Source organism: Bubalus bubalis, chromosome 11 (assembly GCF_019923935.1).
Source record: "Bubalus bubalis isolate 160015118507 breed Murrah chromosome 11, NDDB_SH_1, whole genome shotgun sequence".
NCBI classification, from domain to species: Eukaryota; Metazoa; Chordata; class Mammalia; order Artiodactyla; family Bovidae; genus Bubalus; species Bubalus bubalis.
In genome coordinates, this window is record NC_059167.1 from 79449045 (window position 1) to 79521133 (window position 72089).

A 72089-nucleotide genomic window follows, 5' to 3' on the forward strand; every position below is an offset into this window, starting at 1 on the left:
TTCTGAATTATAAGACATTCCTTTCTTTCATTAACAGACTGCTAGTGACTATATAACATCCAGCTGAAGACTAGCAAGGGGGTACTCTTTCTGCCCCCTTCTGATGCCTATGTCAGAAGCTTTCTCTATCTCCTTTATACTTTAATAAAACTTTATTACACAAAAGCTCTGAGCCATCAAGCCTTGTCTCTGGCCCCGGATTGAATTCTTCTCCTCCGGGGGCCAAGAATCCCAGTGTATTCACGTGATTCAACAACAAATGGGACCTAATTAACCTTAAAAGCTTCTGCACATCAAAGGAAACTATTAGCAAGGTGAAAAGACAGCCTTCAGACTGGGAGAAAATAATAGCAAATGAAACAACTGACAAACAACTAATCTTGAAAATATACAAGCAACTCCTACAGCTCAACTCCAGAAAAATAAATGACCCAATCAAGAAATGGGCCAAAGAACTAAACAGACATTTCTCCAAAGAAGACATACAGATGGCTAACAAACACATGAAAAGATGCTCAACATCACTCATTATCAGAGAAATGCAAATTAAAACCACTATGAGGTACCATTTCACACCAGTCAGAATGGCTGCGATCCAAAAGTCTACAAATAATAAATGCTGGAGAGGGTGTGGAGAAAAGGGAACCCTCTTACACTGTTGGTGGGAATGCAAACTAGTACAGCCACTATGCAGAACAGTGTGGAGATTCCTTAAAAAACTGGAAATAGAACTGCCATATGACCCAGCAATCCCACTGCTGGGCATATACACTGAGGAAACCAGAAGGGAAAGAGACACTTGTACCCCAATGTTCATCGCAGCACTGTTTATAGTAGCCAGGACATGGAAGCAACCTAGATGCCCATCAGCAGATGAATGGATAAGAAAGCTGTGGTACATATACACAATGGAGTATTACTCAGCCATTAAAAAGAATACATTTGAATCAGTTCTAATGAGGTGGATGAAACTGGAGCCTATTATACAGAGTGAAGTAAGCCAAAAAGAAAAACACCAATACAGTATACTAATGCATATATATGGAATTTAGAAAGATGGTAACAATAACCCTGTGTACGAGACAGCAAAAGAGACACTGATGTATAGAACAGTCTTATGGACTCTGTGGGAGAGGGAGAGGGTGGGAAGATTTGGGAGAATGGCATTGAAACATGTAAAATATCATGTATGAAACGAGTTGCCAGTCCAGGTTCGATGCACGATACTGGATGCTTGGGGCTGGTGCACTGGGACGACCCAGAGGGATGGAATGGGGAGGGAGGTGGGAGGGGGGTTCAGGATGGGGAACACATGTATACCTGTGGTGGATTCATTTTGATATTTGGCAAAACTAATACAGTTATGTAAAGTTTAAAAATAAAATAAAATTTTAAAAAAAAAAAAAAAGGAAAAGTGAAAAAAAAAAAAAAGAGTTAAACCATTGATCTGAGGCTTAAATAGGAAAAAAAAAAAAAAAAAGAACTGCCTTATGATCCAGCAATCCCACTTCTGGGCATACACACTGAGGAAACCAGAAGGGAAAGAGACACGTGTACCCCAATGTTCATTGCAGCACTGTTTATAATAGCCAGGACATGGAAGCAACCTAGATGTCCATCAGCAGATGAATGGATAAGAAAGCTGTGGTACATATACACAATGGAGTATTACTCAGCCATTAAAAAGAATACATTTGAATCAGTTCTAATGAGGTGGATGAAACTGGAGCCTATTATACAGAGTGAAGTAAGCCAGAAGGAAAAACACCAATACAGTATACTAACGCATATATATGGAATTTAGAAAGATGGTAACAATAACCCGGTGTACGAGACAGCAAAAGAGACACTGATGTATATAGAACAGTCTTATGGACTCTGTGGGAGAGGGAGAGGGTGGGATGATTTGGGAGAATGGCATTGAAACATGCAAAATATCATGTAAGAAACGAGCTGCCAGTCCAGGTTCGATGCACGATACTGGATGCTTGGGGCTGGTGCACTGGGACGACCCAGAGGGATGGAATGGGGAGGGAGGTGGGAGGGGGGTTCAGGATGGGGAACACATGTATACCTGTGGTGGATTCATTTTGATATTTGGCAAAACTAATACAATTATGTAAAGTTTAAAAATAAAATAAAATAAAAAAAAAGATTTCAGCTCCAAGGGGGGGAAAAAAAAAAAAGATTTTTGTAGAGGACATGCATTGTTGTTTAGTCTCTGTCCTGTCCAACTCTTTGTGACCCCATGGACTGTAGCCCGCCAGGCTCCTCTGTCCATGGGATTTCCCAGGCAAGAATACTGGAGTTGGTTGCCCCTCCGTTCTCTAGGGGATCTTCGCAATGCCGGGGTATTTTCTACACGTACAGACGTATGATGTGTAAATAAAAATAGTCCACCTGGTTGGCAGGCACACTCTCTACCACTGAGCCACCTGGGAAGCAAGGCTACTTATAACAATTTTATCTTTTATTTCATATAGCTTTTTTACCTTAATTAACCTAAATGCCCCGTATAAAATCCAGAGCTAGGACTAATTGGGTTAAGACAAATGTGGATACAGGGAATTAATTATGCCCTAAAATAGCCAGAACAGAGCTAGGACACCTGTCAATATGAGAACAGATTTAGTTCAACAGCCAAACAGATGGTACCAACCTCTTGTTTGGGGTTTTGAAAACACTATTTCATTGAGCAGCCTTAGGAAACGGTCTTTCCTGACATTAGTGTCTGTAGGTGGCAAGGACTGGTCACCACTGAGTACCAGGCCATGATTTATGTTAGTTACCCCAGACCTCAGAAGTGAGGACATTTCTCATCTCCTATGTGATTTTTATCTCTCAAATCAAAACTATTCTAGAGTTATTGGAGAGGAATCAAGAAGAGGTCTTGCATACCTTATATTAAATTAGTTCCCAAGCATTTGATAAATGACATTTTAATTGCATTTTCTAATGCTTTTGCTAGCCTGGAGAATCCCAGGGACGGGGGAGTCTGGTGGGCTACTGTCTATGGGGTCGCACAGAGTCAGACACGACTGAAGTGACTTAGCAGTAGCAGTAGAAATAAAATTGATTTTTATGTTTGGTGACTGTATCAATGCACTAATAGGTTCTAGCTGTTAAACAGCTTGTTTAGAGGTACTTTGTATTTTCTACATGTATAAACTTGTGATCTGTAAATTAAAATAGTTCTGCTTGTCCTTTTCAAACTTAATATATCTTATTTCCTTCCCTGGCTTGATCCAAGGCCCTCCATTAGGACAGTAAATAGAAGTAGTGAATAGAAGTACCTGTCTTGTTTGTAATCCTGTAGGGAGTAATATTGAATCTGATATTTTCATTGATACCCTTTATTAGATTTGGGAATTTCTCTTATATTTTTGGATTGTTGGGAGTATTCATCATGCAGAGACGTTAGCCTTTCATCAAATTCTCTTGATTTTTTAAAAGTAAATTAAGTATATTATTTTGGTTTTCATCAAGCAAAGAAAGATAATATCACCTCATATGGTCAAGATATAATCTTCTAAAATTAAAAATTCTGAAAAGAGCCAATAGGCTAAAAAACTTGTTTTTAGATTCTCCATATTTTGGTTTCCATTTTTTGGGTTTTCGTTATTATTTAAAATGCCACTTTGAAATGTTTCATACAATCTTCTAAAAAAATAAGGTCAATGAAACCAAGAAACAAAAGCATTTGTTTTTTTTCCTACCTTTTGCTAATATAGTAAAATAATATATTCCTACATAGCTTAAATGAATTCATTTTTAATTGCTCCTATATTTTCAGTAGTAGTAGGTGTTGAGTTGTGTGTGTGTGATCCACCACATAACAGACTACCAAAGAATATTTATGAATATTTGTTAAATGTTTATATGGGAATAATATTTATTCCCATATCATCAGTTTAATTTTCCTCCATCCTAGACTTGTGATGTTTGCTATCTGTTCTTGAATTTTGTCCACAAATATAACCCTCTGTTTATCCTGTTGGAGTCTTTGTTTAACTTGACTTCTATAGAATTGAAAGATTGCTTTTGGAATAATTTCAAGAGTTGTTCAGCATAACTTCTTTCACTAAGTTCATGAATAACAACTCATCTACTCATTCAGAAAACAGATAACTCTTGAGTGCTTTATGTGTACCAACCTCTCTTTATAAACATTGAATAAACTTTAAATATGGGAAGATAAAAGACAAAAGGAAAACTACAAAGAGGCCAACAACTGAGGGTGTGTGACAAAGAAAAGAGCCAGAAATAATGAAAACAATTTGTGGAGTGGTATAGAACTAAGAAAACCCAGATGAATACAAAGGTCATACAACTAAGATGTGTGTATCTCAGTCGTGTCCAACTCTTGGGACACCATGGACTGTAGCCCACCAGACTCCTCTGTGCATGGATTTGCCCAGGCAGGATACTGGAGTGGGTTCAGTTCAGTTGCTCAGTAGTGTCCAGCTCTTTGCAACCCCATGAACCGCAGCATGCCAGACCTCCCTGTCCATCACCAACCACCAGAGTCCACCCAAACCCATGTCCATTGAGTCAGTGATGCCATCCAACCATCTCATCCTCTGTTGTCCCCTTCTCCTCCTGCCCTCAATCTTTCCCAGCATCAGGGGCTTCTCAAATGAATCAGCTCTTCACATCAGGTGGCCAAAGTATTGGAGTTTCAGCTTCAACATCAGTCCTTCCAATGAACACCCAGGACTGATCTCCTTTAGGATGGACTTCTTGGATCTCCTTGCAGTCCAAGGGACTCTCAAGAGTCTTCTCCAACAACACAGTTCAAAAGCATCAATTCTTCTGTGCTCAGCTTTCTTTATAGTCCAATTCTTACATCCATACATTACTACTGGAAAAACCATAGCCTTGACTAGATGGACCTTTGTAGGCGAAGTAATATTTCTGCTGTTTAATATGCTGTCTAGGTTGGTCATAACTTTCCTTCCAAGGAGTAAGTGTCTTTTTAATTTCATGGCTGCAATCACCATCTGATTTTGGAGCCCAGAAAAATAAAGTCAGCCACTGTTTCCACTGTTTCTCCATCTATTTGCCATGAAGTGATGGGACCAGATGCCACGATCTTAGTTTTCTGAATGTTGAACTTTAATCCAACTTTTTCACTCTCCTGTTTCACTTTCATCAAGAGGCTCTTTAGTTCTTCTTTACTTTCTGCTATAAGAGTAATGTCATCTGCATATGTGAGGTTGTTGATATTTCTCCTGGCAGTCTTGATTCCAGCTTGTGCTTCCTCTAGCCCAGCGTTTCTTATGATGTACTCTACATAGACGTTAAATAAGCAGGGTGACAATATGCAGCCTTGACATACTCCTTTTCCTATTTGGAACCAGTCTGTTGTTCCATGTTCAATTCTAACTGTTGCTTCCTGAGCTGCATATAGGTTTCTCAAGAGGCAGGTCAGGTGGTCTGGTATTCCCATCTCTTTCAGAATTTTCCACATTTTATTGTGATCCACACAGTCAAAGGCTTTGGCGTAGTCAATAAAGCAGAAATAGATGTTTTTCTGGAACTCTCTTGCTTTTTTGATGACCTAAATCAATCCCTTATGACTATATAGTGGAAGTGAGAAATAGATTTAAGGGACTAGATCTGATAGACAGAGTACCTGATGAACTATGGACGGAGGTTCATTACATTGTACAGGAGACAGGGACAAAGACCATCCCCAAGAAAAAGAAATGCAAAAAACCAGAATGTCTGTCTGAGGAGGACTTACAAATAGCTGTGAAAAGAAGAGAGGTGAAAGGCACAGAAGAAAAGGAAAGATATACCCATTTGAATGCAGAGTTCCAAAGAATAGCAAGGAGAAATAAGAAAGCCTTCCCCAATGATCAGTGCAAAGAAATAGAGGAAAGCAATAAAATGGGAAAGACTAGAAATATCTTCAAGAAAATTAGAGATACCAAGGTAACATTTCATGCAAAGATGGGCACAATAAAGGACAGAAATGGTATGGACCTAACAGAAGCAGAAGACATTAAGACGAGGTGGCAAGAATACGCAGAAGAACTGTATTAAAAAGATCTTCACGACTAGGATAATCACGAAGGTGTGATCACTCACCTAGAGCCAGACATCCTGGAATGTGAAGTCAAATGGGCCTTAGAAAGCATCACTACCAACAGAGCTAGTGGAGGTGATGGAATTCCTGTTAAGCTATTTCAAATCCTAAAAGAGGATGCTGTGAAAGTGCTGCACTCAATAAGCCAGCAAATTTGGAAAACTCAGCAGTGGCCACAGGACTGGAAATGGTCAGTTTTCATTCCAATCCCAAAGAAAAGCAATGCCAAAGAATGCTCAAACTACCACACAATTGCACTCATCTCACATGCTAGTAAAGTAATGCTCAAAATTCTCCAAGCCAGGCTTCAGCAATACTTGAACCATGAACTTCCAGATGTTTAAGCTGGTTTTAGAAAAGGCAGAGGAACCAGAGATCAAATTGCCAACATCTGTTGGATCATTGAAAAAAACTGAAGTGGGTAGCCATTTCCTTTTCAGGAAGCTAGCCTCATCCAGGGATCGAACCCCTGTTGCCTACACTGCAGATGGATTCTTTACCGACTGAGACACCAGGGATATTCACCTTTCAATCTGAGAAACATTTCAAAAAGTTCACATCCTGTGGGAGTTTAGCTCTGCAGTTCATTTGTTCAGTCACTAGAAGGGGCTGCATAATTTGGAAACAGCGATCTTTTCTGGCTATCAAGGAAAGGAAGTTTAAGTTTTCCATCGATGTTCCACAGAAAAGTGAAAAAAAAATTTTTTTCATCATCTTTAGACAACTTGATTTGATAATCCTTTGTTGAGTGCATATGGTCAAGGATTCAGGGAATCATGGCCTTATAGCCTAAACCTTTTCCATGTACCTCCCTAAACATTGCTTTCCCATTTCCCACCTCTGGTTAACTCTTCCCTTCCCTATTGCTTATGCTCTTTTCTCTTCACTCCTCTTTTTCTGCCAGGATCATTCACCTCCACCCTTCTCCACCACAGATAGTTTGCTTTCCCTTCTGTCTTTTCTGCCTCAGCATCCTTGGTGTCTCTCTGTCTCAGCATCTTTGGTGCAGAGCACCTACAAACATGGGCATAGAGGACTTAAGGATTAAGGACCATTGTTCAAGGAGGATGAGGAGAATACCATCCGTGTCATCAGTTACTATATCAAGAACAGATGTATTGAGAAATGTCTGCCTAGATGGAGACAGATGCATGATTCCAAGGACCTTTTCAGGATGCTGAGCTCCAATATCTGAGCTCAAGACGTTTAGTTTTCTGTCCCAATGTTATTCCTGTCCCTCAGAGCAATCACAGCCTACTTTGAAATCTCACATACATTTGCTAGAACATGGATGGGAATTTTTATCTCTTTACAATGCACAGCTCAGTACAGTTTTCTGGGATTAAACAATGCTTTCCACAAGCTTCATGGAACGTTAGAAAATGTCTTTGAAGAAGAAATGATAGAACAATGGTTCTGGGTAGACACACCATCGTGATTGGTGTTCCTTTTCCAAAGCCAGACTTTAAACTTCACAGAGGATGGCAGCACACACCCTGTGAGTTGGGGATGTCTCTCCTTCTTTGGGGGACATGACTAAAACAGGGCAGGAAGACCTAAGCAAGGAACTGCTTGATCATTGGCTGACAGATCCTGGCAAAAGCAGACTGCAATGGATACCTGCACTGGTTGTTAACTCTCTACTAGCAGCAATTGTTTCTGTTCTCTGGAAACCAGCCTAGGAGCAGACACAAGTCTGAACTCTGAGCCCGCAATCCTGGTTTGTCCTTGAAGTATGAGGCTGGTGATTGGAGTAGCTGTTTTTCTGACCTTGGGTAAGTGTTATGTGTCTACAAAGGATGACTTTGAAGCCAAGGAACCGTCATTTATTTACTCTCTACGCCTCTCCCTATGTTTTATTCAGCATTATAGCAATGGAATTGAGAACAGATCTATGCATTTGGTAGGGAGTACAAACTTCTATATAACAGGTTAATTCATAGCCATGATCCAGAAGAGACATTAGCAGTGTGCATGTTGGAAGAAATCTCTGGGGTTATTGAGCCAAGGACCCCGGGATAAAGCCTATAGAGTTCTCAGATTCTTGCCTTGTGTCTTTGGTCCCTATATAATAGGCATCAATAATATTTCTCAGGACATAGATAAAAACACTGGAGTAGGGGGTAGGTCCAGACAGTTTGGGGAGTGTTGTGCCCTTGAGCCACAGAATTACACTGATTTGTTGTCAAGGGATAATTTTATTTTCTTGACCCTTTAGGGACTATGATTAATGCTAAGACCACCCAGCCTAGCTGCGTGGATTGTGCTGAAGGAGAGGATGTAAACCTGCCTTGTAGCCACTCTATCATTGGTGGAAATGAGTATATGCATTGGTATCAGCAAAATCCGAATCAGAATACACAGTATGTCATTCATGGCTTATGAGGCACAGTGAACAGCAGCATGGCCTCTCTGACCACAGCTTCAGACAGAAAGCCCAGCACCTTGGTCCTGCCCCAGGTCACCCTGAGAGACACCGCTGTGTACTACTGCATCCTGAGAGAGGCACACTGGGACAGACGGGGGCTGCACCTGTGCAGTATCTCTGATGGGAAGAAGTGGGGACAGAGTGGGAGAGCAGTCACAAGAGCAAATCTAGAGTCATCTAGAAGGAGAGTCAGAGAGCAGTAAGAGATGAGAAAAATGAAGGGAAAGGAAAGGGAAGAAGATGGTTAAAGAAAAGAAGAAAAAGAGGACAAGGAATAAGCCCCTAGTTTACTGATGAATCTGAGAAGAATTTTGAGGTGTGTCAGAATCATAGTTTTAACATAGCAATAAAGTAACAGGTGTAAATAATTTTTATGACTCTTTCTCATGTCAATAAAATGTTGGTTTCAGTGTGCTAGTCCCAACAGAAGAAGTGGGAAACATACAAACAGTTTTCCTTGTGCCAAAGGCTTTTTTCATTTGGATCCAGGGCCAAATGTAGACTCTAATGTGTTACAGTTGTTCTGCTTACCAGAAACAAATTACTCTCTCTGAGAAAGATCTGAATGTTATTGTTGCTAGTCTAGAACATTCATATTTCCCATGAAGAAGTTTTTTGAAAGAAACAAAAATTAAGTGAATAATAATTTTTCACTTTCTAGGCAGGTCTGGAAACCCTGCCTTTATAAGGAGTTTTCATCAATTTGATAATCCCTAAGGGATGGGGGACTTCTGATTTTTTGGGGGGTGTTAGTTCTAAAAGGTCTTGTAGGTCTTCATAGAACCGTTCTACTTCAGCTTCTTCAGCATTACTGGTTGGGGCATAGACTTGGATTACTGTGATATTGAATGGTTTGCCTTGGAAACGAACAGAGATCATTCTGTCTTTTTTAAGATTGCACCCAAGTACTGCATTTCGGACTCTTTTGTTGACCATTATGGCTACTCCATTTCTTCTGAGGGATTCCTGCCCGCAGTAGTAGATATAATGGTCATCTGAGTTAAATTCATCCATTCCAGTCCATTTCAGTTCGCTGACTCTTAGAATGTCGACATTCACTCTTGCCATCTCTTGTTTGACCACTTCCAATTTGCCTTGATTCATGGACCTGACATTCCAGGTTCCTATGCAGTATTGCTCTTTACAGCATCGGACCTTGCTTCTATCACCAGTCACATCCACAGCTGGGTATTTTTTTTGCTTTGGCTCCATCCCTTCATTCTTTCTGGAGTTATTTCTCCACTGATCTCCAGTAGCATACTGGGCACCTACTGACCTGAGGAGTTCCTCTTTCAGTATCCTATCATTTGCCTTTTCATACTGTTCATGGGGTTCTCAAGGCAAGAATACTGAAGTCGTTTGCCATTCCCTTCTCCAGTGGACCACATTCTGTCAAAACTCTCCACCATGACCCGCCCATTTGGGTGACCCCAAGCACATGGCTTAGTTTCATTGAGTTAGACAAGGCTGTGGTCCTAGTGTGATTAGATTGACTAGTTTTCTGTGAGTATGGTTTCAGTGTGTCTGCCCTCTGACACCCTCCTGCAATACCTACCGTCTTACTTGGGTTTCTCTTACCTTGGGCATGGGGTATCTCTTCACAGCTATTCCAGCAAAGCGCAGCTGCTGCTCCTTACCTTGGACGAGGGGTATCTCCTCACCCCCACCCTTCCTGACCTTCAACATGAGATAGCTCCTCTAGGCCCTCCTGAGCCCACGCAGCCATTGCAGGGGACTGCAAAGCAAAAGTAGGAAGTCAAGAAACACCTGGAGTAACTGGAAAATTTGGCCTTGGAATACGGAATGAAGCAGGGCAAAGACTAATAGAGTTTTGCCAAGAAAATGCACTAGTCATAGCAAACACCCTCTTCCAACAACACAAGAAAAGACTCTACACATTGACATCACCAGATGGTCAACACCAAAATCAGATTGATTATATTCTTTGCAGCCAAAGATGGAGAAGCTCTATACAGTCAGCAAAAGCAAGACCAGGAGCTGACTGTGGCTCAGATCATGAACTCCTTATTGCCAAAGTCAGACTTAAATTGAATAAAGTAGGGAAAACCACTAGACCATACAGGTATGACCTAAATCAAAACCCTTATGATTATACAATGGAAGTGAGAAATAGATTTAAGGGTCTAGATCTGATAGATAGACTGCCTGATGAACTATGGAATGAGGTTCGTGACATTGTACAGGAGACAGGGATCAAGACCATCCCCATGGAAAAGAAATGCAAAAAAGCAAAATGGCTGTCTGGGGAGGCCTTACAAATAGCTGTGAAAAGAAGAGAAGTGAAAAGCAAAGGAGCAAAGGAAAGATATAAGCATCTGAATGCAGAGTTCCAAAGAACAGAAAGAAGAGATAAGAAAGTCTTCTTCAGCGATCAATGCAAAGAAATAGAGGAGAACAACAGAATGGGAAAGAGTAGAGATCTCTTCAAGAAAATTAGAGATACCAAGGGAACATTTCATGCAAAGATGGGCTCGATAAAGGACAGAAATGGTATGGACCTAACAGAAGCAGAAGATATTAAGAAGAGATGGCAAGAATACACAGAAGACCTGTACAAAAAAGATCTTCATGACCCAGATAATCATGATGGTGTGATCACTGATTTAGAGCCAGACATCCTGGAATGTGAAGTCAAGTGGGCCTTAGAAAGCATCACTAGGAACAAAGCTAGTGGAGGTGATGGAATTCCAGTTGAGCTATTCCAAATCCTGAAAGATGATGCTGTGAAAGTGCTGCACTTAATATGACAGCAAATTTGGAAAACTCAACAGTGGCCGCAGGACTGGGAAAGGTCAGTTTTCATTCCAATCCCAAAGAAAGGCGATGCCAAAGAATGCTCAAATTACTGCACAATTGCACTCATCTCACATGTGAGTAAAGTAATGCTCAAAATTCTCCAAGCCAGGCTTCAGCAATATGTGAACTGTGAACTTCCTGATGTTCAAGCTGGTTTTAGAAAAGGCAGAGGAACCAGAGATCAAATTGCCAACATCTGCTTGATCATGAAAAAAGCAAGAGAGTTCCAGAAAAACATGTATTTCTGCTTTATGGTCTATGCCAAAGCCTTTGACTGTGTGGATCACAATAAACTGTGGAAAATTCTGAAAGAGATGGGAATACCAGACGACTTGATCTGCCTCTTGAGAAATTTGCATGCAAGTCAGGGAGCAACAGTTAGAACTGGACATGGAACAACAGACTGGTTCCAAATAGGAAAAGGAGTACATCAAGTCTGTATATTGTCACCCTGTTTATTTAACTTATATAACCTCAGATATGCAGATGACAACACCCTTATGGCAGAAAGTGAAGAGGAACTCAAAAGCTTCTTGATGAAAGTGAAAGTGGAGAGTGAAAAAGTTGGCTTAAAGCTCAACATTCAGAAAACGAAGATCATGGCATCTGGTCCCATCACTTCATGGGAAATAGATGGGGAAACAGTGGAAACAGTGTCAGACTTTACTTTTATTTTACTTTCCAAAATCACTGCAGATGGTGACTGCAGCCATGAAATCAAAAGACGCTTACTCCTTGGAAGGAAGGTTATGACCAAACTAGATAACATATTCAAAAGCAGAGACATTACTTTGCCAACAAAGGTCTGTCTAGTCAAGGCTATGGTTTTTCCAGTCGTCATGTATGGATGTGATAGTTGGACTGTGAAGAAGGCTGAGCACTGAAGAATTGATGCTTTTGAACTGTGGTGTTGGAGAAGACTCTTGAGAGTCCCTTGGACTGCAAGGAGATCCAACCAGTCCATTCTGAATGAGATCAGCCCTGGGATTTCTTTGGAAGGAATGATGCTAAAGCTGAAACTCCAGTACTTTGGCCACCTCATGCAGAGTTGACTCATTGGAAAAGACTCTGATGCTGGGAGGGATTGGGGGCAGGAGGAGATGGGGACAACAGAGGATGAGATGACTGGATGGCATCTCTGACTCAATGTACGTGAGTCTCAGTGAACTCCGGGAGTTGATGATTGACAGGGAGTCCTGGCGTGCTGCAATTCATGGGGTCGCAAACGTTCGGACACTACTGAGCGACTGAACTGAACTGAACTGAAGGAACAGGGGAGCCTGGTGGGCTGCCGTCTATGGGGTCGCACAGAGTTGGACACGACTGAAGCAACTTAGCAGCAGCAAGCAGCACATGGGTGTTCCCCCTTGCTTAGCAGTAAAGAATCCACCTGCAATGCAGGAGCTGCAAGAGACCCGGGTTCAGTCCTTGGTTGGACAATCCCTTGGAGGAGGGGATGGCAACCCATTCCAGTATTCTTCCCTGGAGAATCCCATGGACAGAGGAGACTGGCAGATTACATTCTTTAGAGTTGCAGAGAACTGGACATGACTGAAGTGACTTAGCATGCAGGCATGCAAGCAGCACATGGGGCTTACCCTGGTGGCTCAGTGGTAAAGAATCTGCATGCCAATGCAAGAAACACAGGTTTGGTCCCTGGTTGGAGAACTAGGATCCCACATACCTTGGAGCAACTAGGCCTATGTGCTGCTACTACTGAACCATTCTTGAACTATCCATCTGAACATTAGTGTCTTCAGATCACTATACTTTCACTGCAGTGAAAATATACAGGTCTTCATCTTCCATCCTTTTTACCCCCAAATCTACTGAAAGAGAATCAATATTATTTACAGAGTATGAGATAAGAGCACAAACTAAAATCATCTTCATATGGTTTCAAAAATACTTATTTTTTCTCTAAAATAGCCTACTAAAATTAAAAAGCATAATACAAAACTAATAATCAGCAGTTTAAAATGTATTTACAATAGAAATTTTAAAAATAATTTATTCACTTTCACTTTAATAAAAATAAAACTATTACAATTCAGTTTTCAATGTCCAGCTGGTGGTTAAGATAACTTAATATTGCTATCAATGCAGGCTGAGTCTAAAATAAATATATATAAATTTTGAAGTCATCAGTACCATTTTTATAGAATCCATATATATGCATTAATATACAATTTTTTTTCTCTTTCTGACTTACATCACTCTGTTTAACAGGCTCTAGTCTCATCCACCTCACTAGAACTGTCTCAAATGTGTTGTTGTTTTTTTTATGGCTGAGAAATATTCCATTGTATATAAGTACGACAACTTCTTCATCTGTTCATCTGTTGATGGACCCTATTTGCGGGGCAAAAATAGAGACACAGACAGAGAACAGACTTTGGACACAGTAGGGGAGGGAGGAAGTGGGAAAAATCGAGAGAGTAGCACTGAAACATGCTTTACCGTATGTAAAATAGACAGCTAGTGGGAAGTTGCTGTATGATGCAGGGAGGTCAACACGGAGCTCTGTGACAACCTAGAGGAATGGGGGGAAGACTCAAAAGGAGGGGACATATGTATACTTCTGGCTGATTCACATTATTGTATGGCAAAAGCCAGCACAATATTGTAAAGCAATTATCCTACAGTTAGAAATAAATTAATTAAAAAATAATACTGTTTAATACAGCAAAGTGTTCCAGCCATTAGAAGCAACTTCTGATCGTGCTGATTCATGAGGACCCTTCAGAACCACAAGTAAGTGCATAAGAGAAGCAAAAGCTGCATCCTCAGCACTTCTGGGAAACAGTATTTCATTATGGAAGAATCTACTGCATCCATGCCATGTGAGAGAAGGATGGGGCTATATAATTAATTTTTGCTTTCTTTTCCCTAAAATTCTCCCAAATTCCTAATCGGGGTCTGCCTTCTCCTAAATGTTCTCAGAAAATGTCCCTCAAATCATAAAATCATGCTCTTTCTATTTCCTTCTCTCGTCTACCCCTGGCAGCACATGCTGAGTTGGCTGCGGTGGGAGGGCGGGGCGTCCTGTCAGTGTCACCTGAGCAGGATTTGCTGGGTGAGCTGATTGGCTGCAGGAGCAGGAAGGACTTACGACACTCCCTCAGGGTTCTATTAAGTGTCTTACAGTGAAAATGTCCCAACAAGAACAGGAAACATCATGAAGAGGCTAGCAGGCACTGTGCTGGGGCTTTTGTTTGTCCAGGTTTGCTGTGAGTTGGGGCTGACCCACAAGGGATCTGAAGGAATTAGGCACTGCTCTATCGTTGGGGGAGGGAGAGGAGCTGACAAGTTCTGCAGACTATTTATCCTTCTCATCATCTATGGTGATGGGGAGGGCACTTTCAGGATTTAGTAGGAGTTACAGTGACCCTCACCAGTGACTGTTTCTCTTTCCTCATCAGGTGTGCGAGGAGTGGATGTAGAGCAGAGTCCCCCAGACCTGAGTCTCCAGGAGGGAGCCAGCTACACGCTTCAGTGTAATTTTTTGCACTTTCCCACAGAGTGTGAATTGGTATCTTCAGAACCCTGGGGGCCGCATCATCCACCTGTTTTACATTCCTTCAGGGACAAAGCAGGATGGAAGATTAACGGCCACCACAGTCCCTAAAGAATGCCGCAGCTCACTGCACATTTCCTCTTCACAGACCACAGACTCAGGCACTTACTTCTGTGCTGTGCAGCACAGTGCTCCCCAGGCACCTGCAGCCTCTACACAAACCCTCGGTGGGGCTCAGCCCCTCCTCCAGCCACAGTCACACCGTGAGGCCACCACAGGGCATCTGCAGTGCTTAATGTTACTCACCTTTATCAGGACAGTTTTAACCACAGACACCTTTTGGCCCTACAGATTATGGACTTTGGTCTTTATCTTTCCTTCTCAACATGTATCTCTTTCTGCACTAGAAACTTCTAACTGGGAACTAGCAGAGTAGTTGATAAGAGGATAGAATTAAAATGAGAATTTAACCACAGCTTCCCAGTGGTAAAGAATTTGCCGACCAATGGAGGAGATGCAGAAGACATGGGTTTGATCCTGGGGTTGGCAAGATCCTCTGGAGGAGGAAATGGTAACCCACTCCAGTATTCTTGGGAAACACTGGGAAATCTCATGGACAGAGGAGCCTGGCAGGCTCCAGTGCATGGGGTCTCAAAGAGTCAGACTGACTGAGTGACTAAGTACACGTGGTGAACTCAAAAATGTTAAAAAGTGAAAGGAATTAAATGAAATCACTCCAATAAAGATATTCTCCAGTTTGTGAGAGGGTGGGGCCTACTGAAAGAATTAAAGCAGATATGAACTTAGAGTTCTAACTGGCTGAGAAGGGCAGAAGAGGAACTTGAGTTGCCACTGAGCACTGATGCCAGAAACAATGGACAAGATACCGGGAGCATCATTTTCGCTTCTGTGGCTTCAACTAGGCTGTGAGTTGTGGAGGAGAAAACCTAGGATATCTCATCAATTAGTTGGACTGAGAAAACTGGATTACAAACAAGCTCATGCAGACAGAAACTCCAAGAAAGAAATAGATGTCTGTGGAACTAATGACTTTTTAATCTCTTTAAGTAGGGGTGAGTGGACAACAGAAGGAAAAAAGTGATCAAGAGCAAGTGAAACAGAGCCCTAAGTCTTTGACAGTCCAGGAAGGAGAGATTTCCATTCTGAACTGTAGTTATGAGAAGGGTGTGTTTGAGTATCTCCTGTGACACTGGCAATATCCTGGTAAAGGACCTGCATTCCTGATGCCCATACGTTCAGTTATGAATGAAATGGAAGATGGAAGTTTCACAGTTTCCCTCAATAAGAGTGCCAAACAGCTCTCATTGCACATTGCAACTTCCCAGCCTGGCGACTCAGCCACCTACATCTGTGTAGCAAGTGCTGGGTGCTCCCCGGGCACCTGCAACCTGTACCCAAACCTGCAGCTGAGCTGCAGCCACATCCTGCTGTGTAGATGAAATACACATGCACACACGCACACACATCTGTTTGGTCATAAAAATCTTAATATATTTAAGAAAACTGAAATTATATAGAATTTATTCTTCAAAATGGAGATGATACAGATTATCTAGTACAAAGAGATGTCTGTAGAAACTCAAATATTTGGAATATATGCACTAACTTAAAAATAACCATAGGTTAAAGGAACAATTACTATGACTTTAGAAAATATTTTAAAAGTAAATATTATGAGAGCACATTATATAAATATGTAGGAGATGCAGCTAAAATAATACATAAAAGGAAATTCATCTATTTAAATGCTTATTTAACTAAATAAAAAAGGTTGAAAAACTATCATGTAGGCTTTCAGCGAAAGATGATAGAAAAGCGAATTAAACCCAACATAAATGGAAAGAAGTAAGTAATAAAATGTTGGATTGGTGAAATACAAAGAAAGCTATAGGGATAGTCATGAAATACAAAGTTAATTTTGTTAAAATGATCAATAAGATTGAAATATTTCTAGGTAGAATTATCAAGGGAAAAAGAAAAAAAAACAAATTATAAATATAAGTAACTAAAAAGAAAGTTATTCTACAAGTTCTATAATGTTAAAAGGGTAATAAAAGAATATAATTAACAAATTTATGTCACTGAGTAAGTGTATAGAAGTAAATTTACACAAGTAGGGAAGACTTATTTTTTTGACAAAGTGCAAAGACAGTTCAATGGAGGCAACACAGTCTTATGAGCAAATGATGTTGGGACAATTGGATATTCTCTGGGAAATAATTGAAACTCGGCCTAAATATCATACCTTATACAAAAATATGGGTACAGCCTCAAAATGAACCACACCTCCAAGTGTAAGATGTAAAATTGCCAAATCTTTTAGGGAAAACATAAGAGAATATCTTCATGACTTAGGGCTAGACAAAAAGAATTTTGACATGACACCAAGAGCACGATCCATAAACAAACTTAGATTTCATTAAAATTTAAAATGTTTGCTCTGCAAAAGACACTGTTAAGAGAAGGAAAAAGATAAACCACAGAACGACAGGAAATATTTACAAAGTACATTTTCATCAAAAGATTGTGTTCAGAATACAATGAACCCTCTAGACTTAGCAGGAAGAAAACAATCCAGTTGAACACTGGACGATAGATTTACACAGGTTATTTTCAAATATCTTTTGATAGCGATTTCTAACATAATTCCAAGGTGATTAGAAAACAGATTGTAGGATTTCGATACCTTTAGACCATGAAATTTTGCACCTTGTTTTATGTCCCTGGATGTGTAGCAGTGTCTCCTAGTTTACAGTCTATGGAACCTTGAATAGAATTTGCATCCTACTATTGTGTGAAAATTGCATAAGTCTTAATTATGTTGATTCATAGTGCTTTTCAAGTCTACTGTACCCTTCTACTTTTCTGTATACTCATTCTATTAATTTTTGAGAGTTTGCCATTGAAACTCTAACTAAAATTTTTAATTCATTTCCTTAAAAATTATTTGTAATATATAGTGGAACTGTAGTCACTTAAGATACAATCAGAGAAGCAGATCACCAGTGGTGTCGAATAAGAAATTGGTTACGAAGATTAGAACTCAGGCAATTGCTAGATCTGGTGGAAAAGTGTATACAAAGCTGCTATCTTTGTATGTGGTGCTGAGACTGAATTCTTTGTTAATCAGCTGGAGTAGTATTTGTAGAACAAAGTTGGATATAGACCAAAGCACGGTTAAACTGTGACTCATAAGGACATACTAAGACCATGAGAATAATGGAACCAACTTGTCTATATCTCACCTCCTTCAGTTCCACAGTAGTGAGTGACCTTAGGAGAAGTGGGTGTCATTTCGCATCATGCTAACATACCTACTTGGTCTAAGACAAAGAGAAGATGAGGAGGAGGTTTGATGGGAAGTGGAAGGATTGTGAATCAATGATAAGATGAGCTATCAGTTCAGCAGCAACATGAGTGAGTAACCAGAGTCTCTGGAGCCCTGCACCAACCCACAAAACATAAAAACTGTGGCTGCTTCATCAAAACGACCTTCCAAATGTTGCACAAATTTCTTTTGTTGCCAACCCTAACCCAGAAAAATACGGGAAGCACATCCTGGGAAAGATATTTCCAGTTAGTTAAGATAGTACAAAGCTGTTACAGTATCCTCTTTGTTAACTTGGCATCCATCTGTGCTCTTTAACAGCTTCTGAATAAAGACCATAGCAAAACTATGCTTCTTGGTAATGTTGTTGTTGCTGTTCAGTCACTAAATCGTGTCTGACTCTTTGTGATCCCATGGACTGCAGGATCCTCTATCTCCCACTATCTTTTGGAGTTTGCTCAAATTCATGTCCACTGAGTTGGTGATACCATCCAATCGCCTCAACCTCTGCTGCTGTCTTCTTCTTTTGCCTTCAATCTTTCCCAGCATCAGGGTCTTTTGAGCCAATGAGTTGGCTTTTCTCACCAAGTGGCCAAAGTATTGAAGTTTCAGCTTCAGTATCAGTCCTTCCAATGAATATTCAGGGTTGATTTCCTTTGGAATTTACTGGTTTGATCTCTTTGCAATCCAAGGGACTCTCAAGAGTCTTCTCCAGCACCACACTTCTTGGTAATGTGATGCAATAATTCCTCATTCAATCCAAAACATTGTAAACATATCCTGGAAGATTATAGCAAGTTCATTTATCCCTTTGTGGGTGATATTATTTTCTTTTCTACCTAAGACATACCCTCCCATTGAATCCTGTATCTTCACTACTGAGATATAGTAACATATAACATTGACTTATATTAGCATGTCTTATGTTACTACATGTAGGCAAATTGGAGAAGGGAGTTAAAATTGGTTAAGTAATACATAAATATATTATATCGAATTGAAAAACAAATTTTCATTAGTATTATTGTTCTTATTTCTGCAAATGACCTCATGATCTGGGAAAAATCAAGGGCAGGAGAAGATGGAGACAGATGATGATATAGTTGGATGGCATCATCGACTCAATGAACATGTGAGTGAAAGTCATTCAGCTGTGTCCAAATCTTTGCAAACCTGAAATGAGTAGCCTTTCCCTTCTCCAGGGGATCTTCTCAACCCAGGGATTGAACCCAGGTCTCCCACATTGCAGGTGGATTCTTTACCAGCTGAGCCACCATGGAAGCCCAAGAACCCTGGAGTGGGTAACCTATTCCTTCTCCAGTGGATCTTCGTGACCCAGGAATCCATATGGGGTCTCCTGCATTGCAGGTGGATTCTTTACCAGTTGAGCTACCAGGAGACGTGAGTTTGAGCATATTCTGGGAGATAGTGAAGGACGGGGAAGCCTGGCATGCTGCAGTCCATGAGGTCACAAAGAGTTGGACACAACTTAGCAACTGAACAACAACAACATCAATTTAATATGGGAAACCCTGAAAACACTCTTATCAGATTACAATGGGAGGAAATTCAACCCTGGTAAGAACAGGGAGGAAACAGAGCACAAAATACTCAAGAAAGCATTTGTTCCAGTTGTTGACCCCCAGGTGATGTTGCAGAAACTTTAAATATCACCTTTAATAAAAGCTCCATTTCACTCCTATGAGCTTCTGTATCTCACAGCTCACTGAGGTGTACTTTTGAACAGGCTCAGCCCCAGCAGCAGTAATTGTCAAGGATGCATTTCCTCCTGATAGTCACTAGAACTTGCTTACATTGGGATCCTTTGAATCTCAGATTTCCCTGTAATAAAGCCTCAGCACCCTCTGACACATTCCTTCCTGCTTCTCAGGGGAGATCTTCCACAAAATGGATCTCAACTTCCTTCCTGCATAGCCATGTTTTCCACTACCCTTCTCATGTTGGGAATGCTCTTCATAGGGAATCAGTAACATTATATTCCATGCTCCTGTGTCTATAGAACAAACAGCATTCTGATTGAAATCTGAAGAGAGATATTGTCTCATTACAGGTCTGTCCTGGTCTCACTGATTCAGCACTGATGCTGCAGGAAGAACTGGAGGCCAGTTAGTGACCTGCCTGACAGCCACATCACTGGCTCTAAGAGCCTAAGTTCACCTGTAGTGAACTTCCTTATCTCTTCTTGTATGTCTAGACAATATAGAGTACGAAGGTAAAAAAAAGCTTTCTTTATCTAGCAGTGGCCTATAACAGGCATTCTAGGTTAAACACATTGCTTTGGCAAAGTTCCAAGTGACCCACTCAGGTTGCTCCTCACCTCTTTTCTCTCTTCTATTTAACTTCTCTAATACCCACTGTGTGCATAATAATATTGATTCCTAATCAGCTTTATTTTTATACACTATTTCTCACAGTTCCTTTAGTAAACATTTTCAATAATCTCGAACTGTCCATCTGATCCCCGTGCCTACAGATCACTTCAATTTTACCTCAGTGAAAATAAACAGGTCCTCATTTTCCATCCTTTTTACCTCAAACTCCATATACACAGAACCATTATTATTCATACAGTCTGAGAAAAAGCAAAGACTTGCTTTTATGTGTTTTAAAAACCCTTATTTTTCTTTTAAAATAATCTACTAGAGGCAAAAACCAGAATACAAATGACAATAGTTAACAGTTAAAATATATTTTATGTAAAATAGATAACTAATGGGAAGTGGCAAAATAAACAGGGAGCCCATACACAAACCCTTCGTGGGGATCAGCCCCTCCTCCAGCCACAGTCACACCATGAGGCCTCCGTGAGGTCACCATAAGGCATTTGCAGTACTTAGTATTTCTTACCTACATTGGTATAGTTACAACCACAAACACTTTTTAGCCCTACAGATTTGGGATTTGGTCTTCTCCCTTCTCAATCTGCATCTCCTTCCACACTAGAATCTCTAACTTGTAACTAAAAGAATAGCTGATAAGATGACAGAATTAAAATAAATATTTCCCACAGTAAGCTGGACTCCAAAACAGTAAACATTGAAAGCAGCTAAAAGAAGAGAGAAATCTCTCCAGTAAATATATTATCCAGCTTGGTTGGATGTCTCAAGAATGTTCAGGTCTGTCTCATCATGATCTGTTCCAACAGGCAACTGCAAGCACTGGTATCCCATCGTACGAGTGCAGCCAAGTGAACAGAAAATATTTGCTCAGTGTTTAGTATGAACTTGATCACTTACAAAATATGTCTTATAGTTCTGGAGGCAAGAAATCTAAAATCCATTTTGCTGTCTACATCAAGGTCTTGGCAGGGTTGATTCCTTCCAGGTTCTTTGAGGAAGAATCTGTTTCCCTTCATTCTGTAGCTTGGAAGCCATTTGGATTCCATGGCTCAAGACCCCTTCTTGAATCACTCCAACATCTTACTTCCACCACCATGGCTCCCTCATCTCCTGGAATCAAATATCTTTCTGACTCTGTCCTATAAGATATAAAAATTTAATGCACAGAAATCTCAATTAAATAGAGCTGGCAGAAGAGGGGGAGCTCTCCTGACCTGTGGACATCACAGAGGGCAAAGGGAAGATGAAAGAAGCCTCTTCTTCCCTGGTCAGGACGCAGTCAATGGAAAGTCAAGGGCGCTCTGTTTGCTATAACCGTCCTAATTTCCTTGTCTTCTCTATATATTCCCTTCCCTTGTCCAGTGGGGACTTGCATGTGGCTCCTCATGGTTGCTGATCAGGACTGCAGTCCTTTGGTGATCTCAAATAACATCACCTTTTATGGGGAAATACCTGGCAGTCTACTGCTTGTTCCTGTGATTCTGTTTTTGTTCTACTTGTTCCTTTGCTTTGCTTTGCTTTTATATATCATATATAAGTAAAAACACACAGTATTTGTCTTTTTCTGTCTGACTTATTTCACTAATACATTCTGTATCTATCCATGTTGTTCCATTTGGCATGATTACATTCTTTTTTTATATTTGATTAATGTTCCATTGTGGGATGTGTGTGTGTGTGTGTGTGTGTGTGTGTGTGTGTGCGCGTGCGTGTATAGCTAGATAGTAGATGAAAGATCAGTATTTTCTCTATCCATTCATGTATGAATGAACACTTGGCTTGGTTCTGGATCTTGGTTATTGTAAATAATGCTGTTATAAACATTTGGGTGCAGATAAAATTTTGAAGAGTTTTTGTTTTCTTTGGATAAATACCCAGGAGTGGAATTGCTGGATTATATGGTAGTTATATTTTTAGTGTTTTGAGAGGAATCTCCGCAATGTTTCGCATAATAGCTGCAGCGATTTCCAACCCAGCAGCAGTGCACTAGGGTTTCCTCTCCTCTGCGTTCTCACCACACTTATTTTTTTTTTCTTTTGATGATAACCATAGTGATAGATGTGAGGTGACAACTCGTTTTGACATAGATTAGCTCTTTTTCTGAATATTAGACACTTTGGGTATCTTTTCATGTACCTGTTGGCTCTCTCTTTGGAAAAATGGCTACTCAGGTCCTATGCCCATTCTTCAATCAGATTGTGTTTTTGATATTGAGGTATATGATGTCTTTATGTATTTTGGATATTAACCCCTCATTGTAAATATCTACTCCCATTTAGTAGTTTGCCTTTTACTTTTGTTGACGGTTTCTTTGATGTGCATTAGATTTTAGTTTGATTAGTTCCCATTTATTTAGTTTTCCTTTTGTTGCCATTGCCTTTGGACAAATAAATATTGCAAAGAGACATGTCAATGAACATACTGTCTCTATTTTCTTTACGAGTTTTAAGGTTTCAGGTCTTACATTTCAGTCTTTAATCCATTTTGAGTGTATATTTATATATGTTGTGAGAAAATGTTCTAGTTTTAGTCTTTTCCTTGTAGGTGTTCAGTATGGTCAACACCACTTACTGAAGAAACTTGTCTTTTCCCCTTTTTAAGAAGCTGGATAAAGTCATTCAGAGTAATATCTCTGTATGGCCACAGAGGGGCAACACTGCTTCAGAGAAGTTAATTTTTGTCTCATACACAGATTCTTCAAGGAGCCAGAAAGGATCCTTTAAGTATCTATCACATGTTTATCTCCAACTTTGCTTCAATTGACATCTATCGTTCTTGTGTGTATGTATGCATCCATCTATCTTCCTAAATAGTATCTGTGTATATTTGTCCAACAGTTTGAAAAGTATGACTTTGAAAGTTAATATCTCTGTAAATAATATATGTTGTCCTTTAAGATTAAGGCCACATTAGTTTCTCTAATATAAATTTATAATGTTTTCACCCAGATACATCCCAAACTGCAATCATACTGAGTTAATCAGTGCCAGAATTCCCTTACCCCATTCTTTACTAAATCTAGAGGTGGTGTAAGTTCCAGTTCAAGCACCTCCTCCATCAGAACTACTCTCTGACTGAGTCCAGAAGGGAGTCCATTATCATTTTCTTGGGTGCATCATATAGAAACACATTTCTCTTTAGTAGCTTTTATCTGAATGTACTTGAGTATTGGGAGTAGGTTGACTGAAGATTGTTATTTCTGTCTCTTTTTTAAATGAGACCCAAGTATGACCATTTAGTAGGCACTTAGTATCGCTAGTAAATATATACTGAAGACATCTGCTAACAAAAAAAATGAATAAAAAAGAAAACACACCAAAATTTAGCAAACAATAAAATATCCCCTTAGAGAGCTGGAGTAGATGGGATTAGATTGAGAGGTGGGAATGGTTATCATTCTTTTCTGTTGAACCGTGAAGATGTTTTTCTTTGATAGTATCTGAGATCACATTAATGCAGAGATCGGAAACTCTTCTCTGTGCTTCAAAAATATGAGCTCCTTTGTTGCAGCCTGGAGGAGCAGAGACCAGAACCTACCCCATGACTGGAGGGTGTGGCAAACCGTGCCCTTGTGATTGTCCTAGTAAGCATGCCGAAGGGACATTCTTGGGTGGACATGCTCTCTGCTCGGCTTCACTGCCTACACCTGTTTCCGTCCCCATGGAAACAGAACAAGATGTTCCTGATCAACAGCACAGCCTTAACTTTACTCCTTCTTTATGGTGTGCTAATCAAACTCTCCAGTATAACTATTCCTTAATGATCTCATGTGTCTTCTGCCAATAAAAGTGTGGGCTGAAAGGAGCCATTTTGTCTTCCTGCCATGGAGAGTGGGAGGGCCCCCTGACTCCCCATTTGCCAAATTAAATGTGTCTGTCTTTTCATTAGGCGCTTGCCCGAGTTTCAGATCTTTCTCACTGGCTGTGCTGGAGGAGGCACTCCTTAATTTCTGTCTCTATACCCTGATGTGTGGACCTCAAAAGCCAAACTGATTCTTCACAGTTTTGTATTTTACCTGTGAGGTTAAGGTGTAACTCAGGATGAGAACTACCAAAAATGTTACATTACTGAATGATCATGGTCCCATATCTTCTGAATTCTGCAAAATTTTTCTTGTCAATTTTATCCTTTGGAGGTCAAAAAGCCTCCACAATAGATTATTCCAGTGCTTCTCAATTTATTTTCTCCATACCTATTCTTGGAAATATTTTATTTGCCTGATTTATATTTTAGAAGAAATATAAATTGAAACTGATTTAATTATCTTTTTTTTTCCTACTTCTTTTTTTTTTTTTTAATTCCTACTTCTTAAGGTCATGTATAGTGTGGAAACATCTGAACGATGGTGTTAAAATTTAAGCTCCACCAAGACAAAAAGACTATATATTGTTTATGTTCTAATGCATAAGTTTAGCTTGTGAAAGTGAAAGTGTTAGTTACTCAGTAGTTTCTCACACTGGGACCCTGCCAGGCTCCCTCTGTCCGTGGGATTCTCCAAGCAAGAATATTGGGGTGGATTGCCATTTCTTTCTCCAGGGGATCTTTCTGACCTAGGGAGCAAACCTGGGTCTCCTGCTTGGCAGGCAGATTCTTTACCGTCTGAGCCACCATGGAAGCTTAGCTGGTTATGATATATTTTGTCCCTTGTGTATTCTCAATAGACTTTAAGTTTGCGCAAAAAAAAAAAAAAAAAAAAAGGGAGAGAGAGAGAAAGAAATGCCCCTACATACTAATCTTGTGACTTCTTGGGAGTCCTTCTCTTCCCCATTGTAATATAACGTTATTCCCTATTAACACATCAAGTTGTCCTGATATATGAGTTTTAAACTTCTAGGAGGTGTAAGGAAAGAAAGATGGGGATAATGTGGGAGAAATTCTAACATGCTCTTTATCCATTTAAATTGGGGGAGCACATTTCTGATTCCCAATTAATTTTATTTTTGGTGATTCTAAATTAGCACAGAATGAGAACTAGTACTTTTGAGAGAGATAGGTTTAAGTGAAAGCAATTGTGAGAGGGTGAGGCCCACTGAAAGAATAAAAGCAGGTGTGAACTTCAAGTCAGAGTTCCAGCTGGCTGAGAAGAGCAGAGGAGGAACTTGAGTTGCCACTGAGCACTGGTGCCAGGAACAATGAACAAGATACTGGGAGCATCATTTTTGATTCTGTGGCTTCAGCTAGTCTGTAAGTTGTGGAGGAGAAAACCTAGGATATTTCATTAATTAGGGGGACTGAGACAATTGGATTACAAACAAGTTTATGCAGATAGAAACTTGGAAAAAGAAATATATTTTATGTAAGTAATGGCTTTTATCTCTTTAAGCAGGGGTGAATGGACAACAGAAGGAAACAAGTGACCAACAGCAGGTGAAACAGAGCGCTCAATCTTTGACAGTCCAGGAAGGAGAGATTTCCATTCTGAACTGTAGTTATGAGAACAGTTTATTTGACTACTTTCAGTGGTACCAACAATATCCTGGTAAAGGCCCTGCATTCTTGATAGCCATACGTTCAGTTGAGAATGAAATGAAGGATGGAAGACTCACAATTTTTCTCAATAAGAGTGCCAAACAGCTCTCATTGCACATCTCAACTTCCCAGCCTGGAGACTCAGCCACCTACTTCTGTGCAGCAAGTGCACAGTGCTCCCCAGGCACCTGCAGCCTGTACCCAAACCTGCAGCCGAGGCTCCAGACACACCCTGCTGTGCAGATGAAACACACACACACACAATTTGTTTGTGCATAAAAAGTCTAGTACAGCCACTATGGAGAACAGTGTGGAGATTACTTAAAAAACCGGAAATAGAACTGCCTTATGATCCAGCAATCCCACTGCTGGGCATACACACTGAGGAAACCAGAATTGAAAGAGACATGTGTACCCCAATGTTCATTGCAGCACTGTTTATAATAGCCAGGACATGGAAGCAACCTAGATGTCCATCAGCAGATGAATGGATAAGAAAGCTGTGGTACATATACACAATGGAGTATTATTACTCAGCCATTAAAAAGAGTACATTTGAATCAGTTCTAATGAGGTGGATGAAACTTGAGCCTATTATACAGGGTGAAGTAAGCCAGAAAGAAAAACACTAATACAGTATACTAATGCATATATATGGAATTTAGAAAGATAGTAACAATAACCCTGTATACAAGACAGCAAAAGAGACATTGATGTATAGAACAGTCTTTTGGACTCTGTGGGAGAGCAAGAGGGTGGGATGATTTGGGAGAATGGCATTGAAATATGTATAATATCATATATGAAATGAGTCACCAGTCCAGATTCGATGCACGAAACTGGTTGCTTGGGGCTGGTGCACTGGGACGACCCAGAGGGATGGTATGGGGAGGGAGGAGGGAGGAGGGTTCAGGATGGGGAACACATGTATACCTGTGGCGGATTCATTTTGATACATGGCAAAACCAATACAATATTGTAAAGTTAAAAAATAAAATAAAATTAAAAAAATAAAAAATAAATAAATAAAGATGAAGACTTAAAAAAAAGTCTTAATATATTTAAGAAAACTGAAATTATACAGAATTTATTCTTTCATCAAAATGGAATTGATACAGAAAATCACTTGTTAAAAGATGTCTCTAAAAACTTCCAAACATTTGGAATGCATGTACTAACTTAACAATAAACATAGGGTAAAGAAATAATTACAATGACTTTAGAAAATATTTTGAAAGTAAATATTGTGAGAGCACATGATATAAACATGTATGAGGTGCAGCTAAATAATATATAGAAGGAAATTTATCTTTTTAAATACTTATATCACTAAAGAAAAAAAGTTGAAAAACTATTATCAAGACTTGCAGCAAAAGATGATGGAAAAGCAAATTAAATTCATCACCAACTGAAAGAAGTAAATAATAAAATGTTGGATTGGTGAAATACAAAGAATGCTATGGAGATAACTATGAAATATAAAGTCAACTTTGTTAAAAAGATTAATAAAATTGATATATTCCTAGGTAGAATTTTCCACAGAAAAAAGAAAAAACACAAATTATAAATATTAATAAAAAAAGACAACTATTCTGCAGGTTCTATAATGTTTTAAGGGTAATGAATGAATATCATTACGTTTATGTCACTTCGTAAGTGTATAGAGGTAGATCTACACAGGTTGGGAAAACTTTTTTGAAAGTTTATATTTTGAAAAAATGCAAAGACAACTCAATGGAGGTGACATAGTCTCATGAGCAAATGAGGTTGGGACAACTGAATATTCTTGGGAAATAATTGAAACTTGGCCTAAATATAACATCTTATACAAAAATTTGAGCACAATCTCAAAATGGACCATCAGTTCAGTTCAGTTCAGTTGCTCAGTCATGTCTGTCTCTTTGCAACCATGGACTGCAGCACAACAGTTTTCCCTGTCCATCACCAACTCCCCAAGCCTGCTCGAACTCATGTTCATCAAGTTGATGATGTCATCCAACCATCTCATCCTCTGTCGTCCCTTTCTCCTCCTGCCTTCAGTCTTTCCCAGCATCAGGGTCTTTTTCAATGAGTCAGTTCTTTGCATCAGGTGGCAAAGTACTGTAACTTCAGCTTCATCATCAGTCCTTCCAATGAATATTCAGGGTTCATTTCTTTTAGGATTGAGTGTTTGATGTTCTTGCTGTCTAAGGGGCTCTCAAGAGTCTTCTCCAACACCACAGTTCAAAAGCATCAATTCTTCAGCACTCAGCTTTCTTTATGGTCCAACTCTCACATCAATACATGACTGGTGGAAAAACCATAGCTTTGACTAGACAGACCTTTGTCCTATACCATGTACTGACAAAAATCCATATTCCTAACCCAGCCTAACTTAAAGATGATCAACATTTACATTAGTGTACAGTTGGAAGAAATCATCTAACACAAAGTCTATTTTATACTAAAGTGTTGAAAATCTCATGCAATTCCTTGAGTACTGTACTAAAATTGCCGTGCTGCATGGGGTCGCAAAGAGTCAGACATTACTGAGCGACTGAACTGAACTGAACTCAACCGAAAGTGGGGCTTCCCAGGTGGCACTCATGGTAAAGAGCTGGCCTGCCAATGCAGGTAACGTAACAGACTTGGGTTCAATCCCTGGATCAGGAAGATGCCCTGGAGGAGGACACGGCAGGCCACTCCAGTATTCTTGCCTGGAGAATTTCATGGACAGAGGAGCCCAGTGGGCTTCAGTCCATAGGGTTGCAAAGAGTCAGACGTGACTGCAGTGACTGGGCACACATACACTAAAAGTGAAAAACAGAGTGATTGTGTGAGTACAGAATGAGTGTAAGTGGGTTGCTTGTTTATCGTCATGATCTCAGGGTGGCCAGGAACTCAGCTCACTGCTGCTGCCCAGAATCACCAGAGAATATTACACCACATCTTGTTAGCATGGGAAAAGATCAAATTTAAAAATTCAAAGTATGGTTACTACTTAATGTGTATCACTTTCTTATCACTGTAAAGTTAAAAATCTGAAGTCAAAACATCATAAGTTGGTGAGTCTGTAGTGATGAAAAGAAACAGACTATTGATACTTGCAATAGCCTAGATGGGGATTCCCAGATGGGTCAGTGGTAAAGAATCTGCCTGCAATGCAGAAGACCCAGGTTTGGTGCCTGGGTCAGGAAGATCCCCTGGAGAAGGAAATGGCATCCCCTCCAGTGTTCTTCCCTGAGGACAGAGGGGCCTGGCAGTCTACAGTACACGGGGTCTAAAAAGAGTATGATATGACTTAGCAACCAAACAACAATAGCCAGGATGGATCTCAGGATGTTATGCTGAATGAAAGAAAAATCAGTCTCAGAGGTTACATGATGTATGTTTACACTTTTGGATATTATGATTGTATATATGGTGTGATTCTACTTATACAACATTCTCAAAAGGACAAAATAAAGAGATAAAAAGGATATTAGTAGTTACTGGGATTATCAAGAGTTGCAGGGGCAGGGAGGCTATGGAAAGAAGGTTTGTTTAGAGAGATGTGTCATGATTTTGGTGGTGGTACAAGAACCTATATATGTGATAAAATTTCATAGAGCTTTATATCAAAACCAAAGAGCACATATAAAAACTGATGTATAAGATTATGGTCTGTATTTTGATAAAAATGTCATCAATGTCAATTTACTAATATTTATGTGATTATTATATTAATATATATTTATATTTTATAACATTGTGCTGCTTCACAGGCTGATGCAGTCATTCATCATCTCCTCTGCTTAGTTACAAATAATTTCAAGCCCAGGGATTAGTTACCTGCCAGCGCTCAGAAGTGAAATGGGACAGAAGAGTAGATGTCTCAGAGAAATACAAACTCGCCTCCCTGCTTCACTCATTCATGAGTCATTTTGATCTTAAATTCCATGAACTGGCACTGTTTTAGACCTTGCCTGTATTTTTCTTTGCTACTTGTCTATTTGCCTTTCATTCTTTTACATTAATTCATCCATTACAACACTGAAACCAAATGGAAGATTGACAGTTACATTCCACATGAACATGAAACAGTGCACAGAACTGCAGTCACCAACTTCTGTGGTGTCGACAGGTACTAAGTGTCTGCAGTCTGTAGATATTGAGGTTTGTAGAAGTGCATTACAGCAGTACATCAGAGAAAGATCTGGCATGTTTATCTTAACTTTATTTTACAAAGAGAAATAATAATGAGTGACTGAGAAGTTAGACTGAATACTCTGGACCAATGAGATAGAAAATGTGACATTTGGATGATTCTAGTACACATGATCTAATAAGTACAATTCTACATTTAGAGGCAACAGGATTGAATAGCCTGATTTCCCTCAAAGTCTAATACATAAGACTCAATATCAGATTTCAAAAGAATAATATTTTATTCCAGTTATAATTTCATTTAAATATAAACCACCAAATAGACTCTGAAATTCAGATGAACTGATGTTTTTAAATTACTTCATGTTGAAGTAGTTTTATTTATTGAAAAATCTAAATAAAGTCCTGAAATTCAGTAAAAAGAAAAAAAAAAGAGATGAGACATTTAGACATTAATTACTTTGGTTATGATTGCTTTTCACTCAGAAGGCCTAAGATCTATGAAAGTTTTAAAATAGTCACTAGATTCTGGATGGAGAATAGTAAGCATAGGCTAAATGAATGACTGATCAGTAGATTACAAGAATGATTCAGAGGCTATGCTAAATTATATCTTAAACAGGATGGCAAAATTATTTTACTGAATAAATACCAAATGTATGTCAACTTGTTTAACCTTCAGTTTCCCTCAGTTCAAACCTTTAATATTAATTGCTTTCTTCATGCCCCTTTTCAGGATCTGCCAAACTTAATGACCAGGGAAAGACAAGTAGACAAAGTAAAGGTTTGTAGTGAGCCAGACTTTCCCCATCTGGGCACAGACCACGTGGTCTATGAACATGACAAACCCCACTTCCTGTCTGGGGGAGGAGTCATACAGGAACCAGGTGCCATGTATATGTGCTGTCAGGCACTTAAAGATGCTGAATTCTTAGCTTGAGGCAGAATTAAACACATTTATGTACAGAATCCATCCTCATGTCGCTCTCCAGCCTGCTCTGGGTGTTCCTGGCCATCGCCTTCTCTGGTAGGGATGCTTCCAAACGTGCGTGCGTGTGTTCAGGGTGAAAGGACTGCACACAGGCACGTGGAGCTTCACTAGGACTTAAAGGAGGATTGGGGAAAAGCAAGCGTCTTAGGATTTCAGTTTGGGTTATAAATATTTGAGTCGATCCAAAATTAATTTCTGCATTATTTCGTTCACTATTTCAGCTCTGTTTTCTCACATTTTCCACAGGATCTTGTGTGGCCCAGAAAGTTACTCAAGACCAGTCAGACATAATCAGCCAAGTGGGACAGTCAGTCATTTTTAACTGTCAGTATGGAATAGGTTGGTTCACATACTACTACTCCATTTATTGGTACAAGCAGCTTCCCAGGGGACAGATGACTCTCCTTATTCATCAAAATTCAGAACACGGGAATGCAGGGAATGGCCGCTACTCTGTAAACTTCCAGAAAGCATATAAATCCATCAGCCTCACCATTTCAGCCTTACAGCTGGAAGACTCTGCAAAGTACTTCTGTGCTCTTAGGGAGCTCTCAAGTAAAAGAACAAAGAGATATTCACAGTGCTTGAAGTAATGGGAAAAGCCGTACAAAAACCCCAGAGCTTAATACGAGAGTTCTGCTGCTGCAGGACCCCAGCTGAAATGCACACCTGCAGACCCCAGACAAGAAATGGTAATCATGTGATTGCTTAATGTGTGGTCTGAATCAGAGAATTTAATTCTAAATTAAAGCTTCTTCTATGTCCAGAGTAACTTTCTACTGTTTACATTCTCCTCTTGAATTTTTGACTAAATTAATCATACAGAACATGTGTAAAGTTGTCTAAACTTACTCCAAAGTTAATAAAAAGTGACAGTTTCACTAAAATACACTAACATCACAAATTTGGGTATAGTTATCTGGAATCGTCATGAAAATAACTTCCTTAGTCCTTTCTTCTTAGACTTGTGTCACTTAAGGTACAATCAGAGAAGCAGAATCACCAGTGGTATCAAATAAGAAATTAGTGATGAAGATTAGAACTCAGGCAATTGCTAGATCTGGTGGAAGAGTGTATACAAAGCTGTTATCTTCGTATCTGGTGTTGAGACTGAATTCACTGTTAATCAGCTAAAGCAAAGTTAGGGAGAGACTGAGGCATAAACAAACTGTGACTCATAAGGACATACTAGAACCATGAGGATAATGGAACCCACATAGACACACTAAAACTTGTCTATGTCTCACCTCCTTCAGTCTCACAGTAGAGGGTGAGCTTAGGAGAAGTGGGTGTCATTTGGCATCATGCTGCATACATACTTGGCCCAAGACAAACAGAAGATGAGGAGGAGGTTTGGTGGGAAGTGGAGGGGCTGTGAGTCAACAATGAGCTATCAGATCAGGAGGAACACCTGTGAGTAACCACAGTCCCTGGAGCCCTGCACCAACCCAAACATAAAAACTGTGGCTGCTTCATCACCATGACCTTCCAAATGTCACACAAATTTCTTTTGTGGCCAATCCTAAGCCAGAACAATATGGGAAGCACATTCTGGGAAAGATACTTCCAGTTAGTTAAGATAGATCAAAGCTACTACAGTACCCTTTTTGTTAACTTGGCATCCATCTGTACTCTTTAACAGCTTTTGAATAAAGACCATAGCCAAGCTATGCTTCTTGCTAATGTTGTTGTTGCTGTTCAGTCACTAAATCATGTGTGATTCTTTGTGATCCCATGGACTGCGGCACACTAATCTCCTCTATCCTGCCAGGCATGGAAACAGAGTATAACTATAATTGAGGATGAAGGATTATTATTAAAATTATTAAACTGGAATTTCAAAATGGATGAACTTCATGGAATGTCATTTATACCTCAGTAGAGTTGCTCAAAATAAATAAAACTTTGTTCTGTCTTACTGGTGTCACAGTCCAGGAATAGTGTTATTCAACATGCACATATTTATTTAAACAGTGATTTTGTGCCCACAGTTTCCCTCAGTTCACTTTAGTTGCTCAGTTGTGTCCAACTCTTTGAGACACCATAGACTGCAGAGCATGAAGCCTCCCTATCCATCACGAACTCCTGGAACTTACTCCAACTCATGAGTTGGTGATGCCAGCCAATCTGTCATCCATCTCTGTGATCCATCTCTGGATGGATGACAGATGTCCATCCATCTCTGTCATCCCCTTCTCCCAACTTCAATCTTTCCCAGCTTCAGGGTATTTTCAGATGAGTCAGTTCTTCTCATCAGGTGGCCAAAGTATTGGAGTTTCAGCTTCAGCATCAGTCCTTCCAATGGATATTCAGGACTGATTTCCTTTAGGATGGACTGGTTGGACCTCCTTGCAGCCGAAGGGACTCTCAGGAGTCTTCTCCTACACCAAAAAACAAAAGCATCAATTCTTCAGTGCTCAACTTTCTTTATAGTCCAACTCTCACATCCATACAAGACTACTGGAAAAACCATATCTTTGACTAGACAGACCTCTGGTGGCAAAGTAATGTCTCTGATTTTTAATAAGCTGTCTAGGTTGGTCATAACTTTCCTTCCAAGAAGCAAGTATCTTTTAATTTCATGGCTGAAGTCACCATCTGCAGTGATTTTGGAGCCCAATAAAATAAAGTCAGCCACTGTTTCCACTATTTCCCCATATATTTGCCATGAAGTGATGGGACTGGATGCCATGATCTTCGTTTTCTGAATGTTGAGCTTTAAGCCAACTTTTTTACTCTCCTCTTTCACTTTCATCAAGAGGCTCTTTAGTTCTTCTTCACTTTCTGCCATAAGGGTGGTGTCATCTGCATATCTGAGGTTACTGATATTTCTCCTGGCAATCTTGATTCCAGCTTGTGCTTCATCCAGTCCAGCATTTCTCATGATGTACTCTGCATAGTTAAATAAGCAGGGTGACAATAGACAATTGACATACTGCTTTCCCAATTTGGAACCAGTCTATTGTTCCATGTCCAGTTCTAACTGTTGCTTCTTGACCTGCACACAGATTTCTCAAGAGGCAGGTCAGGTGGTCTGGTATTCCCATCTCTTTAAGAATTTGTTTGTTGTGATCCACACAGTCAAAGGCTCTGGCATAGTCAATAAAGCAGAAGTAGATGTTTTTCTGGAACTCTCTTTCTTTTTCAATGTTTCAGCTGATGTTGGCAATTTGATCTCTGGCTCCTCTGCCTTTTCTAAATCCAACTTGAACATCTGAAAATTGATGGTTCACATATTGTTGAAACCTGGATTGGAGACTTCGGAGCATCACTTTTCTAGCATGTGAGATGAGTGCAATTGTGCAATAGCTCAACCATTCTTCAGCATTGCCTTTCTTTGGGATTGGAAAGAAAACTGCCCTTTTCCAGTCCTGTGGCCACTGCTGAGTTTTCCAAATTTGCTGGCATATTGAATGCAGCACTTTCCAAGCATCATCTTTTAGGATTTGAAATAGCTCAACTGGAATTCCATCACCTCCACTGGCATTGTTTGTAGTGATGCTTCCTAAGGCCCAGTTGACTTTGCATTCCAGGATGTCTGGCTCTAGGTGAGTGATCACACCATTATGGGTTTCTGCATCATGAAGATCTTTTCTGTATAGTTCCTCTATGTATTCTTTCTACCGCTTCTTAATATCTTCTGCTTCTGTTAGGTCTATACCATTTCTGTCCTTAATTGTGCTCATCTTTGCATGAAATGGGCATGTAAAGCCCATTTGGTATCTCTAATTTTGTTGAAGAGATCTCTAGTCTTTCCCATTCTATTGTTTTCCTCTATTTCTTTGCATTGATCACTGAGGAGGGCTTTCTTATCTCTCTTTGCTATTCTTTGGAACTCTGCATTCAAATGGGTATATTGCTTCTTTTCTTCTTTGCCTTTCTCTTCTCTTCTTTTCTCAGCTATTTGTAAGGCCTCCTCAGACAAACATTTTGACTATACTTTAATAAAAAGTTTAAAAACAGAAAGCAAATGGTGTTTTAAATGGGATGGCAAAATAATTGGCCTGAATATGTATCGGTGAATGGCACCTAGTTTGTTCCTCAATTCCCTCAGCTCAAACCTTTATTACTACCTGCTTTTTTGACTCCCCCACCCCCTCAACCTTTCAGGATCAACCTAACTTAATTGCCAGTGAAAGAAAAATAGACAAAGTAAAAGTTTGTGGTGAACCAAATGTTTTTTCTCATCTGTACACAGACCACATGATGTATGAATATGACAAACACCACTTCCTGTTTGAAGGAGTCACACAGGAACAGGTACTATGTATATGTGCTGCCAGGCACACAAAAACACTGAACTCTCAGCTTGAGGCAGAACTGAGCACATTTGTGTAGGGGATTCCATGCCTCATGCCGCTCTCCAATCTGCTCTGGGTGTTCCTGGCCTTCACCTTCTCTGGTAGGGATGCTCCAAGCATGAGTGTGTGTGTTCAGGGTGAAAGGACTGCACACAGGTGCATGGAGCTTCACAGGGACTTGGCGAGGAAAGGAGGATTGGGGAAAAGCAAGAGTCTTAGGATTTCAGTTTGTTTTTTGGGGGGTGTGATCTCAAATGAGGCTAATTCCTACACTATTTTATTCACTGCTTCATCTCTGTTTTCTGATTTTTTTCCACAGGATCTGGTGTAGCCCAGAAAGTTATTCAAGATCAACCAGACATATTCACTCAGATTGCAGAGGCAGTCACCGTGAACTGTCAGTGTGAAACAAGTTGGAGCAGTTACAACATTTTTTGGTATAAGCAACCTCCCAGTGGAGAGATGATTTTCCTTACAAGGGATGGCCGCTACTCTCTAAATTTTCAGAGATCACTTAAATCCTCCAGTCTCACCATTTCAACCTTACAACTGGAAGATTCTGCAAGGTACTTCTGTGCTCTCTTTGAACTCACAGTGCTCAGGGTAATAGGAAAAGCTGAACAAAACCTCCAGAGCTTAATAAGAGAGAGCTCCTCTGCTGCAGGACCACAGCTGAGATACATACCTGTATATCCTAGACAAGAAATGGTAGTCCTGCGGTTGCTTCATCTGTGGTCTGCATCAGAGGATTTAATTCTAAATAAAACTTCCTTCCATATGGAGACAGGTGTCCAGAGTAACTCTTTACTGATAACATTCTCCTCTTGGATTTTTGACTTTAAATCAACCATACAAAATATGTGTAAAGTTGTCTAAATTTGAAGACTTGCTCCACAATAATATAAAATGGTAGTTTCACCTAAAGATCCTCACATCACAAATCTGGGTCTAGAATCTGAAATCATCATGAAAATCATTTCCTTAGTCCTTCCCTTTTCGGGCTTCCTGGGCACTAGGGGTAAAGAACTTGCTTGCCAATGCAGGAGACATTAGGGACACAGATTTGGTCCCTGGTTTGGGAAGATCCCCTGGAGGAGGGCAAAGCCACCCACTCTAATATTCTTGCCTGGAGAATCCCCTGGACAGAGGAAGTTGGTGGGCTACAGTCTATGGTATTGCAAAGAGTCAGACACGACTGAAGCGACTTATCATACAGTCCTTTCCTCTTAGACATCGTGTCAGGGCATATCCAGAGGAGACCCACCAGTGATGTAGAGTAAGAGATTAGTTATAAGGATTATTCACAGGCAGGGCTAGAGCTGGTGGAAGAGTCTATAAAAGCTATTATATTTGTATTTGGTTTGAGCTTGAGATCACTGTAAGTCAACTAAAGTACCATCTATGAAGGAAAGTTGGATGTGGCAACTGGACAAACTGTGGACCAACTGTGGACAAACTGGAAAAAGCATGGACAAGCTGTGACATGTACATGAGGACAATGGACCCCACAAGACACACTAACACTCATCTTTCTCTTACCTCCTTCAGGCTCACAGTATTGGGCGAACTTAAGAAGTTTGCCATCATGCTACAAGCATACTTGGTCAAAGACAAAGAGAACATGAGTAAGAGATCTGGTGGGAGGGCGAGGAGTTGTGAGTCAACAATAAGTTGAACGATCAGACCAGCAGCAACATTATGAGTTGCCATAGTCTCTGGAGACCTGAACCAACCTGAACCTAGAAACATGACTACTTCGTCACAAGTACCTCCCAAATCTTACACAAATCTCTTTCATGGCCAACCATAACCCAGAACAATACAGAGAAGCAAATTCTGGGAAATAGATTAAGTTGAGACAGTACAAATCCACCATAATAGCTTAACTAGTTAACTTCCCTCCTTGTTAATTAACTAAGCATTCATCATTACCTCTTTGAACACCACAACTTTGAATAAAGACCACAGGAAAACTATACTTCCTGTTAATATGATGCAATTATTCTTTATTCAGCCAAAAGAAGCTCTCTCTTTCAAAGAGAATACCAAGTTCATTTATCTATTTAAGGATGACGTTCTTTCCTCTTCTAGCTGAATCACACTCTCCAATTGACCCTGTATCTTTACTACAGAGATACAATGAGATATAAGATTAACTTGTAGCAGCACATTTTCTGTTACCAGAGGCAGGCAAAGAGGAGAGGGAAGCTAAAAATGGCTAATGTATACATAAATATATTCATATAAAATTTTAAAAATTCATAAATATTCTAGGTTTTGTTACTGCATATGACCACAAGATTGTAACCATTCCATAACCTCTTTAACATAGCAAGAACCTCTACTCACTGTTGTACTTGACTTCCTATAAAACAAGCTCCTTATTCAGGACCAATGCTATGTGGAAAGTCATAAAGATGAATAAGGAATTCTGTAAGTTGACCTCGGTGGCTTTGCAAAGTTTGCAAGGTATTGAAGACAAATTCAAGAGTCTATTTTAGTGGGGAAAAATCGTGTTAATAGGCAGGGGAAATTGATATGTTGTATTCTGGGAAACATCATAAGAATGATACTTGTCTTCTCATTACAAGCAATAGCAGTGAAAAAAGGAAAGCATTTATAAAGTTTTTAAAGAAAGCAAACAAATAAAACTTTCAAGGAAGCTTCTAATGAGCATGAAAGCATATTTTTAAATTGTCTTTTTTGTTAAAAAGCACTGCTAAGAGAATGGAAAGGCAGTGCCAGCCTGGAAGGCTATATATGCAATACACGTTACTGAAAAAGGAATCAAATGCAGAATATATTAAAAGCTCATAAATAAAAAAGAACTGAAAATAGTCAATTCTTAGTCATTAATAAGAATGGCAAAATCTTGGAGATCCAATTCAGAAATATTATATCCAATAGCTAGTAAACACAGAGAAGGCAATGGCACCCCACTCCAGTACTCTTGGCTGGAAAATCCCATGGATAGAGGAGCCTGGTAGGCTGCAGTCCATGAGGTCGCTAAGAGTCGGACACAACTGAGCGACTTCACTTTCACTTTTCACTTTCATGCATTGGAGAAGGAAATGGCAACCCACTCCAGTGTTCTTGCCTGGAGAATCCAAGGGACGGGGGAGCCTGGTGGGCTAAGTGTCTGGGGTCGCACAGAGTCAGACACTACTGAAGTGACTTAGCAGCAGCAGCAGCAGCAGCAACAGCTAGTAAACATTCAAGGTGTCCTTGATTTCACTATTTTTATGGAAATAAAAGTCAAACTCACCTGTTCCATCTGTGTCTTTTCAGCACCCTGAGTGTATCAATGTCACTAGCTGGCTATCACACCAAAAGGATAAGGAAAAATAATGACTATCTCCAGGAAAACAAGTGATTAAATAAATTTCCTAGAAGAGTCCACTACTGAACTGATGTGGAGGTGAAAAATCAGGTCACAGACCTGAACATTAATGGAAAGGAGATTTTAGTAGAATATAGAAAGTTGGTATTTATTGAGCTTACTATATGTCAGACACTGTAGGATGCATTTCTGATTGATTATCTAAGTTAAATATTAAAACCCTATGAGACAGATTTTACTATTCCAATTTTTTAATCTTTGAGAAATGAGACATAACTTTTCTAACTGTGAAAAACATCTTAAACTTTTATTGTCATCCTGAGTGTACCATTTAGAGGGCTCCTTGGAAAAGATTTGGGTATGAGGAAGCACTTGACCCAGAACAGGGTGACTGGATGTCTCAGTGATGGTGACATGATGGGTTTAAACTGGAACCTAAACGGATCTATGAAGAACAGTTCTATGAAGATCTACAAGACCTTCTAGAAATACCACCAAAAATAGATGTCCTTTTCATCATAGGGGATTGGAATGGAAACATAGGAAGTCAAGAGATACCGGAGTAACAGGCAAGTTTGGCCTTGGAGTACAAACTGAAGCAGGGAAGGGCCAAGAAAATACACTGGTCATAGAGTTTTGCCAAGAAAACACACTGGTCATAGAAAACACCCTCTTCCAACAACACAAGAGCCCACCCTACACATGAATATCACCAGAGAGTTAATACAGAAATCAAATTGATTATATACTTTGCAGCCAAAAATGGAGAAACTCTACACAGTCAGCAAAAACAAGATCTGGAGCTGATCGTGGCTCAGATCATGAGCTCATTATTGCAAAATTCAGGCTTAAGCTGAAGAAAGTAGGGAAAACCACTAGACAACTCACTGGATCATAGAAAAAGCAAGGGAATTCCAGAAAACATCTACTTCTGCTTCATTGACTATGCTAAAGCCTTTAACTGTGTGGATCGAAAGAAACTGGAAAATTCATAAATAGATAGGAATACCAGACCACCTTACCAGCCTCCTGAGAAACCTGTATGCAGGTCAAGAAGCAACAGTTAGAACCAGACATGGAACAATGCTGGGGTCCAGTCCCGGTTGGATCCAGGGATTCCCTCAGGAGGACAGCGTTGGCGAAAAGGATAGAAATAGAGAAGAGATAGGGAAAGAATTTTGCAGTTAAGAAAATAGAGGAGAGAAAAGAGGCTGATATTCCTTGGCTTACGCAGAAAGCCAATAAAGCCCCAGCACAGGACTTGCTCTGTTCATGTAGGCTGCAGGCGCCCTCTCAAATCGCGGAAGATGCCCCACCTTAGGCACCTTCTTGAGTGGGTCTTAGAAGCCCAGGCAGGAAAGTGAACGCAGAGAGCCCCTGCACTCCAGGGGATCAGCCTGAAAAGGAAAAGGAAAGAGAAAGAATGACATGGGGAGACCAAGCTTTGAGCAAGGCCCGCACTTTATTTTCCAAAGTAGTTTTCATACCTTAAGTTGTGCATAGAGGATAAAGGGGGAAGGGGTAGAGTCATGCAAGGTCAGCAGTCCTTGATCCTTATCGAAGCCAGGCTTTCTTTCTGCAAACTTATTATATGCAAAAGCTTTAGGTGATTTACATCATCTTCTGGCCAGGAGGCCTGTTAACATTTTATGACCCTTTCTTCAGAAAACTTATTTTTCTCTAAAGGTGATTATTCTAAAGTCAGGCACCACCCTCCGAAAGCATTAGATAAAGTTGCATTTCTATAGGGCAAAAGTGTGGTGGGCTATAACAAGAAAAGAATTAACTCAAGTATCCAAGGTTACAAACATTAAAGCTACTACTTACATTTCTATAAACCAACTATATTAATCAATACACTCCCAGGGACACAGTAGGTAAGGGATATGGAAACTTGGCAGCAAGCATTAGCTCTACAAAAAAAAATCCTCTATTAGTTCTATTTTAAAAAATTTAACTCTTTGAGAATCTCCGCATTGTTAGCATATCTTAAGCTTCCCATGCCTCTCATGGTTGGGAGGCTGTGAATCTGAACAAACCTTTCAGGCAAGCTAGAAAGTCATCAGAGGGGTTTGAATTGAAACACACCTATTACGCCCAGGATACTTATTAACGAGAGTTTTAAGTTGATTTTCTTACAGAGAAAAGTGGTTGGGGATAGCCCCCCGTTAATGTCAGAAGAGTTGGTGAAAGTCGTGAAATAGTAAAACAGGCAGATTTTTGTTTTGGGGTAGATGCTCGGGCAGGTCCAGGGGGGCCCCTTGAGCCCTGACTCGCCTTTGCATATCAGGCCTCTCCGCATGACCTTTGTCATGGGTGGGAACTCCCGTGCTGGCTCCCGGCAGAACAACAAACTGATTCAAAATTGGGAAAGGAATGCATCAAGGCTGTATACTGTCACCCTGCTTATTTAAATTATATGCAGAGTACATCATGTGAAATACTGGGTTGGATGAATCACAAGCTGGAATCAAGATTGCCAGGAGAAATACCAACAACCTCACATATGCAGATGATACCACTCTAATGGCATAAAGAGAAGAGTTACTAAAGAGCTTCTTGATGAGAGTAAAGGAGGACAGTGACAAACTCAAATTTTAAAAAACTAAGATCATGGCATCTGGGGTCCCAACACTTAATGCCAATAGATGGGGGAAAAGTTGAAGCAGTGACAGATTTTATTTTCTTTGGTTCCCAAATCACTGCAGAAGGTGTCTGCAACAATGATATTAAAAGACACTTGCTCCTTGGAAGGAAAGCTATGACAAACCTAGACAGCATATTAAAAAGCAGAGACATCACTTTGCCAACAAAGTTCCACAGAGTTGAAGCTATGGTTTTCCAGTAGTCATACTGATATGAGAGTTGGACCCTAAAGAAGACTGAGTGCCAAAGAACTGAGGCTTTCTAATTGTGGTGCTTCAGAAGGCCTTTGAGAGTTTCTTGGACAGCAAAGAGATCAAAGTGGTCAATCCTAAAGGAAATCGACCCAGAATATTCATCAGAAAGACTGATGCTGAAGCTGAAGTTCCAATACTTTGGCCACTTGATGTGAAGAGCCGACTCATTGGAAAGGACCCTGATGCTGGGAAAGATTGAGGACAGGAGGAGAAGGGGGTGACAGAGGATGAGATGATTGGATGGCAGCATCCACACAATGGACATGGGCTCGAACAAGCTCTTGAAGATAGAGAAGGGCAAGAAATTGTGGTGTGCTGCAGTTCATGGGGTTGCAAAGAGTCAGACATGACAGAGACTGAACAACAATGCTTCCAGTGAGTATTTATGAATATTTGTTAAATGAACAAAGCATGATTTTTGTAACATTACTCCTATGTCTTCAGTACAATTTTCCTCCATGCTAGACTTGGATTTATTGTTTATATTCTATTGTTCATTGTTCACAATAATAACCCTCTGTTTATACTATCGGAGTCTTTTATTTGGCATGCATCCCATAAAGTTGGAAGATTGTTTTCAGAGTAATTTAAACAGTTGTTTAACGTAATTTCTCATCAAATTCATGAATAATGATTCATCAGCTCACTCAGAAACCATGTAATTCTTGAGTGCCTACTATGTATCAAACTCTTATAAATATTGAATTACATGGGCTTTGAAGTAAATTTTAAATATATGAAGGTTAGAGACAAATGAAAAAGAGATCAACAAATGAGAATCGTATGACTGCAGAGACCTGGTGTGCTGTGGTTCATGGGGTCGCAATGAGTTGGACACGACTGAGAGACTGAACTGAACTGAACTGAAAGCAGTCAAAGAGAATTAAAACCTTCTATGGAGAAGGCAATGGCACCCCACTCCAGTACTCTTGCCTGGAAAATCCCATGGATGGAGGAGCCTGGTAGGCTGCAGTCCATGGGGTCGCTAAGAGTCGGACATGACTGAGCGACTTCACTTTCACTTTTTTACTTTCATGCATTGGAGAAGGAAATGGCAACCTACTCCAGTGTACTTGCCTGGAGAATCCCAGGGGCAGGACAGCCTGGTGGGCTGACGTCTATGTGGTCACACAGACTTGTAAATGACTGAAGTGACTTAGCAGTAGCAGCATGGGGTATTTAGGACCAAGAAAATACAGATGAGTACAGAGGTATTACAAGTAAGATGTGTGTACTGTGTGGTAAGTTGCTTCAATCGTGTCTAACTCTGTGAGTCATGGACTGTAGCCCACCAGGCTTCTCTGTCCAATGGATTCTCCAGGCAAGAATATTGAAGTGGGTTGCTAAGCCCTTCTCTAGGAGATCTTCCTGATCCAGGGATTGAACATGGGTCTCTTAAGTCTTCTGCATTGGCAGGTGAGTTCTTTACCACTTGCGCCACTTGGGAAGCCCCGCTGCTAAGTCACTCCACCCCCACCTACTTTGCCTTTTTTTCTGTTTATTCCTCTACCTTAGCATCCTTGCTATACAACACCCACAAGCATCGGCATTGGGGACATGAGGATTATGGACCACTGTTCAAGGAGGATGAGGTGAACACCATCTATGTCAATAAGAACAGATGCGTGAAAAATGTCTACCTAGATGGCAATAGATCCATGATTCCAAGAACACGTACAAGAGCTCCAAGCTCCAGAATGTGTAGCTTTTAGTCTCAATGTTATTTATGTTTCTGTCTCCCAGAGCACATCACTGCCTACTTTGAATCTCCCATACGTTTTCTGGAATGTGGATGGAAATTTTCATTATCTTACTACACAGAACTCAGTACATTTTTCTGTGATTAAATATTATGCTCTGCAAGCTTCATGGAGCATCAGCCAATTTCTTAAGAAACAAATGATAGACCAGTGGTTGTGCATAGGCACATGATTGTGATTGGTATTCCTTTTCCCGAGGCAGACATTAAACTTCAGAGATGATTGCACTGTTAACTGGGGATGTTTCACCATCTTTTGGGGACATGACTAAAACAGGGGAGGAAGACCTAGATAAGGGGTTGCTTGATCATTGGCTGAGAAAGTCCTAGCAACAACACAGTGATATCTGCACTGGTTGTAAGTCTTTACTATCAGCTGTTGCCTCTGTTCTCTGGAATCTCCTTAAGCCAAGGATCAGACCCAAGCCTGAGCTCTGAGCCCACGATCCTGGTTTGTCCCTGAAGTATGAGGCTGGTGACTGGAGTAACAGTGTTTCTGACCTTGGGTAAGTGTTCTGTGTCTACAAGCATTGACTTTGAGAGCAAAGGACCACAAAGAGTTATTTGCTCTCTACTCCTCTCCCTGTGCTTTATTCAGCATTATAGTGATGCAATTGAGAACTGATCTATGGATTTGCTAGGGAACACAAACTTCTACATGACAGGTTAAACCATGGCTATGATTCCAGAAGAGTCCTTAGCAGTAAGCAGGTTGTAGGAAATCTCTGGGTTTAGTGAGCCAAGGACCCATGGAACAAAGCCTATGGATCTCTGATTCTTGCCACGTGTTTTTGGTCTCCATAATTTTGTTGTTTTTCAGTCACTAAGTTGTATCCACGTTTACAACCAAATAACTGGCAGTATGCCAGGCTCCTCTGTCTTCTATTATCTCCTGGAATATGCTCAAATTCATGTCCACTGGGACAATGACACTGTTTAACCACTTCATCCTCTACCACCCCTTCTCCTTTTGTCTTCAATTTTTCCCAGTATCAGGGTATTTTCAATGAGTCAGCTCTTCTCATCAGGTGTACAAATTATTGGAGCTCCAGTGTCAGACAAGACTGAGCGACTTCACTTTCACTTTTCACTTTCACGCATTGGAGAATGAAATGGCAACCCACTCCAGTGTTCTTGCCTGGAGGATCCCAAGGATGGGGAAGCCTGGTGGGCTGCCGTCTATGGGGTCACACAGAGTTGGACACGACTGAAGTGACTGAGCAGCAGCAGCAGTTTCAGCATCAGTCCTTCCAATGAATATTTAGGGTTATTTCCTTTAGGATAACTGGTTTGATCTCCTTGCAGTCCAATATTGAACACCAATAATATTTTTCCAGGATATAAATAGAAACACAGGAGTAGGGGTCAGGGCCAGACAGTTATGAGAGGGTTATGCCCTTGATCCATAGAATTATGCTTATTTGTGCTCTGGAGCTAATTTGATTTCTTAAACCCCCAGGGACTATGTTTGATGCTAAGACCACCCAGCCCAGCTCCATGGATCGTCCTGAAGGAGAAGATGTAAATCTGCCTTGTAGCCACTCTACCATTGGTGGAAATGAGTCTATACATTGGTATCAGCAAAATCCCAATCAGAGTCCACAGTATGTCATTCATGGCTTACGAGGCACAGTGAACAGCAGCATGGCCTCTCTGACCACAGCTTCAGACAGAAAGTGCAGCACCTTGGTCCTGCCCCAGGTCTCCCTGAGAGACACCGCTGTGTACTACTGGGTCCCGAGAGAGGCACACTGGGACAGACGGGGCTGCACCTGTGCAGTGTTTCTCTGGTGGGAAGAAGGGGGGACACAGCGGGGGAGCAGTCACGAGAGCAAATCTAGAGTCATCTGGAAGGAGACTCAGAGAGCAGTAAGAGATGAGGAAAATGAAGGGAAGGAGAAGGGGAGAAGATGCATAAAGAAAAGGACAAGGAAGAAGTGTGTCATTGGTTGATGTGGCTGAGAAGAATTTGGGGAATTATGGGAATACCTAGAATCCCAATTGCAACATAGAAATAAAGTGAGAAGCATTAGCAATTTTTCATGGTTCTTTCTCATGTCAATAAAATGTTGGTTCCAGTGTGTTAGTCTCAACCTAAAAGTGAGAAAAATACAAATAATTCTCCTGTCCCAAAGTTTTCTTTCATGTCCCACTCTTTGCTACCTCAAGAATTGTAGCCTGCCAGGCTCCTCTGTCCTTGGGATTTTCCAGGGACGAATACTGGAGTGGGTTGCCATTTCCTTCTCCAGAAGATCTTCCAGATCCAGGGATCAAATCTTGTCTCCTTTGTCTCCTGCATCGTAGGAGGATTCTTTACCACTGTGCCACCTGGGAAGTGGTCCAATTCATTCTTATGATGCTTGTGTAGTACTCTGAAGCATTCTATTGTTAATTATGTTTACCTTAAGTATTTGTTTCTATTACTGTGCTATCCTAAAGAGTGTTATCTTTATACAACTTTGTAGATTGACTTTTGTATATATGGGGACATGTCTATTGTAATGAAATTTCTGAACTTGAATGGCTATTTTCAAAATAAGGTGCACTTACAATTTTTTTTAAAGTGACAACTTCCCATTCAAATGGTATAAACAATTAAGGTGTACTTCGCATCCTCTAAAAATTGAGAATTACCAGCCTTTTTCATTTTAACAATTCAAATGTACTTTATCTATAGACATTTTACTGATCCCTAGTGTTTTCGAGCAACTTTTTCTCTGTATATTGTCACTCTGTCATTCAACCTTGTTCATATGCTTGTTCCTATATTTTGACCATTTTTTCCATTAGGTTAGCTTTATTTTTATTTGCTAGAATTATTTTAATATCTTACATGATATTTTGACTTTCATATTTGCTTATATGTTTTATTTTAACATACTATCTTTATTTTTTAAATGATGTTGTCTTTATTTCTTACACTGTCAAATCTATCAAAAATTAATTTCTTTTTAGCTTTAAAATCAATGTCTTTTAGAAAGCCCTAAATGTGTCTTTCGGAGAAGGCAATGGCACCCCACTCCAGTACTCTTGCCTGGAAAATCCCATGGGTGGAGGAACCTGGTGGGCTGTTGTCTATGGGGTCGCACAGAGTTGGACACGACTGAGCAACTTGACTTTCATTTTTCACTTTTATGCATTGGAGAAGGAAATGGCAACCCACTCCAGTGTTCTTGCCTGGAGAATCCCAGGGACGGGGGAGCCCATTGGGCTGCCGTCTATGGGGTCGCACAGAGTTGGACATGACTGAAATGACTTAGCAGCAGCAACAAATGTATCTTTTAATCCTTGTTGCCATTTAGGGAGTTATTCTGAGATCTATGGTACCTCTTAGAAAGCTAAGCCTCAAAGAGATTTTAAAAGTTGCCTATTTTTGTCTTAATATGTCTTAGACCAACTGTTATATTTATTTTTAAATTTGCCAATGTGAAGCTCCAAAATCTCAGCATGTGTAATTCAATCTGGCCTTCCTGGAAGCAACAGTAGGAAGAAAGCCCTGAAATAGTGAGTCAACTGGAAAGTCAGTGGAATGAATCACAATTCCCATAGCTGAAGGTGACACACGTTTTAGGGCAAAATGTCAAGTGTTAGAACAAAAGGCATATGTTGTGACTCAAGAAAAGCAATAATCCTTAATTCTGTAAAGAGACATGCTAGTCCTCTAAATATCCAAATAGCAGTATAAATATCTTTTACTGATTGTAGCGAGATTCTGAAACATCCTTAGCTCCTTATTAGCCACACATTTTCCCCAAGAGAAAAGGTATAGAGGAAATTAGAGCACAAGACAGAGAAAGTAATAGGGAGGCATTCTGGCCCTTGATGTGAGCGGCATCACTAACATAATATTCTTGGATCATCAAAAAGAATGAGAAATCTATCCTGCTGCATAGGATGTGTACCTAAACGTATATTTCTGTGTTTATGCTTTGGAAATTGCTTTGACTTGTGAGTCAGAGATGAAGGAACAGATACTTGTACTCAATCTTGGAAAGTACAATAAGAGGTGCTGTAGCATTTTCCAAATCAGCCTATCCCTCCAATCACTTTTTCACTCATTTCCTCCTCTTCATGGCCTTTGCGCTCACTTTCTGTTTCCTTACTTCACTTTTCCTGAAACATATCTTTTCATTCCTTTTGTTTATTGAAGTTTTCTCAGTAATCAGCACAGTACCCAACAAATAGTAAGTGTTCAACAAATATTTATTGATTAAAGACATATTTATGACTGATGTTACTAATAATTGCTAGTTCAGTTCAGTTCAGTCACTCAGTCGTGTCCGACTCTTTGCGACCCCATGAACTGCAGCACGTCAGGCCTCTCTGTCCATCACCAACTCACGGAGTCCACCCAAACCCATGTCCATTGAGTCAGTAATGCCATCCAACCATCTCATCCTCTGTCGTCCCCTTCTCCTCCTGCCCTCAATCTTTCCCAGCATCAGGGTCTTTTCAAATGAGTCAGCTTTTTGCATCAGGTGGCCAAAGTATTGGAGTTTCAGCTTCAGAATTAGTCCTACCAATGAACACCCAGGACTGATCTCCTTCAGAATGGACTGGTTGGATCTCCTTGCAGTCCAAGGGACTCTCAAGAGTCTTCTCCAACACCACAGTTCAAAAGCATCAATTCTTTGGTGCTCATTGCTAGAGATGCAATAAAATATTGAAAGGGTGAGTTATATCTTTTTAAAAATAGAAGAGAGAGTCAACATCACACGGATTTCACAATGAAGACAGGGGTATATTTGAAAATACTTATTCATTCATAAACTCATTAATCCTATCCTTTTATTTCCATTTCTTTTCCTTCCACCCTCCCTCTCTCTTTTCCTTCTTTCCTGTCTTCACTCCTCTTTCCTATCATTGTTAGTGAAATAGGTCCCCAAGTACTTTGTTAAGGTCTTCCTGTGAAACTTGAGTTTATTCCAACACAAAATTCTTTCTTCCATTAAAATTACCAGTACATTGCATTTTATGTAAAGTGGTTGACACCAGATATTTTGAAAGGTGTAAATTGTGCTTAACTCATTCCCCCAATGAGGCAGGGAATTCTAATTTTATAAAAATGGATTAAAAAATAGTTATTTGGATATCAACTGGTATTCTCATTCATGCCATCTCCCAGAACTATAAGCCAACAAAGGTGTTAAAAATCCATATGGTATTTCAGCAACCCATGGCCATTGGAAACACAGTGCTTGCCAACCCAAACGTGGCAAACAGATTTTAAAAAGCCTTTTATTATTCCTGCTTTTTTCATCTTCACTCAGAAATAATCCTTACCAATGAAAAAAAAAAATCATGTGCTATCCTTATACCAAATGTGTCCTGCTTTAAAACCTTCTACCAAATGTATCTTTAGAAATCACAGAATTAATGAGTGCTGTTTAATAGAACTGTCATTAGTTCTATCACTAATTCTACCAATAGAGATTCACCATGAGCAGATGATCTCACGAGAAAAATAACTGAGTTAGGAACTTGGAGCTCCATTGGCTCACTGTGTCTTTTAACTGTTTTCCCCTACAGCTAATATGTTAGTAAATTGAATCAGGAAGAGACTGTTAGCAGTGCACACTGAGGATTCTAATGTTTTACAAATTCTACCTATTTCCACATCTGAGGGACTGAATCCAAAATAAGAAGAATATCTAATTCATTTGTTACACCAGAATTGCATAAAACAGGCAACATACTAAGTGATTCTCAAATTAACTAATAACAAGTGTACATACAATACAGCACATGGAAAAGAAAGCATCCTGGGCACAAAGAGGAGAAGAAAACCTCTGAAAATAATTCATTTTAGTAACCAGAATGAAAGTTTAGAAAACTGCATCATCCAAGTAATAAATATGTGATAACTATAAAATGTTTTAAAAAATTCTACAAACAGAAGAAAAACTGAAATAAAGGAGAACGATATAAGCAGATGGAGAGAGTGACAAAGTAAAATTTTGTGGTAAAATTAATACTGAAATTGTGTTACACTAAAAATTGGAAAACATTTGCCTTTATGCACCAAGGATAAAGGACTTTCATTTCAATAAGTGACATTCCATCATTTTTCCTATGGAAAAGTGTATTATGGCCTTCAGATCATATATAAATAGCAGTCAGAATGCAGATCTGAATATAAGAATAATGTATGAAGTTAATGGAAAAAATACAAAACTTGTTCATTACTTTGTGTTAGGTACACATTTCTTAAACAGGACACAAACATGGCTAAGCATCAAAACTAGTCTATATTCATGCTGCTTCTGCTGCTAAGTCGCTTCAGTCATGTCTGACTCTGTGCGACCCCATAGACGGCAGCCCACCAGGCTCTCCCGTCCCTGGGATTCTCCAGGCAAGAACACTGGAGTGGGTTGACATTTCCTTCTCCAATGCATGAAATTGAAAAGTGAAAGTGAAGTCACACAGTTGTGTCCGACTCTTAGCAACCCCATGGACTGCAGCCTACCAGGCTCCTCCATCCATGGGATTTTCCAGGCAAGAGTACTGGAGTGGGGTGCCATTGCCTTCTTCGAAGTCTATATTCATATATACATTCATTTTTCTTGTCACTTTCTGTATAGCAGAGATGGGCACAACATTGTAAACCAACCACCCTTTAAAAACTGATGTATATTAAAATTGTCATTAAAAGTATTCAAGAGTTAAAAGGATAGCTAGAAAATCTATTAAAGGGTAATTAGTGGGCTGCCCTCTATGGGGTTGCACAGAGTTGGACATGACTGAAGCGACTTAGCAGCAGCAGCAGTGAATATATTTACAGTACTATTATGTTATCAAAGTTAATATTATTAATTATAAAAATATTATATTAGCAAAGATTAGCTATAAAATATATTATCATACTATCAAAGGGCTCATTTTGATTTCAAAATATCTCCTTCAAATCAACAATAAAACAAACAAACTGATGTAAAAGACAAAAGTCTGAAGTAGGCATTTGACAATAGAAGATATTCAAATGGTCAATAAACATGTCATTCCCATAAGGTGCATAAGCTGATATAGCTAATTTACACTGGTAGAAATCAGAATACTATTATAAATGGATCAATATCATAAAGGGAGCTCTGAAGGGCTGGTAATGCTCTGTTTCTTGATCTGAGTGCTGATTATAAGAGTGTTGGTTATGTGAAAATTTACCATGCTGTGTGAACTGATCCTTATATTACATTTTCTTATATGAATATAAAACTCCAATAAAAACTAAAATGATACATGATGACCTCTTATTAATTCTTAGTTATAAGGTGACAATAAACTAAAACTAAAATTTGCAGGTGCTTTCATTCTAGTTTTCCTTTTCTGCTACTGAAATATTTAAGTAAGAACACATTTGTGAAACAAGCATGACTTCTGACCATGTGTAAGCATTGACTTTCTATTAATAGATCATAGATGAGAAATGTGTCATTTGTCTTTTTCATCTATCTGAGGTACAAATGTGTGATTTTGATCTTTAGTATCAGGACTTGTGGCTCAGTGGTAAAGAATCCGCCTGCAATGCAGGAACCGCAGGAGCCTCGGGTTCGATCCCTGGGTCAGGAAGATCCCCCGGAGGAGGGCATGACAATCCACTCCAGTATTCTTGCCTGGAGAATCCCATGGACAGAGGAACCTGGAGGGCTACAGTACATAGGGTCAGAAAGAGTCAGACATGACTGAAGTGACTTCGCACACATGAAACGCATGTAGTATCAAGGTACCCACATGTTGACATTTGGCATTATTAGGAAAAGTAGAAAACTCTAGTGAATAGGAAAGGGTGATAAATTGCTCAAGATGCTTACAGCTTATTGATTACAACAGAGTTCAAGCTGATCCCAAGCAATGAAAGTCTGGGGAAGTTACGCATTTTTCTCTAGGAACGTTGCTAACAAACAGAATATTGGGATTCTGGTAAGGATGAAGAAGTAAATCTACTTGTAGACAATGAACAGTACCTGTCATATCCTTAAATATTAAAGGGCTCCTGAAACACTGTGGCATGCTATGCAGTCAATGAGATTTATTAGCCAACATCTTTATCATTAAATATAAAGAATTTCAAAAAAGTAAACAATAGACACTACAGTGTTAAAAGGATAGAGTCCTTCTGCTGTCCACCTGAAACTATCACAACATTGCTAATTGGCTATACTCCAATACAAGACAAAAAGTTCAATAAAAAGAGATAATAAAAAAATCATTAACAGGATAATGCTACTGTTCATCCCAAATGGGAATATAAGAAAGTGGGGAAATCTGATTTTTTTGGCGAAGGTGCAATGACTATTCAATGGAGAAATGATAGTCTTATGAGCAAGTGATTTAGGGACAATTGGATATTCCTAGGCAAATAACTGAATCTTGGCCTAAATTTCACACCTTATACAAAAATTTGAGGAAAATTGCAAAATGGACCATACATCCATGTGTAAAATCTACAACTATAAATCTTTTTGAAAAAAAAAATCTTCAGGATTAAGTGTTGGACAAAATGATTTTTGTAATGACATCAAAGCACAATCCATAAAAAATAAAATATTTCATCAAGAGTAAAAATGCTTGCTTTGTGAAAGATACTATTAACAGAATGGAAAAGACAAACCACAGAATGGCAGGAAATATTTTCACAATGTATTTTCATCAAAGGATGGTGTTTAGAATACAATGACTGTCTAAACTCAGCAGGAAGATAAGAAGTAGCCCAAATGGAAAATGGTTCATCCAGACATTTCATGGAAGAGCCATGTGTTAGGGAAATAAGCATGTAAACAGATGTTCAACATCATTAACCATCAGGGAAATGTAAATTAAAACCACAATGAAATATCACTCCACATCTTTCTTAATGGCTAAAATTAAAAATAATGATGATACCAAGTTCTAGCAATGATGTAGAGAAATTGGATCACTCATACATTGCTGGTAGGTAAATGGAACAGTCATTCTGGAAGACAGTTTAGCAGTTCCACATAAACTTAAATATTCACTCACCTTACAGTTCAGCAATCACACTCCTTTATGGGCAATTATAATGGAATAATGAAAAACTTATGCTCACACAAAATTTGTACTTGAATATTCATGGAAACTATATATGTGATGGCCAAAAACTGGAACCCAGCCAAACGTTCTTCATTGTGTGAATAGATAAATATGCTGTGGTACATCCATTCAGTACAATGTTATTCATAGATCTATCTCAACTTTGATAAGGTTAAGTCTAAATAAACCATTTTAAGTTGAAAATGTTGTAAGTGGAAAAGGCATATAATATACTTAACCTACTGTGCATCAGAGTTTTGCTTGGCCTAATCCTAAAGGTGTTGTACTGAAAGTGAAAACCAGAATGGCTGTATGGGTACAGAATGGTTTTAAGTGGATCAGTTGTTTTCATGATCCCAGGGTTGACTGAGAGCTCAGCTTGCTGTTGCTGCCCAGCTCAGCTTGCTGTTTACCCTCATGATCCCAGGGTTGACTGAGAGCTCAGCTTGCTGTTGCTGCCCTCACTAGAGAAGGTCATACAGCATGTTGCTAGCATGGGAAAAGATAAAAATTAAAAATGCAAAGCATGGTTTCTAGTGAGTGCTTATGTAGGTTTCTCACTACCATACCTTGAAAAATCCCAAGCTGATTCATCACAAGTTGGGGAAAGTCTGTAGTGATTAAAAGAAACTTACTATTGATTCATGCAACAGCCTAGATGGATCTCAATGCTGAGTGAAAAAAAGTATCTCAGAAGATTACATGATGCATGCTTACACACCATATTATTACAATTGCATGCATAATGTATGAATTTAATTATACAGGATTCTCAATATATATTGAGAATGGACAAAATATAGAGATGAAAAGATCAATAGTTGCTAGGAGTCATCATGAGTTGCAGAGGTGGAGGCAGTGTGAAAGTGGTTTGCTCTAGGGAGATAGAACAATTCTGCATCATGACTTTAGTGATGGTACAAAAACCTGTACCTGTGATAAAATTTCAGAGCTATGCATAAAAAAAGAGTGCATATAAAGCTAATATATCAGATTATCATCTGTATTTTAGTAATACTTTATCAATATCAATTTTATGGTATATATATATATAATATCTATAATTATATATGCCTACATATACAATACCATGCTGCTGCCCAGTTGCTGTGGACATTCGTGATCTCTTCTACTTAAATACAAGTAGGTTTGGTAATGCAAACCAGGGCATTAGCTGCCTGTCAGCATTCAGAGGTGAAATGGGACAGAGGAGATGTCTCAACTAATCGTGCACTCTCCTCCATGCATCAGTCATTAACAACACCACTCAAGCAACTTAAAAGCAAGGAGTTGGCACTGTTTTAGAGACCTTGTCTGTACTTTCTTTTCTTTGTTTTTTTGCCTTAGGTTCTTTTATATTAATTCATCCATTAAAATGGTAAAAACCAAATGGAAGGTTGACAGCTACATTCAAATGAACAGGTAACAGTTTACAAAATCTCAGTCATCGCCTTCTGTGCTGTAGAGGTATAGTGTGTGCTTGGAGTCTATAGATACCAAGTTTTGTTGGAGTGCGTTATAGTATTATGGCACAGAAAGAACTGACATGCTTATCTTAATTTTACTTAACAAAAAGAAAAAAGAACAAGCAACTAACTAGTGAGACTGAACACTTTGGGCCAGTGGGACAGAAAAAATAACATGAGGACAATTCTAGAACACATGATCTAAGAAGTACAATTCTACTTGTGGAAGGAACGGGACTGAATATCCTGATCCTCCTTAAAGTCTGATAAATAAGGTTCAATATCAAGTTTAAAGAGAATAATTATTTTATTTTTGTTATAAATTCATACAAACATAAAAAAGAGAATAGATTCTGAAAGTTAGAAGGACTGATATTTTATCATTTTATGTCAAAATGGTTTTATGTATTGAAAAAACCAAGTAGAGCCCTAAAACCTATAAAAAAAAGTTAAAAATTTTGGATATGACTGCCTTTTGCCGAAAGTATGTGAGTTTTTATAAAGAGCATTTAGATTTTGGATGGAGAAATGTAAGTATAGGCTAAATGAATGACTAATAAATAAGTAGATTAAAAGAAGGGTTCATTGCTTATACTAAATCTTCTTTTAGGTCTGCTCATTTTGTTACAAACAGCATTATTTTGTTCTTTTTCATGGCTGAGCAATTTCACTGTGGGGTTTCCCCAGTGGCTCTGCGGTAAAGAATCCACCTGCCAAGCAGGACACATGTGTTCGATTCCTGGCTCAGGAAGATCCCTGGAAAAGGAAATGGCACCCCACTCCAGTATCTTGCCTGGGAAATCCCCTGGAAAGAGGAGCCTAGCAGGATACAGTCCATGGATCCCAAAGAGTCAGACACTACTTAGTGACTAAAGAACAGCAATAATAAAATTGTACATAAGTAACACATTTTATTCATTCCTCTGTCATTTGAAAAGACCCTGATGCTGGGAAAGATTGAGGGCAGGAGGAGAAGGGGACAACAGAGGATGAGATGATTGGATGGCATCACCAAGTCAATGGACATGGGTTCGGGTGGACTCCGGGAGTTGGTGATGGACAGGGAGGCCTGGCATGCTGCGGTTCATGGGGTCGCAAAGAGTCGGACACGACTGAGAGACTGAACTGAACTGTCAAAGCACATTTCATTTTGCTGTAACCAAACACCAATAAAAACGTAAAACAAACAAACAAAAATCCTACATTAAATGGGATGGCAAAATTATTCTGTGGAATAATTATAAGTGAAAATCAACTTGTTTGTTCTTTAGTTCCACTCAGTTCAAACCTTTAAAATAATTGCTTTTGCAAAGCCTCCTTTCAGGCACAGCCTACTTTAATTACCTGTGGAGGAAAAAATTGACAAAGAAAGGTTTGTGGTGAGCTAGACTTTTTTTCCTGTCTGTGCACAGACCATGTCACCTATGAACACAACAAATCCCACTTCCTGTTTGAAGGAGTCACACAGGAACCAGATACTATGTATATCCGCTGCCAGGCACTCAGACACTGAACTCTCAGCTTGAGGCAGAACTAGGCACATTTGTGCAGGGGAATCCATGCCTCATGCTGGTCTACAGTCTGCCCTGGGTGTTCCTGGCCTTCATCTTCTCTGGTAGGTATTCTAAAAGAGAAGCAAATATCTTATGATTTCAGCTTGGATTTTTTTAGTCTAATTCCTATACTATTTTATTCACTGCTCCATCTCTGTTTTCTGATTTTCCCCACAGGATCCAGTGTAGCCCAGATAGTTACTCAAGACCAGCCATACATTTCCAGTCCAGTTGGGGAGATAGTCACACTGAGCTGTCGATATGAGACAACTCAGAGCAGTTACAACATTTTTTGGTACAAACAACTTCCTAGTGGAGAGATAATTTACCTTATTGGTTTGGGTTCTTCTAGCCAGAATGCAAGGTATGGTCTCTACTCTGTAAATTTTAAGAGATCACGTAAATCCATCAGTCTCGTGATTTCAGACTTAGAGCTGGAAGACTCTGCAAAGTACTTCTCGCTCTCTGGGAACTCAGAGTGCTTGAAGTAATAGGAAAAGCTGAACAAAAACCCCAGAGCTTAATAAGAGAGAGCCCTGCTGCTGCGGGACCCAGGCTGAAATACACACCTGCAGACCCCAGACAAGAAATGGTAGTTCTGCGGTTGCTTCATCTGTGGTCTGGATCAGAAGATTTAATTCTAAATAAAAGCTCCTTCTATGTCATTTGGAAGCAGGTGCCTAGAGTAACTTTCTACTGATATATTCTCCTCCTGAATTTTTGACTTTAAATCAGCCACACAGAACATGTGCAAAAGTCTAAATTTGAAAACTTGTCCCATAAAAATATAGAATGGCAGTTTTACCTAAAGAGGCTCACATCACAAATCTGGATCTAGAAGCTGAAATTGTCATGAAAATCATCTCCTTAGTCCTTTCCCCTCAGACTTCGTGTTGGGGCAAAATCAGAGGAGAACCACCAGTGATGCAGAGTAAGAGATGTTATAAGGATTAGAACACAGGCAACAGGTAGAGCTGGTGGAAGAGTTAATAAAAACTGTTACATTTGCATTTGGTACTGAGTTGAATTCACTGTAAGCCAACTAGAGTAACATTTGTGAAGGAAAGTTGGATGTGGACAAAAGCATGGACAAACTGTGGCATGTATGGAAATATATGAGGACAATGGAACCCACAGGACACTCTAAAACGTGTCTGTCTCTAACCTCCTTAGGGCTCACAGTAGTGGGTGAACTTCAGGAGAAGTGGATGTCATTTGCCATCATGCTACTTGCATACTTGGTCTAATACAAAGAGAACATGAGTAAGATATCTGGTGGAAGGTCAAGGGGTTTTAAGTCAACAATAAATTGAACTATCAGAGCAGCAGCAACAGTATGTATTGCCATAGTGCCTGGAGCCCTGCACCAACCTGAGGAACATAGAAACATGCTACTTCATCATAAGTACCTTCCAAAACTTACACGAATCTCTTTCATGGCCAAACCTAACCCAGAACAATAGAGGGAAGCAAATCCTGGGAAATAGATTTTCAGATTGTTACGTTGACACAGTAGAAACCTACCATAACAGCTTAACTGGTTAACGTCCCTCTTTGCTAACTAGGCATTCATCAGTACCTCTTTGAATACCACAACTTTCTAATAAATACCACAGGAAAACTATGCTTCCTGTTAATATAATGCAATTATTCTTCATTCAACCAAAACAAGCTGTCTCCTTCAAAGAGAATACCAAATTAATTTATCCGTTTAAGATTCTTTCCTCTTCTAGTTAAATCACACTCTCCCACTGAATCCTGATTCTTAACTACTGAGATACAACGAGATAAAGATTAATTTGTAGTGGCATATTTTATGTTATGACAGGCAGACAAACAGGAGAGGGAAGTTAAAAATGGTTAATGTATACATAAATATATTCATATAAAATTAAAATAATTTTATAACTACTATAGCTTTTGTTACTGCAAATGACCACATGATTGTAACTAGGGTTTATAACTACCTCAATCCATGACCCATTCCATAAGCTCTTTATCATAGCAAGAACCCACTCACTATTGTACTTGACTTCCTATAAAGCAAGCTGCTTATTCAGGAGCATTGCTATGTGGAAAGTCATAAAGATGAATAAGAAATTCTGCAAGTCAACCGGTATGGTTTTAGCAGAAGTTTGCAAGGCACTGAAGACAAATCCAAGGGTCTATTTTAGTGGGAAAAAAATCTTGCTAATACTCATGGGAAATTGATGGCATTGTATTCTGGGAAATATCATTAAGAGTGATACCTGACTATCATCACAAGCAACAGCAGTCACAACGGAAAGCATTTGTAAATTTTCTAAAGAAACCAAACAAATAAAACTTGCAAGGGATATTCTTATGAGCATGAAAGTATATTTTTAAATTGCTTTTTTTTGTCATTGTTGAAAATCACTGCTAAGAGAGTGGAAAGTCAATGCCAGCGTGGAAGGGAATATATGAAAAAGACATTTCTGAAAAAGGAATCAAATACAGAATATATTAAAAGCTCATAAATCAAGAAGAAGAGAAAATAGTTAGCCAGAGTGGCAAAACCTTAGAGATCCAAATCAAAAATATTATATCCAATAGGTAGTAAACATGCAAGATGACCTTGATTTTACTATTTTTAGGAAAACCAAAATCAAACCTCACCTCTTTCATCTATGTCCTCTCAGCACCCTGAGTGGATCAATGTATCAATGTAGCTAGTTGTATATGATATCAAAAGGATAAAGGAAAAATAATGACTGTCTCCAGGAAAATAAGAGATTAAGTAAATGTCCTAGAAGCTTCCATCCCTGAACTGATGCTGTGAGGGGGTTGGGTGGGGGGGAAGCAGATCACAGATCTGGACACTGAAGCAAACGCAAGTTTTAGTAGAATAAAGAAAGTTAATATTTACTGAACTTACTGTATGTCAGGAACTACAGAATGCATTTCCGATTCATTATCTAATCTAAATATCAAAACCCTATGAGACAGGTTTTATTGTTCCAATGCTTGTAATCTTTGGGAAATGAGACATACATAACTTTCCAAACTGTGAAAAATGTCTCAAACTTTTATTGTCATCCAGGGAGTACCATTTAGAGGGCTCCTTGGAGAAGATTTGGGTATGAGGAATCTCTTGACCCAGAACAGGATGAATGGATGTTTCAGTGATGGTGGCACTATGGTTAAAATGGAACCTAAAGAGATCTATGAAGAACGGTTCTATTAAAATCTGCAGTACCTTCTAGAATTGACACCCAAAAAAGATGCTCTTTTCATCACAGGGGATTAGAATGCAAACTCAGGAAGCAATGCAAACTTATCTCAGGCAAGTTTGAACTTGGAGTACAAAATGAAGCAGGGGAAAGGCTAATACAGTTTTGCCAAGAACACACTGGTCATAGCAAATACCCTCTTCCAACAACACAAGAGACCATCTACACTTGAATATCACCAGATGGTTAATACAGAAATAAGATTGGTTATATTCTTTGCAGCCGAGGATGGAAAAACTTTCAGTTCAGTTCAGTCGCTCAGTCATGTCCGACTCTTTGCGACCCCATGAATCACAGCACGCCAGGCCTTCCTATCCATCACCAACTCCGGGAGTCCACCCAAACCCATGTCCATTGAGTCAATGATGCCATCCAGCTATCTCATGCTCTGTCAACCCCTTCGCCTCCTGCCCTCAATCTTTCCCAGCATCAGGATCTTTTCAAATGAGTCAGTTCTTTGCATCAGGTGGCCAAAGTATTGGAGTTTCAGCTTCAACATCAGTCCTTCCAATGAACACCCAGACTGATCTCCTTTAGAATGGACTGGTTGGATCTCCTGGCAGTCCAAGGGACTCTCAAGAGTCTTCTCCAACACCACAGTTCAAAAGCATCAATTCTTCAGCACTCAGAGAGTCCAACTCTGAGTCCAACTCTCACATCCATACATGACCACTGGAAAAACCATAGCCTTGACTAGATGGACCTTTGTTGGCAAAGTAATGTCTCTGCTTTTGAGTATACTATCTAGGTTGATCATAACTTTTCTTCCAAGGAGTAAGTGTCTTTTAATTTCATGGTTGCAGTCATCATCTGAAGTGATTTTGGAGCCCAGAAAAATAAAGTCTGACACTGTTTCCACTGTTTCCCCATCTATTTGCAATGAAGTGATGGGACCACATGCCATGATCTTCCTTTTCTGAATGTTGAGCTTTAAGCCAACATTTTCGCTCTCCTCTTTCACTTTCATCAATAGGCTCTTTAGTTCTTCTTCGCTTTCTGCCATAAGGGTGGTGTCATCTGAATATTTGAAGTTATTGACATTTCTCCCAGCAATCTTGATTCCAGTTTGTGCTTCATCCAGCCGAGCATTTCACATGATGTACTCTGCATAAAAGTTAAATAATCAGGGTGACAATAGACAGCCTTGATGTACTCCTTTTCCTATTTGGAACCAGTCTGTTGTTCCATGTCCAGTTCTAACTGTTGCTTCCTGACCTGCATATAAGTTTCTCAAGAGGCAGGTCAGGTGGTCTGGTATTCCCATCTCTTTCAGAATTTTCCACAGTTTCTTGTGATCCACACAGTCAAAGGCTTTGACATAGTCAATTAAGCAGAAATAGATGTTTTTCTGGAACTCTCTTGCTTTTTCCATGATCCAGCAGATGTTGGCAATTTGATCTCTGGTTCCTCTGCCTTTTCTAAAGCCAGCTTGAACATTTGGAAGTTCACGGTTCATGTATTGCTGAAGCCTGGCCTGGAGAATTTTAAGCATCACTTTTCTAGCGCATGAGATGAGCCTTTACAGTCAGCAAAAACAAGATCTGGAGCTGACTGTGGTCAGATCATGGGCTCCTTATTGTAAAATTCAGGTTTAAATTGAAGAAAGGCTGGAGAACCACTAGGCCATTCAGGTACGACCTAAATAAAATCCCTTAATTTAAATAATTTAAACAGTATTCAACATAACATTTTTATTAAATTCAATAAATTCATCGGCTCATTCAGCAAACAGATAATTCTCGAGTGCCTAGTCTGTACCAACCTCTCTTATAAACAGTTGAATGATATGGTTGAGTAAATTTTAAATATGGGAATGTTGGATACAAATGAAAACTAAAGAGATCAAGAAGTGAGAATCATATGACTGCAGTAAAGCAGTCAAAGATAGTTAAAACCTTCTATAGAGTGTTTAGGATCAAGAAAATACAGATGAGTACAGAGGTATTACATGTAAGATGTGTGTGCTGTGTGGTAAGTCGCTTCAATCATGTCTGGCCCTCTGAACGCATGGCCTATAGCCCAGCAGGCTCCCTTTTCCAAAGGATTCTCCAGGCACAAATATTGGAGTGGGTTGCCATGCCCTTCTCTAGGGGATCTTCTCAATCCAGGGGTTGAAACTGTGTCTCTTAAGTCTCCTGCATTAGCAGATGAGTTCTTCACTAGAGTCACATGAAGTGAAAGTGAAGGCCGCTGAGTCATGTCTGACTCTTTGTGAACCCATGGACGGTAGTCCATGGAATTCTCCAGGGCAGAATACTGGAGTGGGTAGCCTACCCCTTCTCCAGTGTATCTTCCCAATCCAGGAATGGAACAAGGGTCTCCTACATTGCAGGTGGGTTTTACCAACTGAACCATCAGGGAGTTACCTGGGAAGCCTATTTACCTTCAAACCTGAGGAACTTTTCAAATAGTTGTTTGTTGACTTTGGGTCTGGGTTTAGCTCTCCAGTTCTTTTATTCAGTCACAAGAGGGGGCTGCTTCATCTGAAAACTGTTTCTGGGAGAAGGGAAGGGAAATTTGTTTTCCATTGATGTGCCAAAAAAAGGAAAAATGACATGCTTTCATCTTCTTTAGACAACTTGTACTTTATTATCCCTTGTTGAATATGTGTGGTCAAGGATTCAGGGGATCTTAGCCGAATAGCCTAAGCCCTTTCCATGTACCTCCTTAAACACCACTTTCCCATTTTCCTGCTCTGATTATCCCTTCATCTTTCTATTCCTTAAAATCTTTTTCCCAGCCTCCAACTTTTTTTTTTTTTTACCACTCACACTCATCTCCACCCGAACCCCACTTGGTTTGCCTTTCTTTCTGTCTATTCCTTTGCCTTAGCATCCTTGCTGCACAACAGCCACATGCATTGGCATAGGGGACATGAGGATTATGGACCACTGTTCAAGGAGGATGAGGTGAACACCACCTATGTCAATCAGTTAGTATATTAAGAACAGATGCATGAAAATTGTCTACCTAGATGGTGATAGATGCATGATTCCAAGAACACTTACAAGAGCTCCAGGTTCCAGGATGTGTAGCTTTTAGTGTCAATGTTAATCTTTCCATCTCCCAGACCACATCCTACTTTTGAACCTCCCAAAGATTTTCTGAAACATGGATAGGAATTTTCATCATCTTACAACACAGAGCTCAGTGCATTTTTCTGGGATTAAATACAGCATTCCACAAGTTTCTTGGAGCATCATCCAATTTCTTAAGAAACAAATGATAGACCAATGGTTGTGCATAGACACATCACTGTGATTGGTGTTCCTTTGCCAGAACCAGACATTAAACTTCATAGATGATTACACAGTGAGCTGCGAATGTTTCACCATATTCTGGGGACATGACTAAAACAGGGGAGGAAGACCTAGATAAGGAAGTGCTTGATCATTGCCTGAAAAGGTCCTGGAAACAACACAGTGGTATCTGCACTCGTTGTAAGTCTTTACTAACAGCTGTTGCCTCTGTTCTCTGGAACCTCCTTAAGCCAAGGATCAGACACAAGCCTGAGCTCTGAGCCCGTGGTCCTAGCTTGTCCCTGAGGTATGAGGCTGGTGACTGGAGTAACTGTGTTTCTGACCTTGGGTGAGTGTTCTGTGTCTACAGGGGATGACTTGAGGGCAAAGGGCCACAAAATTATTTACTCTCTACTCCTCTCCCTGTGCTGTATTCAGCATTATAGTGATGGATCTGAGAAATGATCTGTGGGTTTGCTAAAGAGGCCAGATTTCTACATGACAGGTTAAATCATGGCCATGATTCCCCACGAGTCCTTAGCAGTAAGCAGGTTGTAGGAAATCTCTCGGTCTATTGAGCCAACGACCCATGGAGCAAAGCCTATGGATCTCTGATTCTTGCCATGTCTTTGGCCTCTATAATTTTGTTGTTGTTCAGTCACTAAGTTGTATACAACTTTTTACGTACATGGATGGCAGTATGCCAGGCTCCTCTGTCCTCTACTGTCTCCTGGAGTATGGTCAAATTCACGTCCTCTGAAACGGTAATGCTGTTTAACCATCTCACCCTCTACCCCTCCCCTTCTTCTTTTGCCTTCAATCTTTCCCAGAATCAGGATATTTTCCAATGAGTTGGGTCTTGTCATCAAGTGAACAAAGTATTGGAGAGTCAGTTTCAGCATCAGTCCTTCCAATGAATATTTAGGGTTCATTTCTTTTAGATTGACTGGCTTGATCTCCTTGCAGTCCAATAATGAACACCAATAATATTTTTGCAGGACATAAATAGAAACAGTGGAGTAGGGGTTAGGGCCAGACAGTTATGGGAGGGTTATGACTTTGATCCATAGAATTACACTGATTTGTGCTCTGGAGCTAATTTGATTTCTTAACCCCATAGGGACCATTATTGATGCTAAGACCTCCCAGCCCAGCTCCATGGATTGTGCTTAAGGAGGAGATGTAAACCTGCCTTGTAATAACTATACCTTTGATGGAAATGACTATATATATATACATTGGTATCAGCAAAATCCCAATCAGTGTCCACAGTATGTCATTCATGGCTTATGAAACACCGTGAACAGCAGCATGGCCTCTCTGAACACAGCTTCCGACAGAAAGTGCAGCACCTTGGTCCTGCCCCAGGTCACCCTGAGAGACACCGCTGTGTACTACTGCATCCTGAGAGAGGCACACTGGGACAGACGGGGCTGCACCTGTGCAGTGTTTCTCTGGTGAGAAGAAGGGGGGACACAGCGGGGGAGCAGTCACGAGAGCAAATCTAGAGTCATCTGGAAGGAGACTCAGAGAGCAGTAAGAGATGAGGAAAATGAAGGGAAGGAGAAGGGGAGAAGATGGATAAAGAAAAGATAAAAGGAGACAAGGAAGTGGTGCTTCATTGGTTGATGTGGCTGAGAAGAATTATATGGCTGCTAAGAATCCTAATTGCAACACAGAAATAAAGTGAGAAGCACTAACAATTTGTCCTGGTTTTTCCTTGTATCAATAAAATGTTGGTTCCAGTGTGTTAGTCTCAACCTAAAAGTAAGAAAAGTACAAATAATTCTCCTTTTCCAAAGGCTTCTTTTATGTGCAGCCTCAAGAACTGTAGCCTGCCAGGCTCCTCTGTCCAAGGGATTTTTCAGGCAAGAATACTGGAGTGGGTTGCCATTTCCTCCTCCATGGGATCATCCTGACCCAGGGATCACACCTGGTCTTTTTTGTCTCCAGCACTGCAGGCAGATTATTTACCACTGTGCCACCTGGGAAGCCGTCCAGTTCATTCTTTACAATGCCCATATAGTACTCTGAGACATTCTGTCATTAATTGCCTTTCCATTAATAAATAATTGTTTCCATTGCTGTGGTATCATAAAGAGTGTTGTCTTTATATATCTTTGTAATTCATTTTTGTATCTATGGGGACATCTCCATTATAATGTAATGTCTGAAACTAGAATGGCTATTCACAAAACCAGGAGCTTTTAAAATTTTTTTGAGAAAGTGACAACTTGCCATTCCTGTAGTATAAACACTTATATTTCACCTTTTCACAGGGAAAAGGTGCAGTTTGCATCCTCTAAAAATTGAGAAATGCCAGTATTTTTCATAAAATCTGAATAAACTTAATGGATAGTCATTTTACTGGTCCCAAAGAGTTCCAAAGGATAGCAAGGAGAGATAAGAAAGCCTTCCTCAGCGATCAATGCAAAGAAATAGAGGAAAACAATAGAATGGGAGAGACTAGAAATCTCTTCAAGAAAATTAGAGATACCAAGGGAACATTTCATGCAAAGATGAGCACAATAAAGGACAGAAATGGTATGTATCTAACAGAAGCAGAAGATGTAAAGAAGAGGTGGGAAGAATACACAGAAGAACTATATAAGAAATGATCTTCATGACACAAACAACCATGATGGTGTGATCACTCAACTAGAGCCTGACATCCTCAAATGCGAAGTCAAGTGGGCCTTAGGAAGCATCACTACGAACAAACTTGGTGGAGGTGATGGAATTCCAGTTGAGCTATTTCAAATCCTAAAAGATGATGCTGGGAAAGTGCTGCATTCAATATGCCAGCAAATTTCTAAAACTCAGCAGTGGCCACAGGACTGGAAAAGGTCAGTTTTCATTCCAATCCTAAAGAGAGGCAATGCCAAAGAATGTTCGAACTACTGCACAATTGCACTCATCTCACATGCTAGCAAAGTAATGCTCAAAATTCTCCAGGCCAGGCTTCAACAGTACGTGAACCATGAACTTCCAGATGTTCAAGCTGGTTTTAGAAAAGGCAGAGGAACCAGAGATCAAATTGCCAACATCCACTGGATCATGGAAAAAGGAAGAGACTTCCAGAAAAACATCTACTTCTGTTTTATTGACAATGCCAAAGCCTTTGACTGTGTGCATCGCAACAAACTGTGGGAAATTCTGAAAGAGATTGGAATATCAGACCACCTGACCTCCCTCCTGAGGAACCTGTATGCAGGTCAAGAAGCAACAGAACTAGACATGGAACTGGACATGGACTGATTCAAATCGGGAAAGGAGCATGTCAAGGCTGTATATTGTCACCCTGCTTATTTAACTTATATGCAGAGTACATTATGCGAAATGACAGGCTAAATGAAGCACAAACTAGAATCAAGATTGCCAGGAGTAATATCAATAACCTCACATATGCAGATGACACCACCCTATGGCAGAAAGTGAAGAAGAACTAAAGAGCCTCTTGATGAAAGTGAAAGAGGAGAATGAAAAGTTGGCTTAAAACAGCATTCAGAAAACTAAGACCATGGCATCCAGTCCCATCACTTCATGGCAAATAGATGGGGAAATAGTAGAAACAGTGACAGACTTTATTTTCTTGGGCTTCAGAATCACTGCAGATGGTGACTGCAGCCATGAAATTAAAAGACACTTGCTCCTTGGAAGAAAAGCTATGTCCAACCTAGACAGCATACTAAAAAGTAGAGACATTACTTTGCCCACAAAGGTCCGTCTAGTCAACGTGATGGTTTTTCCAGTGGTCATGTGTGGATGTGAGAGTTGGACTATACAGAAAGCTGAGCGCCGAAGAATTGACGCTTTTGAACTGTGGTGCTTAAGAAGACTCTTGAGAGTCCCTTGGACTGCAAGGAGATCCAACCAGTCAGTCCTAAAGGAAATCAGTCCTGAATATTCACTGAAGGACTGATGCTGAAACTGAAGCTCCAATACTTTGGCCACCTGATGGGAGGAACTGATTCAGTGGAAAAGACCCTGATGCTGGGAAAGATTGAAGGCGGGAGGAGAAGGGGATGACAGAGGATGAGATGGTTGGATGGCATCACCGACTCTATGGACATGAGTTTGAGTAAGTTCCAGGGGTTGGTGATGGACAGGAAAGCCTGGCCTGCTGCAGTCCATGGGGTCACAGAGTCAGACACGACTGAGTGACTGAACTGAACATTCATACAGTAAAATATAATTTATAGATCTATTTCGACTTGCGATAGGGTTAAGTCTCAATAAACCATTTTAAGTTTAAAATATCAGTAAGTGGGAAATGCATTTAATATACTTACCTTACTGTGAGTCAGAGCCTCGCCTGGCCTACCTTAAAGGTATTATACTGAAAGTGAAACACATAACGGTTGTACAGGTACAGAATGGCTGTAAGTGGATCAGTTGTTTACCCTCCTGTTCCTGGGTCTGACTGAGAGCTCAGCTCACTGTTGCTACCAAGAACCATCAGAGGATATAATACAGCATGTTGCTAGCATGGGGAAAGATCAAAATTCAAAAATCAAAGTATGGTTTCTAGTGAATGCATACATAGCTTTCTCTAAACCAGAAAGTCAAAAATCCTAAGTTGATTCATCATAAGTTAGACACAGTCTCCTGTGATTAAAAGAAACCAAGTATTGATACACTCAATAGCCTATATGGATCTCAACGCTGAGTGAAAAAAAAGTCAGTCTCAGAAGACTACATGGTAGATGATTACACTTAACATATTTTTATGATTGTATACATACTGTATGAGTTTACTTATATAGAGTTCTCATAAAGACAAAATATAGAGATGAAAAGATCAGCATCTGCTAGGGGTCATCACCAGTTGCAGGGATGGGGAGGGCAGGAAAATGGTTATTTTTAGAGAGACGGAAAAATTCTGTATCGTGATTTTAGTGGTACAAAAACCTACACCTGTAACAAAATTTCACAGAGCTATGCATAAAAAAGAGTGCATATAAAGCTGAGGTATCAGGTTTTCATTTGTATTTTAACAGTATTTTAGAGCTCTAAAACTCAGAAAAAAAATTATCAAAAATTTTGAATAAGACTGCCTTTCTCCAAGACCAAAGTCTGTGAATTTCTAAATAGAGTATTTAGATTTTGGATGGAGAAATGTAAGCATAGGTTAAATGAATGACCAGTAAGTAAGTAGATTACAAAAAGGGTTCATAGCTTGTACTACATCTTATTTTAGGTCTGTTCATGTTGCTGCAGATGGCATTATTTTGTTCTTTTTCATGGCCGAGTGCTTTCATTGTGGGTTTTTCCTGGTAGCTCTGTGGTAAAGAATCTGCTTGCCAAGCAGGAGAAGTGGGTTCGATCCCTGGGTCAGGTATAGCCCCTGGGAGAAGGAAATGGCACCCCACTCCATTATTTTTGCTTGAGAAATTCCATGAACAAAGGAGCCTAATGGGCTAGAGTCCATGGGGTCATAGACTCTGACAGGACTGGCAACTAAAGAGCAACAACAATTTCATTGTACATATGTTCCACATGTTTATCCATTCCTCTGTCCATGGACATTTCATTTTGCTGTAACACAACATTGTAAATCAATTATACTCCAATAAAAAATTTAAAAACAAATCCTACTTTAGATGGGATGGCAAAATTTTTCTGTTGAATAATCATCAATGAATGTCAACTTGTTTGTTCTTCAATACCCCTCAGCTCAAATCTTTACTAATAACTGCTTTTGCAAAGTCCTCTTTCAGGCTCGAACCGAAGCAGGGTCTCCTGCATTGCAGGCAGATTTTTTACCAACTAAGTTATCAGGGAAGCCCTTTTTTCAGACTCAGTGTAACTTAGTTATGGTGAAAAAAATAGACAAAGTAAAGGTTTGTGGTGAATCACACTTTTTTTCCCCATCTGTGCACAGACCACGTTACCTATGAACATGACAAACACTGCTTCCTGTTTGTAGGAGTGACACAGGAACCAGTTACTATGTATATGTGCTGCCAGGTGCTCAAAGACACTGAACTCTCAGCCTGAGGCAGAACTGAGCACATTTGAGCAGGGGATTCTGTGCCTCATGCCGCTCTCCAGTCTGCTCTGGGTGCTCCTGGCCTTCACCTTCTCTGGTAGGGAGGCTTCCAAGCCTGGGTGCGAGTGTCTGGGGTGAAAGGACTGCACACAGGCATGGGGTGCTTCACAGGGACTTGGGGAGGAAAGGAGGACTGGGGAAAAGCAAGTGTCTTAGGATTTCAGTTTGGTTTTTCTTTTTGGAGACCTAAATGAGTCTAATTCCTACGCTATTTTATTCACTGCTTCATCTCTGTTTTCTAATTTTTTCCACAGGATCTGGTGTGGCCCAGAAAGTTACTCAAGACCAGCCAGAAATATCCAGTCAAATTGGGGAGTCAGCCACCATGAACTGTCAGTATGAGACAAGTTGGAACAGTTATAACATTTTTTGGTATAAGCAGCTTCCCACTGGAGAGATGATTTACCTTATTGGTCAGAATTCTTACAGCCCGAATGCAAGGGATGGCTGCTACTCCATAAATTTTCAGAGATCACGTAAAGCCATCAGCCTCATTATCTCAGCCTTAAAGCTGGAAGACTCTGCAAAGTACTTCTGTGCTCTCTGGGAACTCACAGTGCTTGAAGTGATAGGAAAAGCTGAACAAAAACTCCTGAGCTGGATAAGAGAGAAGACTCCCTTTCCCCGACAACCCCACCCCCTCCCACCCCTGCTGCAAGACTACCGCCAAAATACACACCTGCAGACCCCAGACAAGAAATTATAGTCCTGTGCTTGTTTCATCTGTGGCCTGGATCAGAAGATTTAACACTAAAAGAAAGCTCCTTCCATGTCATTTGGAAGCAGGTGTCCAGGGTAACTTTCTACTGCTATATTCTCATCTTGAATTTTTGACTTTTAAGTCAACCATCCAGGGTATGTGTAAAGCTGTCTAAATTTGAAAACTTTCCCAATAAGAATATAAAATGGCAGTTTCACCTAAAGATCCTCACATCACAAATCTGGGTCTAGAAGCTGAAATCATCATGAAAACAATTTCCTTAAGTCCTCTCCTCTCAGATTTTTTGTCAGGGCACAATTAGAGAAAGAGAACCACCAGTGATGTAGAGTAAGAGATAAGTTATAAGGATTAGAACACAGGCAACAGGTAGAGCTGGTGGAAGAGTCCATAAAAAATGGTTATATTTGTATTTGGTGTTGAGTTTAATTCACTGTAAGTCAACTAGAGTAGCATTTGTGAAGGAAAGTTGGATGTGGACACAAGCATGGAAAAACTGTGACATGTATGGAAGTGTATGAGGACAACGGAACCCACAAGACACACTAAAACTTGTCTGTCTCTTACCTCCTTCATCGCACAGCGGTGGGTGGCCTTCAGGAGAAGTGGAGGCCATTTGTCATCATGCTACATGCACACTTGGTCCAATACAAAGATAACATGAGTAAGAGATCTGATGGGAGGTAGAGGAGTTATGAGTCAATAATAAGTTGAACTATCAGATCATCAGCAACATTATGTATTGCCAGTCCCTGGAGCTCTGTACCAACCCGCGGAACATAAAAATATGGCTACTTCATCTCAAGTACCTTCCAAAACTTACACAAATCTCTTCCATGGCCAAGCCTAACCCAGAACAAAAAAGGGAAGCAAATTCAAGGAAATAGATTTCCAGATAGTTAAGGTGAAACAGTACAAAGATACCATAATACCTTAACTAGTTAACTTTCCTCCTTGTTAACTAAGTATTCATCAGTACCTCCTTGAACAACACTACTTTTTTATAAGGACAACAGGAAAATTATGCTTCCTGTTAACATGATGTAATTATTTCTTCAATCAACCAAAGCAACCTATCTTCCTCAAAGAGAATACCAAGTTCATTTATCCATTAGGGATGATGCTCTTTCCTCTGATAGCTGAATCAGAGGATCCATTGAATTCTTTAACTTGACTACTGAGATACAAAGAGATAAAAATTAACTTGCAGTAACACATTTTATGCTACTACAGGCAGGAAAACTGGAGATGGAAGTTAAAAATGGTTAATGTACACATAAATATATTCATATAAAATGAAAGTAATTTGATAACTATTATATCTTTTGTTACTGCAAATGGCCACAAGGTTGTAACTGGTATTTATAACTACCTCCTGCATTACCTATTCTGTAATCTCTGCTCATAGCAAGAATCTCCACTCACTGTTGTACTTAACTTCATATAAAACAAGCTGCTTGCTTATTCAGGAACAACGCTATATGGAAAGTAATAAAGATGAGTAAGGGATTCTGCAAGTCCACCTCTGTGGTTTTGGCAGAAGTTTGCAAAGCATTGAAGACAAATCCAAGTGTCTATTTTAGTGGGTAAAACTCTTACTAATACTCAGGGGAAATTGATATGCTATATTCTGGGAAACATAATTAATAATGATACCTGACTTATCACAGGCAATAACAGTCACAAAAGGTAAGCATTTCTCAAGAAAACAAACACATAAAAGTTTCAAGAGCTTCTTATGAGCACACAAGTATATTTTAAAATTGTTTTTGTTTGTTAAAAATCACTGCAAAGAGAGGGAAAATTCAAGGCCCGACTGGAAGGCTATGTATGCAATACACAGTCCTGAAAAAGGACTCAAATGCAGGATATATTAAAAGCACATAAATCAATAAGAAGAGAAAATAGCTAATAAGAATAGCAAAATCTTGGAGATCCAAATCAGAAATATTATATCCAATAGGTAGTAAACATGCAGTATGACCTTGATTTTACTATTTTTACAGAAACCAAGATCAAACCTTATCTGTTCCATCCGTGTCCTTTCAGCCTGAGTGTATCAACGTAGCTAGATGTATATGACACCAAAAGGATAAGGAAAAATAATGACTGTCTCCAGGAAAGGAAGTGATTAAGTAAATATCCTGGAAGCTTCCATTACTGAACTGATGTGTGTGGGGGGGGAAAAGTAGGTCACAGAAGTGGACTTTGAAGGAAAGGTATTCTTTAGTAGAATAAAGAAAGTTGATATTTATTGAGCTTTACTATAATATAGTAAGGCATGGGTGAATTTACAATCCATTATCTAATTTAAGTGTTAAAACCCTTTAAGACAGGTACCATTTCTTTTAATCTTTGAGAAGTGAGACATAACTTTTCTAACTGTGAAAAGTGTCCCAAACTTTTATTGTCTTCCAGAGTGTACCATCTTAGAGGGCTCCTGAAGAGAAAGTTTGGGTATGGAGAAGCACTTGGATCTAAGACAGGGAGGCTGAATGTCTCAGTGATGGTGACATTATACTAGTTTAAATTGGAAACTAAAGACAACTAGGAAAGAAGATGGTAAACCTAGGTACAAATTGCCCCAGGATCAGTAGATGAGGAAATCATCCACTATCCAGTTAAGTGCTAAATGCTTTAGCAAGTTGTAGTGTGCCTGGAAAAACAAGAGGCTACAGGAAAAGAAGAGATATTACTCCTTAAACACTCCAAGCATATCCCTATATCAAGGCCTGTGCCCCTTGCCTTTGCCCTCTCTGCTGTGACGCTATCCCTCGAAACATTTACATGGTGCACCTTTGAAAACTCAAGTGTCACACCTTTGTGACTGCTTTATCTTAATGTTACTATCTGCATTCCCAGAGAATCAGGCTTCAGCGACTGCGTAGCAAGAATGAAAGCTGAGCACTGCCACCTGGTGTCCTGCTAAATATTTTGTGACGCTTACCCTGGGCACCTTGCCGCCCTCTAATGATCATGGATTAAATTGCGGGCAAACCTAGTCGCTTGTATTATGTGCCTGGAGAATCTCATGGACTGAAGAGCCTGAGTGGCTACAGTTCAAAGGTTTCAAAGACTAAGAGGCTAAGCTTGTACGCATGCACGCTAGTCACAATTGGGGCTGCCATTGTTCAACCAAAGTCAGTACAAGTCTCAACGCAGAAATCAAAGGAGAGAGAAGATTCGGGACAACTGGCTGGTTTTTCATCTTTGCCTACCAGATGTGAGAATGACTGACTTCAAATGACAAATATTGTGTTGGCCAAAAAGTATCTGCATGCAATGATTTTGGCTGGCAAGTAATAGGCTACCTTG

General features: G+C 39.8%; 1 protein-coding gene, 1 long non-coding RNA gene, 2 pseudogenes and 3 gene segments (V, D, J or C); all 7 read left to right on the top strand.

Moving 5' to 3' along the window:
- Positions 1–7826: 7826 nt before the first annotated feature.
- On the top strand, positions 7827–8722 carry LOC112577830 (annotated as a pseudogene).
- A 5792-nt stretch (positions 8723–14514) lies between these two features.
- LOC123464739 lies at positions 14515–24508 on the top strand (annotated as a pseudogene).
- Positions 24509–31098: 6590 nt separating this feature from the next.
- LOC102399430 lies at positions 31099–31838 on the top strand. The segment is given in 2 exon segments: positions 31099–31183; positions 31394–31838. Coding segments are annotated over 2 exon segments (396 nt in total).
- A 3662-nt stretch (positions 31839–35500) lies between these two features.
- Positions 35501–43535, top strand: LOC123328324. Its single transcript, XM_044925545.1, has 4 exons — positions 35501–35549; positions 35768–36182; positions 36997–37073; positions 43432–43535. Exons 1-4 carry the CDS (start codon positions 35501–35503, stop codon positions 43533–43535), a joined length of 645 nt encoding a protein of 214 aa, XP_044781480.1.
- A 1376-nt stretch (positions 43536–44911) lies between these two features.
- On the top strand, positions 44912–45574 carry LOC112577831. The segment is given in 1 exon segment: positions 44912–45574. A coding segment is annotated over 1 exon segment (489 nt).
- Positions 45575–55527: 9953 nt separating this feature from the next.
- LOC112577832 lies at positions 55528–56005 on the top strand. The segment is given in 2 exon segments: positions 55528–55576; positions 55692–56005. Coding segments are annotated over 2 exon segments (363 nt in total).
- Positions 56006–62184: 6179 nt separating this feature from the next.
- On the top strand, positions 62185–63486 carry LOC123328160. Its single transcript, XR_006542944.2, has 2 exons — positions 62185–62353; positions 63125–63486. It is a non-coding gene; the product is annotated as an uncharacterized LOC123328160 (long non-coding RNA).
- The last annotated feature ends 8603 nt before the right edge of the window (positions 63487–72089 follow it).

What these genes read in the sequence shown, in the direction of transcription:
- LOC123328324 (XM_044925545.1), top strand. Translation starts at nt 35,501, where the DNA reads ATGCCGCTCTCCAATCTGCTCTGGGTGTTCCTGGCCTTCACCTTCTCT. An exon ending in CCTGGCCTTCACCTTCTCTG is followed by an intron (nt 35,550 to 35,767) that starts GTAGGGATGCTC and finishes TTTTTTCCACAG; the next exon opens with GATCTGGTGTAGCCCAGAAA. An exon ending in CTGCGGTTGCTTCATCTGTG is followed by an intron (nt 36,183 to 36,996) that starts GTCTGCATCAGA and finishes TACCTCCTTCAG; the next exon opens with GCTCACAGTATTGGGCGAAC.